We start from the raw sequence: 72,089 nt of genomic DNA, 5'->3' as shown, positions 1-72,089 counted from the left end.
TGAGCATGCAAGGCTAAGAATCTAATCACATAACCCACAATGTAAAATACTCAAATTAAATCCTTAATTGTCATAATGCCAAAATCCATAAAATAAATAGTTCTTATATGAAAATGTCCACCAAGTCCACTAATTTAATCCACTAACAAAACAATAATCCAAGTACTTAAATCATGGTCCTACTCTCGGCACTCCCACATGTAAAAAATCCCGCACAGCTCTACTCTTCAGAATCTGAAAAAAATAAGGGTAAGCTAGATAGCCCAGTAAATAACCAACCATCACTGCTAGCTGGATCAAGTATACAAAAATAAATAAATAAATAAATAAATCGATAACCAATAAATATAATTTTTTCTACAATTCAATAAATGAACAATTATTTATAAGGTGGTTTCATAGCTAAAAATAAACAATGTACAATACATTTTAAATGAAAAGCCAACAAGATAATTCAAAGTAATTCGTTGTTCAAATCAATGGTTCGATATTCAGATGGTTCAATAATTTGATTCACAAAATCCAAGTCTTAATGACTACGGTCACTTAGCCCGTGACAAGGCCCAGAACCACACATAGGCCGGTGGTAAATCCTCAAAAAAAACTAGTTTCTGTGCCAATAAATAATCCCCATTAGCTAGGGTCCAAATCATAGTCAGACTAGAGTGATATTCAAAATTCAAACAATACACAACTTTTAAATAAAATATTCGATATTTTCAAAATAAACATTTGGTACAATTTTCAGAATAGTTTTACAAAATATTCAAATAACTTTCATAATAATATTCGATATTGTTTTATACTTGACCCATATTTTATTTTAAGAGAACATGAAGGCTATAAATAAATAGTTATAATTTTAAACGATTCAATAGGAATAAAAATGAACCAACAGTGATAGAGGGTTACTTACATCAAACACTTAAAAACAATATTCCAACACTAACTCCAAACACTCAGCTCTACCACTTTAATCACACAAACCTAATAAACAAAACCTCAAATAAATTAATATTTTTACGTGTTACATGCACCCACAAAAGCCCTATCATATTAGATTAATGTATTGCTTTAATATCCAAGTGATTAAACCATTCAACCCAACTTTATAGCCAAACACACCCTTACCCATAATACAAAACTCCATTGATTCTATTACCCACCCAAAGGTACACTTACACATTGCACCCAATTCTCAAAACCTAAGTAGGCACCTAAAGATCTACCAAATTCCCTTAATGCATTGATTGTTAAATTCCTCAACATAAACTTAACAATTAACAGTAAAGACAGATTTTACCTTAACCAATGGGTGTCCCAAAATCACCAACGTGCTGCCTCCAATCCCTATTGCAGCCTCACTTGAACCTCTCTTCTCTTTTTCTTTTCTTTTTTTCTTTTACCTTCTCAAACCCTAGCCGCCTATGGAGCAATTCTCAGCCTCTGTTTTGTTTGTTTCCCAAGACTTAAAGCCATAATATATAGGTGGGCTTATTAACCTAATTTCTCAAAGTTACAAAATTACCCATCTAAGTAATAGAAAATATAATGCCATCTCATAACTAATTCTTTGATATTAATAAATGACCCATATAAATTAATTTAATTACTAATCTATCCAATAAAATAATCCTACACACAACTTGGGTTTTACATTCTTCCCCTTTTAAAAGAAATTTCGTCCTCGAAATTTGACATACCTGTAGTCTCAAAAAGTTGTGGATACTTTTGTCTCATTTCATCCTCAAGTTCCCAAGTAGCTTCTCTCTCTGAGTGAATGCTCCATTGAACCTTAACGTAGTAGATGACTCGACGCCTCAAAACCTGCTCCTTCTTATCAACAATTCTTACAGGGTGTTCCTCATAGGTTAAATCCTCCTTAAACTGCAACGGTGCATGATCAATCACACGATTGGGATTCGGTATATACTTCCTCAACATTGAAACATAGAAGACATTATGAACTCCAACTAGTGAAGGTGATAGGGCAAGTCTGTAAGCTACCTCTCTAATTCGATCTAAAACCTCAAATGATCCAACAAATCTAGGACTCAATTTACCACGAACACCAAACCTCATTACTCTTTTCATAGAAGACACCTTAAGGAACACATGGTCTCCAACCCCAAACACCAAATCACATCTCCTGTTATCTACATAACTTTTATGTCTACTCTGTGCAGTGTGAAGTGGCTCTTTAATAAGATTGAACTTGTTCACTATTTGTTACACAATCTCAGGCCCTAACAACTTCCTTTCGCCCACATCATCCCAACAAATAGGTGATCTACACTTTCGTCCATATAAAGCATCATATAGTGCCATCTGAATGCTCGCTTGATAACTATTATTATAAGAGAATTCCACTACGGCCAAATGCTCATCCCAAGAACCTCCAAGATCAATAATACAGGCCTTCAACATGTCTTCAAGAGTCTGAATAGTTCTCTTTGACTGTCCATTAGTTTGAGGATAAAAGGCCGTGCTAAAATTCAAACTAGTACCCAAAGCGAAGTGTAAACTCCTCCAAAACATAGATACAAATTTATATGGATTTTGACTCCCAAAAATTATGAAAAAAATTCAGATATGCAATTCAATATGTAATTAATCTACTTTAAAAATTTCAGTTCGAAATTCATCCGTTTGACATGGTTTCTTGATTTTTAAAGTTTGCGATTCTGTGCAGAATTTTTGAACTAAGAATTACACTCATTCTTTATACATCAATTTAACTCCTCAGATTTCTTAACAGCATATATATATACACAAAATACATACACCTACAATCTCTCCATCAATGAATTAAATAACAATATTATTAGGATAAAGAACAAAGAAAGAAGAGAAGAAAACCTAGCAGGCCACACAGCACAACACACCCAAAGCTCTTCTTCTTGGCTACAACAATAATATTGATGATTGAAAAACCCCTCTCTTTCCTTCATAAACCCACGGCTGCTAGGGCTGCTAGTGTTGTGGAAAACAATTATAACAAGAGTTAGGGTTTGTGTTTATTTTATTTTATACTAGTGGTGGGCACACTTAGGTCAAATAGATAGATAAATATACAAAATACATATAGAAGTTATATGCAATTCAAATGGTAAGAGCCTAACTTATTAATTTTGTGGTCTAGAGTTCAAGTCACACCCTCCTCTCTCTCTCTACATATTTTTTTATAATAAATCTTGCCTCTAAATTAAATGCTTTCACCATAAATTTATTTTAATTTTTAAAAGACCTTCAAATATTTAATTTGCATTTTAGGATTCACCACCAAAATATTTGAGATTATAATATTATTATTATTATTTAATTATTTACTTAATTTTTATATTCGGGTTCTCACATTCTCCCCCCTAAAAGAAAAGTTTCGTCCTCGAAACTAACTCGAGTAAATCATGAGAATAGATATGGGTACTTCTTGCGCATCTCATCCTCGCATTCCCAAGTCGCCTCTTCAACTAGATGATTACGCCACAATACCTTAACTAATTTAATGGTCTTTGTACGCAACATTTTCTCTTCCGAATACAAAATCTGAACAGGTATCTCCTCATACGAAAAATCCTATCTAATCTGAAGCGACTCATAATCTATCACATGCGACGGACTGTGCACATATTTCCTCAGCATAGACACGTGAAACACATTATGTACTCCTGCCAACCTTAGGGGGTAGAGCAACACGGTACGCAACCTCACCAACCTTCTCCAATACCTCAAATGGACCAATGTATCTAGGACTCAACTTTCTTTTCCTTCCAAACCTGATGACTCCTTTCCATAGTGATACTTTCAAGAATACAATATCCCCCACATGAAACTCTAAGTCTCTCCTACGATGATCAGCATAACTTTTTTGTCTACTCTGAGCAGTCAATAATCTCTCCCTGATGGTGATAATTTCTCCCGGATTTGGGAATGCGATGATGAGATGCACAAGAAGTACCCACATCTATTCTCATGATTTACTCGGGTTAGTTTCGAGGACGAAACTTTTCTTTTAGGGGGGGAGAATGTAAGAATCCGAATATAAAAATTAAGTAAATAATTAAATAATAATATTACAATCTCAAATATTTTGGTGGTGAATTCTAAAGTGCAAATTAAATATTATTGGAGGATCTTTTAATTAATTTTAAACTTAAAATAAATTTATGATGAAAGTTTTTAATTTAGAGGCAAGATTTATTATATAAAATAAATAAATAAATAAATTTAAGTGCCAAATTAGTAAGCATATTTTGATCTAGTAATAGTTATATTTTATTTAAATTAATGGGTTAGAAAATAAAATAATATTAAGAGATAATAATTTAGGGCCTTTTGTTTAGATATATAAAGTAACCCTAGGTTGCCTAATACAATATATAACAACACTAGGGTTCCTAATCAACACTACAATAGCAGCCACAGTAGCCACAGGGAGAGAGAGAGTTTGAGAGAAAAGAATAAGAAAAGAAAAGAGGATTGCAAACAAGGAGTAATTTTTGGGTATGTGGTAGGTCTTTATCTTTCTTCTTTCTTTTGGTTTTGTTTTTATCCTTATTCCATTATTATTTTATTCATTCATAGAGGTTGTAGGTTTATATATTTTGTATATATATATACTGCTAAGAAATTTGAGGAGTTAAATTCATGTATAAAGAATGGGTATTATTCTTAGTTAAAAAATTCTGCGCATAATCACGAACTTTAAAAATCAAGAAACCATATCAAACGGATGAATTTTAATCTGAAATTTTTACAGTAGATCAATTACATATTGAATTGCATATCTGATTTTTTTCATAATTTTTGGTAGTCAAAATCCATATAAATTGAGGTATTCAAATCTGTCCAGGAAACCAGTCCGAAACAGTAAATTCGGGAGTGTTGTTCTCTTTGGGTATAAATCCAAAAATTATCAAATTAGTGACATTAGAACCGGTTACGAGTCTATTTTCGTACGTTTTTGGCCTTGCATTGATTGCTCGTGTATATTAAGAGAACCGTCAATTTCTTTAAAGTGCTGTAGAAAACAACCTGTTGGATATAATAAATTATAGATAATTATTTTGATAAGCAAATCAAGTGAAACCAATTGGGTTTGAAACTTAGGATATATTAGTTGATATCTGGAGGTTTTTGGAATTTTTCGAATAGTGTGGATTGGGTTTTGTAATTTTCAAAGTTAGTGAATAGGTTGGGAAGGCTTGTTTGAAATTCTGTTTTATCTTAAAGTCACAATTAATTAAGTTTTGACTGGAACCCATGTCTTGGGTGATTTTAAACCTTGAAGAACATGAACTTAGGTAATATTTAAGAGTAACGGTGAGTTGGGTTGAGCCGTGTTAGTGCGCTTTAGTTGAGGTTACTTAGTTCCTATTTTTTTGTATTTTTAAATTAGTTATGACGTGTAGTTTTTATACTTGGTTCAGGGCACTAGTTGGACTTTTACACTCTATTCGAGAATTATATAATTTCGTTTTCAGGTGAGTAGTTTCATGCTACATATTTTTATAAATATTCCCCTATCCTGAACTATTGGAAAATTAAATTGTTGTTTTAAGACTAAACTGTTTTGATAAATTATTATATTATTAATGGAATCAAATTATTTCTAAAACATGTGTGAACTTGGCATACGGTAAACTATTTGTTTTGATCTCATGTTTATAATGATGAACTACCATGTTTTGCGAAACTGATGTGTATTGATTATTGGGACCATGTGTGTATTTAGTCCAGGGAAATTATTCCACTGTGTGTGGTGACTCTGGCCACTAGGGAACAGATCCGGGTTGGGCCGTGATGACTCTAGTGCTCAACGATTGTAAGGAAAAGACCTTTAAAAACAACTAGGTGACCTTCAATCGGATCGTCTTTGAGAAAAGGCCCAGGTGCCACCCTGAGGATGACTCTTAGTTCGGTATTGAATCCAACGGGGCTTATAGCCTTGAGAACTGTGTGGCAGATTATTTATTTTTATTGGTACCCAAAAAATTATTGGTGTTCATGTTATAATCTGTTTTAAGTGGAAAATGTTGTTTATCATGTTCTTGCGAGACATGAGTATTTTAAGTGTTGAACTGTGGAACCTTCTTTTTGAAACATATTGTATTTACCAAACTGTATGCCAATTTAGTTTCTGTGATATATATCTTATTTTGGAATTGAACCCTGTTTTCAAAACTGTATTTACTATCCATGTTGCTACTCACTGAGCTATCAGCTGACTTAGTTGTTTACCATTTCCAGGTGTTAGAAGGACTTAGAGTCGACTCATGGCGTAGCGGGGACTCAATTGCATGGACCTCTAGGGCATTTATTTAATTTGTTTTAGGCTGCTTTGTCGAGTTTTGTGCATACATTGTGGTTGGGTTTTATTTAGAATTATTTTATTTTGTGGGCGGTTTGTGTCCCATTTAGTATATATATATTTTTAGGAAGTTGGTTATGACTTGTTTTTCACTTGTGGCATGTCATTGGATTGAGTTTTGGTTATTTATTATTGGACTATTGTTTCATTGTTCAAGGTGAAATTGAATGCGTGTTTAGGCTTACGTGTGCCTTGGGCTAAGTCCCTGTGGGCCACAGCCGGTCATGCCCAAATTTGGGGTGTGACAATTGTGATAACTTGATTTCCAGATCTGAACTCACTATGGTGTATAATTATACAAAATATAACTTGTATAATTAATTATTATATATTTTTGCAGAGGATCTGGACTGACTATGGTGTATAATTTTCACACATACATCTTTAGATATAATTTTTGTAGTTGATGATGATGCAAATCACCATCCTTCCCTAAAAATTACAAAGCAATTCCACCCCTCTTATTAAACCCACTTCTCTCTCTAACTTCTAAACCCACAAAGCAAACCCACATTAAACCACTTTTTAATTGTAGCCACCATATAAAGCAAACTCATCTCTTTTCTACTCTCAACTAAATCTACTTCTATGATTTCAATTTTTTTTTTTTTGGTCAAATCGTTTGTATATTTGTTTGTTTTGATATATATATATATATATATATATATATATATATATATATATATATATATATATATATATTCTCTATGTTTGTCTAGATCTAGAAGGAAAAGAAAGAAAGAAAGGAAGAGGAAAAGGAAGGAGGGGGAGGTGCGGCTGTGGAGGACCGTCGGAAGAGGAGAACGATTGAGGGAAGGTCATTGAAGGGATTGGGGGTCGCCGGAGCTGGTGGGGGAGGTGGCCAACAATGGGGCTTTGGTTTTGGATGTGTTTTTATCTCTTGATGCTGTTTTTTTTTTTTTTTTCAAGTTTTGCCCCAAAACGATGTCGTTTTGGGGCATTGCAGGAAGGGATTGCAGAGGATTTGGACTCCAAATAATGTATATAGTATAAGAGAGATGTCGCTGTAGTAGTCTTTACAATTTATGAATGAAAATAATAATAAAAAAAAGGGTAAGATTTTGTATATTTGTATATATAATATATATTCAATATGATTTAATAATCTCAATTATTTTAATATTATGTAACGACTAATAATTTATATATTTAATATTTTTTAATATCTATATATATATATATATATATAAAATTCAGGTTTTGGGTTACTTGAGTTATTTGACGTATTTGCCCAAGCCAACATAAATTTAATTCGGGCTTTTAAATTTTTGCCAAAACTCGTACCGAATTTGAAAATATCTTATCCAAGCCCTAAAAAAATTCAAGCGGGGTTCGGGTTGCTTGGCTTGAGCTCGCACAAGTTGCACCCCTAGCCAAAACATAAAAGAACTTACTGTTTAACATTTGAAAAAGTAACTTAAGCAGTAAATCCACACTTTAACGATTCCTCAAGAATATCATTGTTGTACAGGTTTTTTCTCTTATGAATTGTGATTATATAATATAATGTAAGAAATGAAGTATAATTTCATATATAGAACTGGTATTGGGTATAGAATAATGCATGGAAAAATAAGAAGGAAAAAAAAAAAAAAGCAATTTAGCAATAAAAAAAAATCCTAATACCCTTGAAAGAATTAAGAAGAAAAACATGAAATGCTAAATTAGTATTGGGTTTGTGGATTATCTCAATTTGCGATGAAAAATATATGAAAAAGAAATATTTGTCAAATAGAGTTCATATAAAATAAGTAAAGTTAGCATAATTAAAATTAGGTTTAGGTATGTGTAGAACTTTATATGTAATTAAGAAAATACATGCTATCGTGACTCTCTTAAAAAAAATAAACCATTATAATATGTCACTTAAATATAAAAAAATATTACTTTTAATAATATATATATATATATATATATATATATATGATGATATCTGTGTGGAATTATTAAGTTGTGTGCTACTATATTGGCCAATGCAAACAAAATTAAGATTTAACAGGCAAAAAAACAAACAATTACACTTCATTGTGCACACATTAAAGTATAATTGTTCATTCTAATCACAAATTTAACACTAAAATTGTTAAATCCCACAACGATCAAATATGAGCTATTAATATGGCATATAATGAATTAGGGTAATGTTAGGCATATTGAATTTTTTGCTAAATAAATGACTAAATGTCTCATATGACATTTAGTTATTTATTTGAAGAAAATGCTATAAGCTCCAAATTTTTTGTCCCTAGTATTTTTTTTATGGACTCCACACCCATGTAAGATATTTGGTCATTTGTTTGGTAGAAAGTTTGATATTCTTAATATTAACATTTTTTTTTGTGAACCCAGATATTTGATTATTTGTTTGATAGAAAATTTAATATTCTTAATATTATTCTTTATTTAATAGAAAATTTAAGATTTATAATATTTTCTAATGAATTAAGCGGCTACTACAAACAAATTGGCTTAAATTTTGGGATCATATTGATAGATCCACGCAATTCAAGTGGTTGGGTTACTTTACTACTCTAGCATTAGAGCCAGATCTTGGTTGATGGTGAGATCGTAAGCGAAGTGGCACGTCTTCATATCAACAAAAATCAAACATGGCGGACTCATTTGGCAAAAGGTTAGTTTAGTTAAAAAGTTACTAGTGTTAGTTTAATAATTAACTATTTTAATTGGTTTTTTTTATTTTTTACAGTTAGAAAAATAGAGAGAATAATTGATTTTTTGACTATTTTAATATGTTCTCAAACTTTAAAATGTGAAAAAACTAACAAGTTTTTAATTCATTTTGAACACTTTTTCATAAAAGTTTAAAAAAATCTTCCAAAACATATATGGGAAATTACAAAAAAGAAAAAACAATCAAGATTTGACTATTGCAACAAAATAAACTATGAATTTTTAATTTTGTCACTTTACACCCTTTTTTTTTTTTAATATAAACCATTTGCTTATTTTCGTTAAGTAAAACCGATCAAAAAAAATGTGTTTTAGTCATTAATTCAACGAAAAAGAATATGTTATACACTTTATATACACCAATATTGAGTTTAATGGTTAAAATATTTTTTTTTCATCGATTTTACTTGACGAAAATAAATGAATAATTTATATTGAAAACAAATTAAAAGATTGGGATTTAAATTAACAAAATAAAATTTTCAATATTTATTTTATTACGAATTTGAAACCCTAAAACTTTTTAAATAATTTTTCCTAAATTTTTTCACTAAAAGTTTAAACTCTTGTATATAGACTTTTAACAAATTTTTTCTTCGTAAGAATCTTCCGGCTACACCGTCAACCGGCTCAATTTCCGATCTGAGTAACTTTGTTTTTTTTTTTTTTTTTTTTTGAACCGGGGAAATAGAAACAGAGAACAAAAGCCAGCAACAAAGACACTCATGACTCTTGTAGCAGAAGAGCTAAGTGAGAGGGAGGATTTGGAACCCAGTCAATCGGAAGAAAGTCCTGAAGAGATGCTTGGGCCACCCAGTGAGCAGCACGGTTAGCAGATCTAGGCTTCCAACTGAAGATAAAATTTCCCCGAGCAGCTAGGCGTTTGATGTCGCCAAAAATCACACTGCACTCCCACGGCGGAACATTCTCAAAAACACACAAGCAAATGACAGTCTTGTTGTCCCCTTCAATCTCCACCCTACTCAGGTTACGGGCTTGTGCCAACTGACAGGCACACCTGTAGGCTAAGGCTTCGCCTTGAAGAAAAGATGAAACTGTCCACCTTTTGGTCAGACCATCAATCAGTCTACCCCCAGAATCCCTCAGCAGCACGGCTATAGTGGCGACCGACGTGCCATTTTTTATGGCCACATCATAGTTGATCTTGTAGGCTCCAGATTCAGGGGCCTGCCATGTAAGATTCCTTCGAAGAGATGCACCGCCAATCTGAGTTTGGGGTTCATTCCTACAAGCTGCCCTCTCAAACTCCCAGATAGCCGCTCGAGCTTTAAACAAAGTCGATGAGGGCTCTACCGCAATATGGTTGAAAACAAAATTATTTCGGTTTTTCCAAATGAACCACCCGATCCAGATGATGATACTGATAAAACGCTCCCACTCCTTGGATGTCTCGAACTGGTTCAACAACTCACTCGACCATTTGAGGATCGAGATGTGTGGACCTCCATCAAAATTGAATTTTAGGCCACTACCAAACCAGACAGCCCGAACCCAGTCACAGCCGAATAAAAGATGTTCCACAGTTTCGGGGTGTGTATGACAGAGAGGACACATTCGAGTTCTCGCGCATCGTCTGTGGAAGAGATTTTCTTTGGTTGCGAGCACATTTTTGCACACCCACCACCAAAAGTGTCTGAGTTTTGGAGGGATATGTAGGGCCCAAATTCGATTCCACAGCTTTCCTGAAGGCTGAAAAGAAGTAGTAGGGGGTTGAGGGAGCTTGCTACATGTCGCTGCCCGCACAATTCTGTAACCCGACTTCACCGAATATTCCCCATTTTTCTCAAAGTGCCAGACTAGGAAGTCTGCTGTTGGTTCTAGAGCAATGGGAATGGACCTTATGGCCTGAAGTTCTGCTTCTGAAATACTACCTTGTAATGAGGTTTCCTTCCAAGCCTTGGATAGATCATCAATTGCATCTGAGACTGTCCGTATCATAGTACCCTCCGGTTTTGGGGAGGTCACTTGAAACCCCGGAATTGAGGGAATCCATTTGTCGTCCCAGAATTGAATATCAAACCCACTGTTTACTTGCCACCGAATACCTTGGTGGAGAATACTCCTGCCTTGTAGAAGACTTGCCCAAGCCCATGACGCCCGTCGACCTTTCGAAGCTTGCATAAAGGTGGAGTGGGGAAAATAGATGCCTTTGAAAATACGAGCACAGAAAGATTGAGGATATTTCACCATGCGCCACCCTTGTCGAGCTAGGAGAGCCAAGTTGAAAGAATTTAAATCTCGAAACCCCCCGATCTGAGTAACTCAAACACCCATTTTGGGTACAAATTCGCTTTGGCCTGTTTGAACCTCCAATGGGTTTGAAAGAAGACATGCTAAAATATTAGGGTTAATTACAAAAATAAATAAATAAATAAAAAATAAATAAAAATTTCAAGGTTTCGCGCATTTTCACTTTAAATTCCAATGTTTTAATTTTGATAAATTAAATCCTAGAGTTTCATCCGTGTTTCAATTTGCCCCATATGTCAATCTCCGTCTATGTAAGGTAACGAAGGGACTTTAAAGTGAAAAATACTGGGTTTAAAGTGAAAATGCGTGAAATCTTATGTTTTTTGTGTGATTAATAATTTTTTAAAAATTAAAATTACTAAAAACAAAGAAGGATTAATTACAAAATAAACTTTAAGGTTTCACGTGTTTTTCATTTTAAACCCCCTTCAGTATCTTACACAGACGAAGATGGATGGAGGGGGCAAATTGAAACACGGATGAAATTCCAGGGTTTAATTTGTCGAAAATAATGGAGTTTAAAATGAAAAATGTACAAAACTTTAGAGTTTTTTTTTGGTAATTAACTCAAAATATTATGATGATAAAATGATTCGAATTTCTGACCTGAATGTATTGTAACATGCTATCTACCAAATTATTCATGCAGTTGTTGCTAATTATGCACACAAAAAAAAAACAATTATATTATATCATTTTTTTTAGCACTTTCATTTTATTTGATTATATATGTAGACTCCATTTTCCTTCTAACTTAATTTTTTTTACAAATATATTATAAAATTATTGATAATATTAGGGTTCAATTCCAATTCACATGAGGTTAAATAGTGTCTCGTCAATTCACATGTCGATCGGATTTTCAAAGTAATATTTTTTGTTTAATAACTCTTACTAATTAAAAATCTTAATTGTTTGATTCAGTTCAATTTTCAAGCCTCTTTTAACAAAGATATTAGAAGTAATTTTTTTGATTTTTTAACTTTTTTAAGGTCACAACACCCTATACTTTTTTTATACGTTTTTAAAAAAATAAATAAATTTATCTTTTAATCTACTTTTCAAACAAACCTAAAAATAAACCAAATCCATATAATATATAGTAAACATTTTATTTTATTTTTATTTATTTAAATTACACTTGTATTAATGCGCCAACATTATTAGGGCGAATTACATTAACAGTCCGTATAGTTTGGAACTTGTGTCACTTTAGTTCTTGATTTTTTAATTGTGACATATTTGACCCTAAATTTTAAATCTTATTCTAAATAATGACAATTGAAGATATCATTGCTTAATTTCAAGGGCAGAATCGTCAATTTGATAAAGTATAAACTAATTTGATAATAATAAATGTCAAAAAAATAATTTTGAATTTTTAAAAATTATTTCCACCCACTAAAGATAAAATTATGTAAAATTGATAAATTTTTTAGACATTTATTTATTTATTTATTTTATCAAATTATTTTTTATTATGTGTTTGAATGATGATCATATAATGAGTGATTGTTTTTATTTTCATTAAATTAGTTTCTATTTTTCCAAAGTCAAATATGGCAACAACTTTGATATCATTATTAAATCAATTTATTAAATTAAAAATTCAAAACTAAAAGCATTTCATATATTAAAGATATCGATTACACATTAAAATTCTAACAATTACCCATTACATGGTCAACATCCAAATACATAACAAAAATTAATTTGGTACAAAAAATAAATAAATAAATGTCTAAAAGATTTATCAATTTTACATAATTTTATTTTTGGTTGGTAAAAATAATTTTTAAAAATTTTAAAATATTTTTTTGATATTTATTTTTATCAAATTAATCTATATTTTATCAAATTGACGATTTTACTCTTAAAATTAAGCAATAGTATTTTTTACTGTCCTTATTTGAAATAAGATTCAAAATTTAAGATTAAATATGTCATAATTAAAAAATTAAAAATTAAAATGACACGAATCTCAAATTATAAAGACTATTAGTATAATTTGTCCACGTTATTAAGGAGCCGTTGGTATGTTAAGATTTTTGTTTTTCTGAGAATCTAATTCAGCCACTACTATTTTTATTAATCTTTTTTAATTTTCCACTAAGATACTGTATTTATCTCCAAGCCCAGTCCTTTTGCAATGTTTCACAAACAGAAGTTTTACAATCTCAAAACATATCTCGCCACGTCCCTCGTTCCCAATTTCGAATAAAATAACAAATATTTGATTTACAAAAAAACCCCTCATATATATCATAATTTCGAAAACACCTCTCAATCCAAGTAAGTGTCATATTTCCACTGGTTGATAATCGAGTCCGCATAAAATCTTACCGTGGAGGTTCGCACAGCAAATCGTGAACTCCACCGTTATCTCTTCTTTCCGCTCACCACAAAACTGCACCGTCTCGTCTCTATCTCTGCATATTTACATTATCTATCTATCTATCTATACTATTATAAAGTGAACAGGAACTTTGGTGTCCTGAAGCTTTACTCTCCTCATGCCATGTGGCAATATTTTTTATTTTTAAAAAAAAAGTTAAACAAAGAGATGGACAAGGCTTGAACCCATGACCATGGGTTTAAATACGAGGACTCATACCACTTAAGCTAAGTACACATTATAATATTAATTTCATTATTATTTTTTTTAATTTCTACTTATTTAAATTGCACACACATCGTGTGTGCCACCCACTAGTACTATTATAAAGTGAACACAATTTCTGGTATCTTGAAGCTTTACTCTCCTCATGTCTATTATAAAGTGAACACAATTTCTGGTATCTTGAAGCTTTACTCTCCTCATGTCATGTGGTAGTATTTTTTATTTAAAAAAAAAAAGTTAAACAAAGAGATGGGCAAGGCTTGAACCCATCACCATAGATTTAAGTACGAGGACTCATACCACTTAAGCTAAGTACACATTATAATATTAATTTCATTATTATTTTTTTTTATTCCTACTTATTTAAATTGCACACACATAGTGTGTGCCACCCACTAGTATATATATATACAGATCTATGAGACTATAAACGAGAGAAGGGGTTCAGCAGATCTACCCCATTGATAAGCAGAAATTTGAAGAAATGCAGGTTTTTTAATTTTTTTTTGTTTTTTTTATACTTTTTTGGGTTCTTACTAGATCTCTCAAGCTTGTGTATGCTTTTATTTTTTTAATTTTTATAAATGAATGCCGCAGTCTGGGTTGTGTTATTTGAATGTTTAAATTTATCTGGGTTTATGTTTATTTATTTATTTAATATAAATATTTAATCTTTTTCAATGATTAGGCAATGGGTATCTCATATTTTGCATTATAAATAATTTCCTTTATCTGCTTATTAATATTTACATGTAGTAAAAAAATGTGGTTTGCAATTTGAATTATTTCATGTAGTTTGAGCATTATTGAACAAAAATATTGCAAATAGCTTAAGAAGGTCAATGCATGTAAGTCTATTATGGTGGGGCGTGGCTGTTTTGAGTATATTCACTTCAATTTAGTTGTTCACTATTCTCTAGTCTTTGGAAGTTTTAATGCGCGTAATTTGAATTGATGTGATCTCGTGGTTGATTGTGCACCATATTTTAAAAATGCGTATACTACTTTAGAAATTCTAAAAGACAAGATCTCGACCTAAATGATTAGATTTTAGAAGACAAAAGCTCAGTCTAAGTAAGTAGATTATAGATCCCAAAAGATAAAATCTTAGCCTAGATAATTAGGTCCGAGAAGACAAGAGTTTAGCATAAGTGAGCAGATCTCATATCCCAGATGATAAGATCTCGGCCTAGATGATTAGATTCGAAAAGAAAAAAGCTCAACCTAAGTGAGCAGATCCTGAATCCTAGAAGACAAGATCTTAGCCTAAACGATTAGGTTCAAGAAGACAAGAGCTAAATCTCGGCCTAGGTGTTTAGGTCCAAGAAGACAAGAGCTCAGCCTAGGATCTCAGATCCCCAAAAATAAGATCTCGGCCTAGATGAATAAGTCGAAAAAACAAGAGCTCACCCTAAATGAACAGATCCTATATCCCAGAAGATAAGATCTTAACCTAGATGATTAGATCCGAGAAGACAATAGCTCAACCTAAGTAAACAGATCCTAGAAAGACAAGATCTCGACCTAGATGATTAGGTCTTAAAAGACAAGAGCTAAACCTAAGTGAGTAGATCCCAGATCTAGAAAACAAGATCTCGACCTAGATAAGTAGGTCCAAGAAGACAAAAACTCAGCCTAAGTAAGCAGATCCTAGATCTGAGAAGATAAGATCTCGGTTTAGATGATTAGGTCTGAGAAGATAAGAGCTTAGCTTAAGTGAGCAGACCCTAGATCCCAAAAGACAAGATCTCGGCCTAGATGATTAGGTCCGAAAAGACGAGCTTAGCCTAAGTGAGTAGATCTCAGATCCCAAAAGACAAGATCTTGACTTAGATGAATAGGTCTAAGAAAACAAGAGCTCAACCTAAGTAAATAGATCCTAGATCCATAAGACAAGATCTCAGCCTAGATGATTAGATCCGAGAAGACAAGAGCTGAGCGTAAGTGAGCAAATCCCAAGTCCGAGAAGATAATATCTCGGCCTAGATGGTTAGGTCCGAGAAGACAAGAGGTCAACCTAAGTGAGCAGATCTTAGATCCTAAAAGATAAGGTCTCGACTTAGATAATTAGGTCCGAAAAGACAAGAGCTTAGCCTAAGTGAGTAAATCTCAGATCCAAGAAGACAAGATCTCGGCCTAGATGAGTAAGTTTGAGAAGACAAGATCTCGCTCTAGATGAGTTGGTCTGAAAAGATAAGAGCTCAGCCTAAGTAAGAATATCCTAGATCCTAGAAGACAAGATCTTAGTCTAGATGAGTAGGTCCGAGAAGACAGGAGTTCAACTTAGGAAAACAATTTTGAAAAGATCAGAACTTACTGGTGGCGAACATAATTGAACTAAGTTTGCGATATTTCGGTATGAAACATGACGAATAATTTAGACTTGCTACGGTGGTAGAGTTGAACTAAGTTTGCGATATTTCGGTATGAAACATGACGAATAACTTACACTTGCTATGATGGTAGAGTTGAACTAAATTTGCGATGTTTCGGCATGAAACATGACGAATAGCTTAGACTTGCCACGATGGTAGAGTTGGACTAAGTTTACGATATTTCGGTATGAAACATGACGAATAACTTAGACTTGCCACGATAGTAGAGTTGAACTAAATTTGCGATATTTTGGCATGAAACATAATGAATAACTTAGACTAGCCACGATGGCAGAGTTGAACTAAGTTTACGATGTTTTCACATGAAACATGACGATTAACTTAGACTTACCATAACGGCAGAGTTGAACTAAGTCTGCGATGTTTCAGCATGAAACATGACGATTAACTTAGACTTGTCATAACGGTAGAGTTGCACTAAGTCTGCGATGTTTCAGCATGAAACATGACGATTAACTTAGACTTGCCAGGACGGTAGGGTTGAACTAAGTCTGCGATGTTTTGGCACAAAACAAGGCGAAGTTGGTCATGACTTGGTCAGTTTGTAAGAAAATGCGAGGTAGTTAGTACTCTCAATGCACTAAGGTTAAGCCTAAAGTGCTTCGTTTGGGCGAACCAAACATGATGATATCGGTTGAGATGACGATCTTGGTTGAGATGACGTTCTCGGTTGAGATGTTGATCTTGGTTAACATGTTAATCTCAGTTGAGATGTTGATTTTAGTTGAGACGATGATTTCAGTTGAGATGTTGATGTTGATTGACATGTGATCTTGGTTGAGATGTTATTCTTGGTTCCTAATGAGTTGATACTAGGATCTTGATGTTCTTGAACTAACAAGTCATGATCTCTACTAATAGTGCGATCTCTGTCAAGATGTTGGACCTGGATGAGAGAGAACATGATGGTTCTTGGTTCTTGATTTTAGACGAGTGGACATTTGAGTCCTTGTTTCTTTACGTTGGTAAGTCATGATTTTGGTCGAAAAAGTATATCTAGCATGTTATTTAGCCGACATGTTGAAAGATGTAACGATGCAGGTTCCATTACCTCAGGTTGCCGAGGTGATAGAACCTAGGGGCAGTTATGGGGACATTTTTTTAGTAGTCCACGTGGCTGAGGTTGTTAGCCATGGTGCCACGTGGGCAACCATGGTACTGAGAAATGGTGCGGTAATACCGGAATCCGAGATATTTGGATAGAGGACTAGAGTCCTAGATGATATCAAGCTACCTATTTGGATAGAGATGAGACTCTTAAGGAAGTTCATCTTAATCTGCAATAGTGTGAGTTGTGATAGATATTATTCTTGTAAAGGATAAAGTCCTATGAAGTGAGACTTCTAGGGGAAGTTGGACACTGACCATTATAAAAGTGAGGTACCACTGTGGGTATAAGATATGCTTTTATTTGTGATGCTTTGACTTGTGCATTGAGTACTTATTTGATATTTTTGAGAGATACGTTTGTTGACTTGATCGTCGAAGTGGCCCCAGGTGGATGAACCACCGCAGTATTCTCATTTTCTTGTTGGCAGATGGTTGGCTTAGTCTATTCTGCCGCGTGCTCTGCAGCTAAGTTTCCTGTTTGATTGTCTGGTGAAAAATCAACACCCACAATACTATTATATAAAGGGAAGGAAAATGTTTAAGACCAACAAAAAATATCTATAATTGTACCCAAAATGATGTGTTGTCATATGTGCCGACTTTTGATTTGTTATACACTCAATGATATGGGACCCAACTCTCTTACCACATCATTATGATGAAAGTGTCAGTCTGTAGCATTGTTGATAAAGGGAATTATAGTGATTAGGTTTTTTTTTTTTTTTTTTGACTTTTTACGAAAAGAAGTGTAAAAAAAATAAAGAGGCAATGCAACAGAAATAAACCAACAAACAGTTTATTTGCCAAACTCACTGGTATCCTAAAGCTATCCCTCTTTAATGCCAAGTGTCCATTTCTCCATTCAAAACAAAAAATATTAAATAAAGGAGAAGTATCAGACTTGAACATTGAATTTGATGAATAAAACTCTTGTCAATTGAACATACACAATATGAGAATGGCTTGTCTCTAGTTGAAATTTCAATTGGACTAATGGTGCCATGTTTTCATAAACTCTTACTAATAAGAATCTTCCATTAAGGTTTTAAAAATCGAGCCGAATTGGCTAGATCGTCAATCGGCTCAATTTTCGATATGAGTAACCTAAATACCCGTTTTGGGTACAAATTTGTTTTGGCCTGTTTGAACTGCTGACATGCCTTAGTGACTTAGTGGGTTTGAAAGAAGGCATGCCAAAATATTATGATGGCGAAATGATTCGAATCTCTGGCCTTCAGAATGTATCGTAACATGCTATCTACTAAATTATTCATGCACTTGTTGCTAATTATGCAAAATATATATATATATATATATATATTATATCATTTTTTTAATACTTTCATTTTATTTAATTACATATGTAGACTTTATTTCCTTCTAACTTGATTTTTTGTATAAATATATTATAAAATTATTGATAATATCATGCTTCAATTTCGGTTCACATGTAGTTAAATAGTGTCTCTTTCATCAAATTATTTTTTTGATTCGTTTATCAATCCGATTTTCAAAATATTATTTTTCATTTAATGACTCTTGCTAATAAAAAATCTCAATTGTCTGATCCAATTAAATTTTCACACATTTTCTTGGCAAAGAGGTTAAAAGTATTTTTTTGGACTTTTTAATTTTTTTAAGGCATATCGCCGCTCTACTTTTTTATACATTAAAAAAAAATTAAAAAAATCAACTTTATCTAATTTCCAAAACAAACCTGAAAATAAGGGAAATCCATTCTATATATAATAAACATTTTATTTATTTAAACTACACCGGCATTAATGTGCCAACATTATTAAGGAGTAGTTGGTAGGTAAGATTTTTATTTTTGCGAGAATCTAATTCAGCATTTATTAATCTTTTTTAATTTTCCACCCAGATACTGTATTTAATCTCCAAGCCCAGTCGTTTTCAATGTTTCACAAACACAGGTTTGTACAATCGCAAATCATATCTCGCCACGTCCCTCATTCCCAATTTCGAATAAGATAACAAATATTTAATTTTACAAAAAAACCCATCATATTATATCATAATTTCGAAAACACCTCTCCATCCAAGTAAGTGTCATATTTCCACTGCTTGATAATCGAGTTCCCACAGACTCTTACCGTGGAGGTTCGCACAGCAAATCGTGAAGTACACCGTTCTCCCTTCTTTCCTCTCACCACAAAACTGCACCGTCATGTTGTCTATATATATATAGATCTATGAGACTACAAACGAGAGAAGGGGTTCAGCAGATCTACACCATTGATAAGCAGAAATTTGAAGAAATGCAGGTTTTTTAATTTTTTTTTTGTTTTTTTATACTTTTTTGGGTTCTTAGTAGATCTCTCAAGCTTGTGTATGCTTTTATTTTTAAAATTTTTATAAATGAATGCCGCAGTCTGGGTTGTGTTATTTGAATGTTTAAATTTATCTGGGTTTATGTTTATTTATTTATTTAATATAAATATTTAATCTTTTTTAATGATTAGGCAATGGGTATCTCATCTCTTGCATTATAAATAATTTCCTTTATCTGCTTATTAATATTTACATTTAGTAAAAAAATGGGGTTTGCAATTTGAATTATTTCATGTAGTCACTTGAGCATTATGGAACAAAAATATTGCAAATAGCTTAAGGAGGTCAATGCATGTAAGTCTATTATGGTGGGGTGAGGCTGTTTTGAGTATGATTCACTTCAATTTAGTTGTTCACTATTCTCTAGTCTTTGGAAGTTGTCATGTTTGACCTTTCTGCTTATGGAATATGACTCTTGCATTCTTGTCTATTAATTGTAGAATTTGAATTGATGTGATCTCATGGTTGATTGTGCACCATATTTGAAAATTGTGTATACTAGTTTAGAAATTTCTAGCTCAATACCAGAAAAAATTAAAGTTTTCCAAAATATTTCATTTTATATGGACCAGAACTTTATGATTGGGAGGAGACATGAAGAATGGTTGTAGAAGTTTGATTTATGTGCTGAAGATATAAAATTAAGTTTGTGATGAGATGAGATGTGAGTAATTTTTCTACTTCTAATATAGAGATTATTGGATTATTTTGGATATATTTTCTTATTAGAAAGAAGTATAAATTTTCATGCGGTCTAATATTCATGATCAGAATAATGTGAGACTTTACTGTTTGTATGTTTTATCAATTTGTGATTTTAGGTTAGGATTATACCTAATAATTTTGGTTCACTTAGAAACATGGTTGTGATGTGGATGGTGAAGATGGGAAGTTGTTGAAGTTTACAATCTTGGGTGCTAAATCTGTCTAATATGTGATAAAATAAAGATAATAGTCGGTGCTGGTTCTGTCTCATGTAGTGAATTTGAGAAACTGTAGGTAGCAATTGTACTTGGGACAATGTAAGGGAACAAAACTTCTTCTTAGACATTCATAGGAGTTATGAATTTAAATTTATGTATGATGCTTGGCAAGAGGGTTTATGGTGGCAAAGTGCTAGCATATCATCAAACGTAGGTATGATTCCTTGTCGACTGCATACAAATTTCGCTGTGCTGATTTTGTATTCTATTGCTTAAGAAAGAATAAAAAGAAAGTATAATTTGGTAAGGTAGATTACACTTTACCTCTTTGTGATCAGGTTAAAAAATATTTGAGCCCTCCTGAAGTTTATTTGTGATACAACCCCATGTGGTGAATATCAGTGAAAAAAAATGACATTTTCTGTATAAATTAAAAATTTATAAGCATGACACACCAAACATTGATTTTTTTACTAAAACTGGAATTTTTGAAATAGTGAAATGACATTTATAACCTTAAACATTTCCCCCCATTTTCCTTTCTTTCTTCCGCTTATCACTGTAGTCTCCTTCTTCCTCCCTAACCACTATCTTCCACAACACAAACACAAGTGAAGAAATCTCTTAGAAAGAGAAAGATTGAGATTTCAGTGCATTTTTTTGAGTGGTAAACTTTTGCATTCGTCATCTCTCACCATCACCGCCATCTACCAAGGCAAGAAGCCCTGTCTGGCTCGGCTACTATTCTCCTTCCTCTTCTTCTTGTCTCACCACACCATCTCTACTCATCCACCATTTCACCAACGCAACCACCACCATTAGCTTTTCATCACTAAAAAAATTGATGTGTTGATTCAAGATCATAGACCCCAACCATATACACCAAAACAAGGACCACCCAATTTTACCAACCATCGAAAGCACAAAATTGACTGAAATATATATTCTTTTCTTTTAGAGCCAAAAGTCTTTGTTGGTTTGTAGACTCTGTAGTCTAATATGATTATGAGCCTTGTTGTGCTACTCATTTCTAAAGTGAACAGCGGGATTGGTACTTGAACTGGCAGTGATCGACAAGGGTGCGATGGGTTGGGGGTAGGAACAATAGTGGGGTAGGGGAGAGCAGCAACCGGGGTTGGGGAGGTTGGTGCAGCAAGGAGGGCCACTGGTGGTGACTCGTGTTGATGGCTGGTGATGTTTGATGGTACCGTGGTGGTGATGGTGGTTTTGGGGTTGTGGTTTTGGGTATTGATAGTGGTAGTGATGGTGTTGGTTGTGGGGTTAGAGAGGGTGAGCTTAATTGTGGTTTTAATTTTTCCATCACAACCATTTATTTTTTACTTTGTATTCACCACAAGGGGTTTTATGTCACAAAGTAAATTTAGGGGTTCCATGTATTTTGGCCTAACTGCAAGGGGCTAAACTTGAAGTGTAATGTACCCAATTTTGTATCTTGGGCAGCAGGAATACAAGAACCATTGTTTCCATGTTTCTATATATTTATTATTCATTGTCATTGGGTCCTTGTCTTACAAAGACAAACCATGAATCATTAAATCTTATTGTCAAAGTTCATTAAACTTAGTGGGTCCAACATGAAAATGTGATATTTAGCACACGTCTTAGGTTTAGGTTTATGGAACTTTCCAGAAATCTTTGGATCAATAAGTAAGATTCTAGATATGCATACTAGATCCAAATATTTAAGGCTCATAAATTTCGAAGACACAAACAAGAAGTTGCAAGTGTCTGAAATGGACACTTATAGACACATTTCATCAGTGTGTTCGTAATTGTAAAATAAATTTTACTATTTTGGATACTATGCCAACACGAACCAAAGTGGACAATGTTTCTTTATTTAACATAAATTGAAACTATCACATGGCAGCTAGTCTAACAAACAATGGACACTTATTATATAATAAAAGAACAAAATTGTAAAGTCAAACATACATAATAATCAGAAGGGCAAATTTCACCCCCTTGTGGTTTTGGCCATGACCACGTAACCCCCAAGTGGTTTGGTTTTGTGGACCAAAGTGCACTGTCCACTTTTCCGTCCAAGTTAATTGCCTATGAGGTTCACATGCCCATGAAGAGAGTAGGTTATTTTTTAAGACCAAAATACGCCTTGCACATTCTTAAATTTACAAAAACATGCCATTCTTCTTCCTCTTTCTCTCTTTACTATTTCTCTTTCTATTTCCTCACTCCAACCCACTTTACCACACCAACTTTTGATCTATTGTATGATAGATATAATTGATTAAAAATAGAAAAATTCTTTGTACATAATTGGACAATCATTTTCTTGTAGGTTAGAAGAAGGAAAAAAAAAAATTTCCTCTAATTTGGTGGAAGATTTGTTGGGTGTCAATGAAAATTGTGGAGAACAAGTGGCATGAAATGATGGCGAGGAAGTGGTGAGGGAGATAGCTAGAGGGGGTGGTTGGGTGAGAGAGGTAGATTAACTAAATAAATGTGCGTATATGTATATATATTATATCCGTATCTAGGTTTAATTCATAAAAGAAAGAAGATAAGGATAGTAATAATGATCTCTGCAACTCAATTATGCAGGTCCTCCTTACTTCATTTTAATTAAAATTTTGATTTTGATTTTGAATTTTGTTACGATTTCACATAAAAATTGTATTTTGATTTGGTGGAGTGTCAAGTGGAGTTTGGAAGATGGAACAAGAATGTTGTTGCTCATACGGTGGCTAGGTTTGGGTGTAATGCAATGGTTGCTGCACTTGGAAGGCTAGTCCTCATGTTCGGCTTGTGGACCCCTGCGGGTTGATGATTGTGCTCAGTGATGTTTCGGATGGATGCTATCTTTGGTTTGTCAACTATTTTTTTTTCAAAAAAAAAAAAAAAAAAGAAGAAGAAGATTTGGATGAGCCTGACAATCAGTTCAGCATAATATTTGGGGAAGCTGCAAAGTGGTGGTCTCTTGGGTGGAATGGGGTAGAAAGGTTGCAGGTGGTGGTTTCTGGGGTGCATATGAGCTGCGGGGTGGGGTTTGCGGCAATGGGAAAAAGAAAACAGAGTATATATATATAAAGATTTAATTAGTAGAGTCAAAGAAGAAGAGGGTATTTATGTCAATTTGCATATTTTGTTAACCAAAGTTAGTGTGCATTTTAATCCACAAACCACGTGAGGGTTATGTGGTTATTTGCAAATGAGAAGGGTGTAAATTACACATGGCCCAAACCACAAGGGGATAAAGTGAAGTTTTCCCTAATCAAAATGAATTTGTCAAGTTTCATCCTTGAAATTATGAAATTCCTACTACAAAAATTTTAGAGTATTAATCAAATTTATATGTTTGTGTAATTGATGTGTATAAGAATTATATTTATATATAGCCATCGCTATGTTATATCTTTGTAGAATTTTCCATGTCAGAGTGCTTGTTTCCTATTGTATTTGTGTCTTGTCTGCATGGGTTTGCATTTTCTTAGATCTAAGTCATTGGTATCATTAAATGTTTAAGTGGATACTAATGATGAGTCAACCAAGAATTTTAATTGTCTAAATTAATACTCGTAAGATGTGTTACATGGACTTTTCTACTTCTCCCATCATACTTGTGTCCACTGGATATGACAAGGGTAAACATGGGGGATATGTGTCCAACACCCGTACCGAATATAAACATTTGGATCCTCTAATTTTGTATGATGTTTGAAGAAGAAGACACTCGCATTTGGTAGTAAAGAAAACATTTCTATTATGTAAATTCTATGTTTTCCTAAATCCTATTTTATTTGAAGTACATTTTTAAATAATGTATAACATCTGATCTAAGAAGATTATACAATATGCAATACATATATGTGTGTGTGTGTTTAAGATGTATCCCCTTATCCATTCCCAACTTTTGGATGCATATCCAATATCCTAAGATTTAGGTTTAGGAAGATCTAACACTTGAACCCGCACCTGATACTTACCTGAGTCTGTGTAACATAGCTCATGAGTCAACCACGAAATTTCAATATTGTGAGTAAAATCCATCTGTGAACATTGCCTTGAGTATTCCTCAACCAGGGAACTAATTACAGTTAACATTCTAGTCAATGACCCAATGCCATAGCTTTTATCACCTCTCCAACTAAAAAAGGTGAAAAAAACTACTGTCTGTATAATAATGACTAAAGATACACTGCATGTATGTACTTTATTTGGAATCTTAATTAAGCTGATCATTTGTTTTCCCTTTTTCAATGTCCTCAGCTGAAGTTTTCAACAATTTGCAACTAAAAGCAATGAGGGTTTCTTTCTGAAAAATCTTTCACTTGAAGAACTTTGAAGTCCTCACCTAGCAGAAACATGGCAGTGCTGTGAGGTTTGACTGAGACGGAGTTCTGTTTTTTGAGTGTTCATGCAGAGATGAAGGGAGGCAATATAAGTAGATTTTTGGGGAGGCATTATTTTTTTACTTTGATTTCTATTCTGTTGACCACCATTTTTCTTTGGTCTTGGGAGAAAAACCCACTTTTCACTAATTCATTATCAGAAGAAAATGAGTTCATTTTGCCTTCGCAAGGTTAGTAACTGCTTCGTGCATGTACGTATCCTAGTGTGTTTATTTGCTTGTATGTATTTTTTTCCCTAACTTCTTATTTTTACTTGGTATTAGTAAACAACTTATTGAAGTAACATTACTCAAGCTGTTTAAATTATATTGATTCTATAGAAACTGTCCCCTTACATTTTCCAAAACATGAAAGTAATTGTAATTAGATCAACCTTCCAATCATTAAGGAGAGCTATGACCACCATCATCTTATCTGGGGTGTTTGAACCCCTCACATTCTAGCCAATTATTTCAAATTCATGATGTATCACTGAAGAGTGAAGACCCAAACCCCTTACTCTTCCCACCCCGGCCCCCTCCGTCTCGTTCTGTAATTCACAGTCCACTCCAATCCTTTCAGCTTCCCGCTCAATTAGTATTTTAGGCCTTCCCTTTTGCACTACCCTTTACTACAGGCAGGACTCCTCCCCATTGCGTCAATGAACTCAAACAACCGCATCACCTCTTTATCTATATCTTCGCGAAATCCCCCCAATAAAACTGAAGCCTTTTATCTGCTTTAATACGAAGTTGGAAAAACACTTTTGTCTTTAATGATTCACTGATTTTAATGTCCATTTTGATTTGAACCGAGTAGTGAAGCTCGCAACTACAAACGAAGCTGGGCCAAAAATGAACTTGCCCAAAGTTGAAACTTTCAAATTCTGATTTTGGCTGGAAAATTTCTATCTTGTAGAAAAACAGGCTCAAACTGTGAATGGGAATGCCATGGACCAAGCTGTGGTTTTGTCATTGCCTATATAGCTTTCACGAGCAATGTTCCCTCTAGCTATAATAGCTTTTTGGCCTATCAAGATCACAAATTTGGAAGCACCTTCCCTTTGATAGTTGACAAGCTTGATTTACTGGTAATTACAAAGAATTGGGTTGGCTGTGCAAATTCCAGAGATATCAGGCTCAAAATGAAGCCCCAAGAAGAAATAAAAAGAGTAAAAGAACGAAATTTCAAGACATGAATTGTTCAAAAACCCCTCCTCCAAACTCTTTATCACATTCCAGATTTCCAAATTTTTAGCTTGCTCCCATATTAGTTACTCGAGCCAAAAATTTCCCAAGTAACTTTCACTGGTAGTTTCTCGGATCCTAACAACACCCTTGACTGTCCAAATGAATATGATTCTGTAAAGTAAATTGATAAACCTGGCCTGCTTTTAGGCTTAAAAAAGTTTCCTAAACCCTTAAAAATTAAATGCCTGTACTATATGTTAAAACAAACTAGACATTTTCTTGCTTTAGTTTTGGATTGAAGTATAAATGACATTATTTGTTAGCAAAGTAACTTCAAACCTTAATTGGATGATGTTTAGGGTTTATTATTACTGTAACAATCAAACCATCTAGGAAACAAAGAGAGTTGATTTTATGGTGAAATTAAGACTTTTTTACTCTTTTTTTCTTTAGTCTCATTAGGACTTGATATAATAAACTTCATGGCGGTCATATATATAGAGAGTAACATGAATAATTTGAATAGTGAAACTTTTATTTGTTGACATCTAGAAGCACTGAAGATTGTGGTTGGTTGCTACCTTTTAAATAAAGAAATATTTCTAGCTAAAATTACCACTACTCTGCTGCTTTGTCTATTTGTTATGCTTATCATTTTATAATACATTTGAGGGCCAACAATATGAGTTTGTCATGTCCCAAGATTCCCAATGAGTTATGATTGAATGCTTACTTATCCATTTTGCAGTTCAGCATTATCTATGGTACCATCATTTACATTATAGGTCATTATCTCTTATCTCGCTACCTCGACCCTTGTTATTTTTAGTTGTAATCTGGTTTCTGTACCTGCTTCCACTTGCTTAGTTAATGATTTTTTTGTGGCTCATATTTTCTCATGGATGATCCTAATAATTCCGTAGAGTCTTTGAACCCAAGGAAGCACATTTCAGAAGATTATTCACAATCACAAGTGGCAGATGTTACAAGAAATGTCAAAACAGAGCAAGGTTCTTACACTGCACTAATGAATATCGTAGTTAAATGATTTTTTTGTGGCTCATATTTTCTCATGGATTCCGTAGAGTCTTTGAACCTAAGGGAGAACACTTCAGAAGATTATTCACATTCACAAGTGGCAGATGAAACAAGAAATGTCAAAACAGAGCAAGGTTCGTACACTGCACTAACGAATATTGTAGTTGATGATTTTTTATTTGTGGCTCATATTTTCTCATGGATGATTCTGAAAATCCTGTAGAGTCTTTGAACCCGATGGATCACACTTCAGAAGTTTATTCACATTCACAAGTGGCAGATGAAACAAGAAATGTCAAAACAGAGCAAGGTTCTTACACTGCACTAATGAATATCATAGTTAATGATTTTTTTTGTGGCTCATATTTTCTCATGGATGATCCTGATAATCCTTTAGAGTCTTTGAACCCAAGGGAGCACACTTCAAAAGATTATTCACATTCACTAGTGTCAGATGGAATAAGCAATGTCAAAACAGAGCAAGCTTCTGACACTGCACTAATGAATATCACAGCCATATTGTCTCTAGACAGAAAGGACAACGACAAAATTTCGAACTCCTCTTTTGAGAAGAAAGGTAGATTTTTTTGTGCTCATGTGATCATAACTTCATCTTTGATAGTTCTGTTGACTTAACATTTGGTTACTACTAGGCAGTCAGTCTTCTCTGAGAAATAGTTTGGACCATGTTATCACCTCTTCCAGTACTATTTTTTACTAGGATGATTAGTCTATAATAGAAATGTTACGATGAAATATTTAAAATCATAAATTATATTACCCAACTCAACTCTGAATTTTCTTGGATGAATTTTACTAATTTGAGCAAGGGTTTTATACCATACTCGACGATTTGTACATTGTTGCCCTGTTTGATTTGGCAACCAAGGAGGGATTGGAGGGGGAGTTGGGATTAAAAAATGTGTGGGGTCCACATGTTCTTTCTTTCTTTTTATTTATTGATTTATGTGTGTGTGTTTTCCCCATGCCTTTTAATCCTTTGTTTGTTTTGCACATGGGATTGAGATGTGGAGATGGAAATGATTGTTTATCTCCAAACCAGGGGGGATTACCAATACCAAACCTCCTCATGGTATTGGTAATCCTACCCCATGGGATTAATCATTAATCACATCACTCCATCCAATGGTAAAAAATAATCCTCTCCTTTCATTCCATGCTATATTCTACTCCAATCATAGTACAAGAACTCCCATGGTATATATAATCTGTCTAATATCTCAGATATTACCAATCCCATCCAAATTCCTATGTATTTCTTATCCCCATATCCCACAAAAATCGTACCTGGGAATCATACATAGCCACAAATATTGTGGGGTTTAATAATCCCCTTTCTCTTCAATGCCATTAATACACCCTTGTTTTGTGCTACAACGGCTTTGTAAGTCTTCCGAGCTTTAGCCTTTTGAATTGTCCACAACATATCTTCATTGGTGGTGTTCATAAAAATAGTTTTATTGATGCAGCCTGTGCCTTCTTATAACACATTTCATTGAGAGAGAGAGAGAGGGAGGGAGTATCCTTTTGTTTGCTGGCTTTCTAGTTTTAACCCCTAACAGTAGCTTTATCAATAAATATCTATTCGTCACTAGGAATGACTGCCTTTTTGCTAGGAATCTCAACACTAAGGCCTTGCTTGAGAAGAGAGTTGGGCCAAAATAGCTCACTAAAAGACAAAATAGGCTAAAATAGTCAATAAGACAAAATGTCACATCTAACCCATAATCATTTCACTTTTTTCTTTCACAACTATCAAATCAACTACCAAAAAAAAAAAAAAAACCAACCAACTTCCCAAACATTACTTTTTTAGCTAAGCTAAAATAGTCAAAAAGTCAAATAGCCAACTAAAATAGCCAACTTCCCAAACAAGGTCTAAGTGATTGACCCATTGTTTAAAGGGCTATTTTGGCAAGTAGCAAAAATAGCCTAAAGGCCACTACAAAAAAGTCAACTCTTCTCTCTACTTTCCTGTACATTTTTTTCGTAAAAATCCAAAAAAAACTAACTAAAATAGCTACTCCCCAAAACAACCCAAAGACATGATTGAAATTTTTGGTGAGCATGTCTTTAAAATAATGGGATGATTTCTTGAAATGTGATTGATGGTTGTGACAGTCTAAAACAATGCCAGTCAACTATTGATGAGAAGGGAATGTGTGTTGTTTTAGTTCGCTTATTTATAGCTAAAATACATTCACAAACTCTAAAGCTATTCATACAACTCTTCAATAAAATATTTTCAGTCTTTTTGAACTTAGTATAAGCTATCCAATTTTTTACCTGATGAACAGTTTGTAACTACGCCAAGGGCAGATGGGTTGCAGACAGCCGGAGACCATTATATTCGGGTTTTGGATGTAAACAATGGTTATCAGAGATGTGGGCATGTAGATTGACCCAACGGACAGATTTTTCTTATGAGGGATATCGTTGGCAGCCTGAAAACTGTGAGATGCCGGAATTTGAAGGGTCAGCTTTATTAAAAAGGTAAGCAGTGTTTTGTCCCCTTCTCATCTGTCACATTTTAATATCCATCCAGTCCCTGTTATGCCTATTACAGTGACCGTTCTGCTACTTCTGACAAGGTGGACTGTTGGGGAAGTCTTAATATAAACTCACATTTCTTTTAAGTTCACACAAGTGTATACCAAACCTTTTAATCCATCATATCATATGTTGTTAATGAATGTAGTCCAGATAATTCAAAATATTTTAATACTGAGCAAAAAAAGCATAGAAAAGGCCTCCCTACACTTCCCAGTTTTTTTTTTTTTTTCCTCTCAACACTATTTTCTTATTAAATTAGATGCTATTTGCTATGTATAAAATATCAACTATTGAGCTCTTATTTATTCCTGGCATGTAGTGATCAAGAGTAAGAGTGGATTATAGGATAACTGTTGTGACACTCAAGTGGTCGTTTGGGGGAATTATTGATCTCTGTGGAATTCATTTCTCAGAATCTTTTGAGTTTTTCTCATTCACTCATCTTAGTGTGGGTAATGGATAGTCTGTTCGTTTATGAGAATGTGCTTTACGAGGTATCTTTTGCTCATTTGTTTCCTCATTTGTATTGTTTGTCTTGGTATCATAATGTCTCAATTGCTTCTATGGTTTTATCTCATTCTAATATGATTTAGTGGAATTTATAGTTCTTTAGGAATATCGTGAGGTTAATGAATTTGCCTCTTTGCTATTTATTCTTGAGTGTTACTTTGGACAATACAGTTAGTGATAAAAAGATGTGGCTTCTTTCTTTTGGGGATTAAACTTGTAAGTCTTACTTTGATAAACTCATTGATATTTCATATGTACCATTCTTTGACTCACATAAGGTGATTTGGAAAGAAATTGTGCTAGTTTTTTGTTTGGTTCCGTTTGGTAGAGCTCATAAGCTCACTTTCTTGGAGATGCTTAAAAAACTGTTGTTGGATGCTCGTCAAAGCTTTTTGAATTCAACTTAATTAGCTTAGCCAACTTTTTTGAGGGGAAAAACTAGCTTTTTTAAAGCCTACCAAAGAGGTGCTCTTTTGGATTTACTTTTCTAGCTTTCACGTGTTTGATAAAAAAGGCCATAGAAGTGCTTTATGAGGTTATTACTTAAAACTTCTTCTAAGGGCATTACATACCAAAAAGCTAATTCACAACTTATTTTCCAAACTGGTTAATCTTTTTCACAACTTAAACAAAAAACTACACCAAACAATTTTACAAATTATTCGAAACTTTTTAAGCCAATCATCTAAAAAATTAGCCTTGCAAGTGTTGCCAAGCAGATGTATAAGAAAATTAATACTAATGACATGTTTTAGAAGAACTAATTATTGTTTACAACCTCAATTGTGTGACGTGTTCCAGAATGGTCGTGCTGAGCGTAAACACTGTCATCTCCTTGAGACAGCTAGATCTCTCGTTCTTTCTGCTTCTGGTCCGACTCCATTTGGGGGGAAGCTGTTCTTACAGCTGCTTTTTGTCTCAATCGTATGCCTACCCCCTTACTCTTTGGTCGTTCTCCTTATGTGGCTCTATTTTCCCAACTCCTCAATTACTCTCTCCTTCGTGTTTTTAGATCTACATGTTTTGTCCTTCTGGCCCGGAAAGATAGGACAAAACTTAGTGTCCAATCTGTCCTGTGTGTCTTTTTGAGATATAGTCTTACTCAAAAAGGCTATCGCTGTTATGATCCTTTTTCCTGCCGCCTTTGTGTCTCTCGCCATGTTGCCTTCCTGAAGCATCTAGCTTACTTTCATCTTCCTCCTCTCACTGCTCTAGTTTTGAAAGAAGATTTGGTTCACATTGTTTCATAGCTCTACTGTTTCCCATGAACTTGTTCTTTTTTCTCCTCCTACTACACCTTCTGCTGAGCCCCTCTCCACTGTACTGTAAGATTTCTGAATTGTTTTCTATATATTCAATTGTGTCTAATACAAAGATTACAACCGATATATATAGCAAACCTAAACCTAATTTAAAATAGGAGATAAGAATAACCCTATACAATCGATCAATCTAAAATATACAAGCAATCTAATTGATATATTTCCATAATATGCTCACACCCCTACTCAAACTCAAAGTGTTTTGGCAGAAAACACCGAAGTTTGCCAAGAAGAAACTGAAAGCGGGCAGTGGTGTGAATTTTAGTAAAGAAATCAGCAAGTTGCAATGCCGAAGAAACGAAAGGAAGTGAGATGGAGTCAGATTGCAAATGCTGATGTACAAAATGACAATCAATCTCAGTGTGCTTTGTCCGCTCATGAAAGACAGTGTTATGTGCAATCTAAATAGCACCGCGGTTGTCACAAGAAAGGGAGGTTTGAAACGACTGAGGGACACCCAAATCAGTCAAGAGACAACGAAGCCAAAAAATCTCAGCAGTGGCATGAGCCATAGCATGGTACTCAGCCTCGGCAGTGGAACGCATAACAATAGTCTGTTTCTTGCTCGTCTAAGAAATCAAGAAATCACCAAAAAACATGGAGAAGCCAGAAATGGACTTGCGATCAGTGAGATCACTAGTTCAATCAAAATCAGCATAAGGCACTAAGTCCAAAGAAGAAGTAGAAGACAACAGTAAATCCTGAAATATAGTACCCCGGAGATAGTGAAGAATCCGAACCAAAGCCGTCCAATGTGTAGAACGAGGAGCAGAAATGAACTGACTAACCACGTGAACAATGTAGGCAAGATCAGGGTGAGTAACCGTCAGATAAATTAAGCAACTCACGAGTTCTCGATATAAAGTAGGATCATCTAAAAGAATACCATTAGTAGTGGTGAGCTTTACATTAAGCTCAATGGGGGTATCAGAAATCTTAGCGTCAGTAAGACTGGCACAATGAATAACCTTATTGGCATACTTGGCCTGAGATAGAAAGTAGCCATTGGGAGAAGAAGCTACCTCAATACCAAGAAAATACTACAAGGGGCCCAGATCCTTCATTTCAAAGATGCGAAAAAGATGCTGTTTGACCTCAGAGATAGCAAAAGAGTTAGAGTCAGTGATGATCATATCATCCACATACAGTAATAAGGCAACAAATCAAGCAGAGGTGTGGAGAAGAAATAAAGCAGAGTCCTGAGCACAAGGATGAAACCCAAGCGCAGTAACAATAGTCTGAAAGCGATCATACTAAGCACGAGTAGAGTGCTTCAGATCATACAGAGCACGTCGAATTCGAAAAACCTTTCCAGAGGAATGGTGAAGGCCAGGGGGAGAATGCATGTAAACCTCCTCTGTGAGATGGCCATTAAGAAAAGCATTCTTAACATCCATTTGATGAAGAAGCCAAGAACGAACAACAGCGACAAAGATCAAAGTACGGACAGTAGTTATCTTGACAACAAGAGCAAAGGTCTCATAATCAATACCATATTCCTGTGAGAAACCTTTGGCAACCAGACGAGCTTTGTAGCGCTCAAAAGAACTATCAGAATGAGTCTTGACTTTATAAACCCATTTGCAACTAACCAAATTCTTACCAGTGGGCAAAGGAATCAACTCCCAAGTACTAATTTTCTGTAAAACAGACAATTCATCCTCCATAGCTTGAATCCAATGGGGATCCTAACAGGCCTCCTTGTAAGACTAAGGTTCTGAAAAAGAGTGAATAACAGACAAAAAAGTACGATATGAAGTAGAAAAACATGTATTAGACCAACCTAACCTGTTTGGAGGATGACGCTCTCGAGTAGGATATCGGTGTGTAGCAGGATCAAAGTTGGCAGAAGCAGGAGGATCAGCAGTTGGAGTAGAGACAACTGGTGGAGGGAGAGCCTAGCGACGAGAATAAATTAACGGAGGAGGAGAAGGAGAAGGAGTAGATTCATGGGGTTTAGTGGAAAAAGAGGGAACAAGGTTAGGGGGAACAGTAGGGATGTACTCATCAGGAGGGACCTCAGAAGGAAATGGATCAATATGAACCAAATCCTCTTTGGAACCCAAAGTAGTGGTAGGAGGAAGCTGAAAGTAAGGCAGACGTTCGAGAAAAGAAACATGACGGGAGACATAAAGACGACGAGAAACAGAGTCGTAACACTGATAGCCTTACTGAGTAGGACTATAACCCAAAAGGACACAAAGGACAGACCAGGCACTAAGTTTGGTCCGATCTGTACTGGGAAAAAGGACAAAATAGGCAGACCCAAACACACGAAGGAGGGAGTAATTAGGAATTTGGGAGAACAAAGCCTTATAAGGAAACCGACTAGAAAGAAGGGGAGTAGGCATGCGATTGAGAAGAAAAGCAACAGTAAGAATTGCCTCCCCCCAAAACGGAGCCGGAACTGAGGCAGAGAGAAGAAGAGACCTGGCTGTCTCAAGGAGATGACAGTGTTTACGCTCGGCTCAATTATTTTGGGCAGGTGTATCTGTACAAGATGTTTGGTGAATGGTTACCCAAAGTGGCCAAATACTCACAGAACTCATTTTTAAAATATTTGTCACCTAAGTCCAATCGTAACAGGGTCGTAACATCGATAGCCTTACTGAGTAGGACTATAACCCAAAAAGACACAAAGGACAGACTGGGCACTAAGTTTGGTCCAATCTTTGCAGGGAAGAAGGGCAAAAAAACAAACCCAAACACACGAAGAAGGGAGTAATTAAGAATTTGGGAGAACAAAGTCTCATAAGGAGACTGACTAGAAAGAAGGGGAGTAGGCATGCGATTGAGAAAAAAAACAGTAGTAAGAATTGCCTTCCCCCAAAACGGAGCCGGAACTGAGGCAAAGAGAAGAAGAGACCTAGCTGTCTCAAGGAGATGATGGTGTTTACGCTCGGCTCGACCATTTTGGGTAGGTGTATCTGTACTGGATGTTTGGTGAATGGTTACCCAAAGTGGCCAAATACTCACAAAACTCATTTTTAAAATATTCATCACCCAAGCCCGACCGTAACACTTTAATTGTAGACCTAAACTGATTAGTAATCATAGACTGGAAGGTACGATATATTTGATAGAAATCGGACTTATGAGTCATAAGATAAACCCAAGTATAACGGGTGTAGTCATCAACAAATGACACATAGCATACAGAACCCCTTTTGGTGAGAATAGGAGATGGGCCCCAAACATCAGTATGAACTAAAGAAAACGGTGTATTAGATATAGAAATACTTTTACGAAAAGGTAAGGCTGTCATTTTGGCAAGTTTATACCCTCCACATTCAGTAAGTTTACTAGGAGAAACTTTACCCAGTATACCTGATTAAGCTAAAGATCGTAAGCGATCAGCAGAAAAATGCCCTAATCGAGAGTGCCACAAGTAGAAAGGACTGGACAGAGAATGTAACTGAAAAGAGGAAAAGGTAGTCGGAGAGTTTGTCATAGGCAGATGCAAGCTTTCCACCACATAGAAGTCTCCAACTCTACAGCCAGTCCCAATCTACTACTTGGACATTCGATCCTGCACAAAATAGATAGAAGAAGAAAAAATAACATCAAAATCGGAGGCGTCAAGCTGATTGATAGATAATAAACTAACAGACAACTAAGGAGTATAAAGGACAGATGGAAGAGAGACAGCATACATAGTAGATGGTAAGATAGACCCAACAGATATAACAGACATACCAGATCCATTAGTAGCATTAACAGTATTAGGAAAGGGATGGGGAGTACAATTTTGAAGTAAGAAGACATGGGGAGTCATATGATGAGAGGCACTAGAGTCAAAAATCTAGACAGATGAAGAGATACTTGAAGAAGACCCAAGCAAACATGAATGAAGAGAGGAAACAATGGAGGCAGACGAGGATGGTTGGGAAGTAGATAGTATATGCTAAAGCTGATTAATTTGAGCACTCAAGGAAGCCAAATCAGGATTAGGAGCCAGAACAGATGCAGTAGAATTAGTGGGAGGCTGAAAAGTACTAGGAGGAGGGGTGCAGACCTGGATCTGAAATTGTTAAGAAGACGAGGTAAGCAGATGTCCCTTCTTAGGACAAATGATTCCAATGACCTCTCTGATGGCAGAAGGCACACTCATCAAGAACCAGAGACATTGTAATAACCAAAGATATGAGAGGTTCAAGTGTAATAAATCCAAAACAGAACAAATGAGCCAAACTAGGGTCAAGGGTAATAACCAAAAAACAATTGAGGGGTTAAAGAGTAATAAACCCAAAATAATTAAATCAGAGATTTATGACCCACAAACCAGTCGATCAAAGAGAGAGAACCAACCTGTGCGAGGTGGGATGGAGATCACTTGCGAGAGAGACAGAAGCCGAAGTTGATGCAAACCAGATGCGATAAAGGCAAGAAGCAGAGGTTGCGATATAGGTCAAACAAGTCGTGATGTATTGAGCTTCAGAAATTCAAACAAAGGGCTTGGTGATTCACGAAACTAGGGTTTTGACTGAGAATAGACCAAATGAAGGTTGTTGATTGTCAATAGTGAGTTGTGAACTAGAAGCATGGTCAATGGCGAGTCGTCGTGACTAGAGACAGATGGAGAAGGGCCTCGCGAACTTGATTGTGAGCAGGACCTCGCGATGACGAACCAGAATCAAAGATGGAGCAATGACGAGAGGCAGATTTCAATGCTTGGGTTCAGACAATAATGATAGGCTCTGATACAATGTAAGATTTCTGAATTATTTTCTGTATATTCAATTGTGTCTAATACAAAGATTACAACCGATATATATAGCAAATCTAAACCTAATCTAAAATAGGAAATAAGAATAAACATATACAATCAATTAATCTAAAATATACAAGCAATTTAATTAATATATTTCCATAATATGCTCACATGTACCTCGTGAGTCTGTTCCATCCTCTCAACCTCTTCCCCCGCTTACTCATTCTCCTCCTCCATTGTTAGTATATCCTCGTCACAAGGCTCTTCCTCCACTAATTGTCTCTGCCCCTGCTGCTGATCCTCCTACTTCTGACGACCTTGATCTGGCTAACTGTAAGTATCCCCTTCGCGTTCGTAAATAGGTAGTCAAACTTGATTTTGCTAAAATCTGTTTTTCTCCTTTATATTGTACGTTTTTGTTTGCTATTCACTCTGTTTTAGAACCTCAGTCTTACAAGGAGGCCTATCACGATCCTAATTAGATTCAAGCTATGGAGGATAAATTGTCTGCATTACAAAAGACTAGTACTTGGGAGCTGGTTCCTTTGCCTGCTAGCAAGAATCTGATTGGTTACAAATGGGTCTATAAAGTTAAGACTCATTCTGATAGTTCTCTCGAGCGCTATAAAGCTCGCTTGGTTGCCAAAGGTATCTCATAAGAATATAGTATTGATTATGAGGACACTTTTGCCCCTGTTACCCAGATGACTACTATCCGTACTTTGATCTCTGTTGCTGTTGTTCGTCATTAGCCTCTTTATTAAATGGATGTTAAGAATGCTTTTCTTAATGGCCATCTCACTGAGGTGATTTACATGTGCTCTCCCTCTGGCCTTCATCATTAAGTTTGTCATCTTTGGCGTACTCTGTATGGTTTGAAGCAATCTCCTCGTGCTTGGTATGATCGCTTTTAGACAGCTGTTACTGAGCTTGGGTTTCATCCTTGTGCCCATGACTCTGTGTTGTTTCTCCTCCACACCTTTGCTAGTTTTGTTGCCCTATTATTATATGTGGATGATATGATCATCACTGGTTCTGACTCTTTTACTATCTCTAAAGTCAAGTAACATCTCTACCGCACTTTTGAAATGAAGGATCTGGGACCATTACGATTCTTTCTTGGTATTGAGGTGGTTTCTTCTCCCAAGGGCTACTTTCTGTCCTAGGTCAAGTATGCGAACGAGGTTATCCATTGTGCTGATCTTATTGACACTAAGCTTTCTAATACCCCTATTGAGGGTAATGTGAAGCTCAACCCTACTGATGGTGTTCCTCTGGACAATCCTATGTTATATCTTGAGCTTGTGGGTTACTTAGTCTATCTGACAATTACTTGATTTGATCTTGCCTATGCTGTCCATGTGATTAGTTAGTTTGTGTCTGCTCCTCGCTCTACACATTGGGCTGCTTTGATTCGGATTCTTTGCTCTCTTCGCAGTACTATCTTTCAGGGCTTGCTATTATCTTCTACTTCTTCCTTAGACTTGGTGGCTTATGCTAATGCTAATGCTGATTGGGCTGGTGATGTTAATGATCGTAAATCCACTTTTGGTTTTTGTATGTTTCTCAACGATTCCCTGATTTCTTAGAAAAGCAAGAAACAAATTGTTATTGCTCGTTCTACTGCCGAAGTTGAGTATCGTGCTATGGCTCATGCTACTGCTGAAATTGTCTGGTTTCGTAGTCTCTTATCTGACTTGGGCGTCCTTCAATCTTCTCCGACTTGTCTCTATTGTGACAACTGAAGTGCTATTCAGAATACTCATAACACTGTCTTCCATGAACGGACAAAGCACATTGAGATTGATTGTCACTCCGTTCATTAGCATCTGCAGTCTGGGTCTATCTCACTTCTTTTTGTCTCTTCAACTCTGCAACTTGCTAACTTTTTCACCAAGACTCACACCACTGCTCAGTTTCAGTTTCAATTTCGGTTTCTTCTTGACAAACTCTCAGTGTTTTCTGCTAGCACACCTTGAGTTTGAGTGGGGGTGTGGGACTATTGTATATATTCGGTTTCTCCCTTTTCCTTTTAGGTTGAGGAATTAGAGTTCTATATAAGTGATGTATTCTTTGTTTTATTGATTCAGTCTAATATACAATTTCATTTAGAAAACTTACAGAGGAATGTATTGATCATTTATTTTGCTCTGTTTGGTGGCTTTGGCCTTGTGGTGGAGGTAATTTTTATGGCGGAGCTGGATTGGGTGATTTCTTCTTATAGTGTTAATATATTTTTCATTGATTTTGGGTTTTTTTAGTCTTAATACTAAGGCATGGCTGAGGAGACGTGTTTTTTGTGCGGTTATGTGGGCGATATAGTTAAAAAGGAATTCTAGAGTGTTTGAGGACAAATCAAAAGATTTAAGGGGTTATGGCGTAAAATTTGCTATTTTGCTTCTTTGGGGCTTCATCGGCACCCACTTTCAAGGGGATCTCTTTATTTTGATTTCTAGAGATTGAAAAGTTGTTCGTGCTGAGTTGTATTTCAGTTTTTTGTCTTCCTTTTGTCTTGTACTTGGCGGATTTGTTGTCCGTCTTTCCCACTATTGCCCTTTTATTTTTTATTTAATAAATTTTTCGTTGTTGTTGATAAAAAAAATCCCTCGATATGAATTTGTGAATCTGAACTTTGTCAATCTGGTTCCGCACAAAATAGGGTTTTTATTATTTTTTTGTTTCTTTTCTTTTTGTGTGTGTTCTCGGTTTTGATTGATTCATTGCCCTTAATATTTCAGAATGCAGGACAAAACGATTGCTTTTGTAGGCGATTCCTTGGGCAGGCAACAGTTCCAATCTTTCATGTGCATGGTCACTGGCGGTGAAGAGCATCCAGAAGTTGAAGATGTTGGATCGAAATATGGTCTTGCAAAACCTCATGGGTCCATTCGTCCGGATGGATGGGCTTACTGGTTTCCACATACCAACACCACCATTTTATACTATTGGTCGGCAACCCTATGTGGCATCGAGCCCATTAACATCAGCGATCCATCCACCAATTTTGCGATGCATTTGGACCGTCCAGCAGCTTTTTTAGAACATTTCCTCCATGGGTTTGACGTTTTGGTTCTTAACACGGGACACCATTGGAACCGAGGGAAGATGAACGCGAACCGGTGGGTGATGTATTTAAATGGAAAACCGCTTCAAGATTGGAAGCTCCAACAAATTGGGAATGCAAAGAATTTAACGGTTTATAATGTCGTCAAATGGGTTGATTCGCAAATGACTTGGCATCCACGGCTTAAAGCTTTTTTTAGGACAATCTCTCCGAGGCATTTCTTCAATGGGGAATGGAATACTGGAGGTAGTTGTGATAATACGACTCCGTTGGCCGGTGGGAGCAAAGTTACGCAAGACAAATCAAGCGATCCTGTTGTTGAAGGGGCAGTTAAGGGTACTAAGGTCAAGATTTTGGATATAACTGCTATTTCTCAACTAAGGGATGAGAGTCACATGTCACGGTACAGTATTAAAGCATCGAGCGGTGTACATGATTGCTTGCATTGGTGCTTACCTGGTGTTCCCGACACGTGGAATGAACTTCTTTGTGCACAGATCTAAGGTTTTGAGGCATAGTGAACAAAACCACAGTTCTTGATGATCAAAGTTGGCCTACTGTTCTTAGATATGTTTTTCATGTTTTTAATAACAGTGTGCTCTGTTTCTTGTATTTATAAAAGGAATGGAAGGCGAAGTACAAGTCTTCGAAGCTTGATGGTGATTATGGGGATGAAGAACTCAGGAGGGACTTGACTCTCTCTACTGGAAAACTGAAAAGTTGGTTATTTATTTTTTTTATTTTTCATGTTGGTTGTATGTAGGATTACAATGTCATTAGTATGAGAAAGAGGACTTCATTGCAGACTTAAGGCTGGGCTTGGATCTTGGATTTGAAGAGGAATTTGTGGATGGGGAGAGATTAAAAAATTTTGTTGCTTTTCCCTTCCTTTTAACTTTTCACTCTTGGATCCAAACAGTCTTTGTATTCTTTTGTCTGAGAATTGTGTTATGTATATGCTATAGAAGTTTGTTATGGGTTATTTATTAACAAGTATATAGTTTCAAAACTCAGTATTCCAGATGAAGAGACTATGATCATAATATATAATCCACATTGCATCTTATAAGTTTTTTGTGACCATTATGTTATCATGTCATTGTAAATTGATTGGAACTTATCTGCCTAATCTTTTCTTCTCAAATCAATCATTTTCTATATTGTTTTTGGTTGAGATATTGTCTTTATTAATGTTTGCTTTTTAATCAGCTTGATAGATGTATAGAGTGTAAGAGATTATGAATTCACTCCTACAAAAGATTCTTAAAATCTTTCACAATTACTATAATGCCCTTACTTTGTCAAGATGTGAGTTGCCATTGGGTAGTTAATTTTTTTCAAGAAAAAAGAATTAAAATTTCCATAATTTTTGGTCTTTGGATTTGCTTTTTATGAAAATTTATATTTTTGGAACCTATTTGAGATGACTTGTTATTAAACAAGATTCATGTTCAATACAAAACTTTGTAAGAACAAATTGTTGTGTAGCATATTAATTTTGAAATTTTACAGGTTGAGAAATTTATCAAATTTACGTACGTTTCTATAAATTTTAACACAAACTATGAAAGTGCAAATTTTTTTTTTTTTTTTTTTTTTACATTCACTCTTGATAAATCTCGACAAATATGTTTTGAATAAATAGGTTTTATTAAAAATAAATGTATACAATATAAATTATTATAAAGTTTTAAATAAACAAAAATGGCTAACTTGACACCATAGTTCAACAATGCCATCAATGTGAATGGCATTTGTTGAGCACTTGAGTAAAGCCAAATTATTTCAAATGTTTTCTTTAAAAAAAATTTAAAAAAAAAATTGAGGAAGAACCTAAGTTATAAAAAATTGAAATTTTGTACCATAGCAAATCTACATCATATATTTTGGAATGGGAGACCTCATGTGGGCGTTTTGAAGCAATCCTCTTTAATTTATGGGGGCAATACTGAAAAGTCCTGTTATGGGTCCAAAATTTTTTTGTTCATTTTTAATTGTTACCACAAAATTTTATATTTTATTTTTTAAAAATTTAAATATCAAAATACCTTTATATTCTATTGTCACTATCGCTGCCACATCTACCATCGCCGGACTTCCATCATATAGTCACTAAAGACTCGTCGAAATGTTCAAAACATCACCGAAAAGTCATCGAATAATCATCGGAATGTTCTGAACATTACTGGAAGTCATTAGAATATTTAGATTGTCACTGGAGATTCACTGAAATGTATAGAACATTGCAAAAATAAATAAATAAATAAAGGGAGAAATTAGAGTGAAAACATAGAAAGATTTAACCACATCCTCTCCAACACCACAAAACACAAGAAGAAGAAAAAAAAAAACTCATTATTATACAGAACACATAATTTTCAATTCACAAAATTGTAAAAAAATTGGAGCTTGAATTTATTGCTCATCAAACTGCATAAATTTGTAGTTTTAAAACTGTAAAATTATCAATTTGCTTGCTTGCAATTTATCAAAACACAATTTTATATCGTGGCAATTCCGCATCATGATTATCTCCACCATCGTCGTGACGTGAAATTGTGTTTTGATAAATTGCAAACAAGCAAACTATTAATTTTTGCAATTTTGAAATTGTAAATTTATACACTTTGATGAGGAATAAATTCAAACTCCAAATTTTTATAATTTTGTGAATTGAAAATTATGTGTTTTGTATAATAAAGAGTTTTTTTTTTTTCCCGTGTTTTGTAGTGTTGGGGAGGATGTAGTTAATTTTTTTTCTATGTTTTTGTTCTAATTTCTCCCTTTATTATTTCTTTTTTCCCCAATAATGTTCTAAACATTCCAGTGAGTTTCTAGTAATATTCTTGATGCCCAGTCACGTTCTGGACATTCTGGTGATATTTAGAACATTTTGATAATTTTTCGGTGACTTCTGACGATGTTTTGAACATTCCCGCGAGTTTCCAGTGACTGTCTGATAAAAGTCCGACGATAGATGTGGCAGCGATAGCAACATTGGAACATAAAGGTATTTTGATATTTAAATTTTAAAAAATAAAAAAGGGATATTTATCAATAAATTTCATTTCACAAACAAGTACTCCAATTAGTCCCAAGTTTTTTCTATTGATTTGTTAAGTCCTATTAGTAGAGAGTTTCTTTCTGTGTGGTCCTATTTTTTATTTTGGTAGTGTTTTAGTGACAATTATACCCTTTTGTTAATGTGACAGGTATGATATAATATTCTAATGTGGCAAGTATTAATATGACACTCCAAAAAAATTAAAATCTTCTTAGTGTACTTTTCCTAAACATAACAATGTGGTGGGTATGATGTGACATACCAAAACTTTTACTCAAAAAAAAAAATAAAAACTCTTTAGTGTATTTTTTCCTAACATGGCTAACGTGGCGGGTATGATGTGACGCTTCAAAAAAAATAAAAATTCTTTAGTATATTTTTCCCTAACGTGACAACGTGGCCGGTATGATGTGACATTTCAAAAAAAATAAGCTCCTTAATGTACTTTTTTTCAAACATGACAACGTGGCGGGTATGATGTGACATTAAAAAAAATTTAAAACTCCTTAGTGTACTTTTCACAAACCTGACATGTGACACTCCAACGTAACGAGTATGATATGACACTCTAAAAAAATTAAAAAAAAATTAGTGTACTTTTTTCAAATGTGACACTCTAACGTGACGGGTATGAAGTGATACTAAAAAACTCTTTAGTGTACTTTTTCAAAATGTGACACTCCAATGTGGCGGTCAAATAAGTCATTACACATTTAAAATGACTAAATGAATCACAATAAAAAAATATAAGACTATATGAATTATAAGTCCAAAATATGAGACTTATTGGCCAAACTCCCAATAAAATATAGAATTTTGTGGTAATACTTAAAAATAAACAGGACTTTTTAGTACACCAAAAAATCATAAAGACTTATTGGTGCATCCATCTCCATAACAGGACCAGGGCCGCCCCTGAGATTTATGGGGCTCAAGGCGACACTTCGGAAGTGAGGCCCTTCTATATTGAAAAAATAAAAATTATGGATAAAACAAAAAAAATTACTTGTATATATAATCATTAAAATTATAAATAAAAATTTACTTTCACATATTTAGATAGGAAGCAACTATTACAAGTATTTTAAAAAAATAAATATCTAATCTCCTTGCTTTTTTTTGGGCCTCATGTTCATTTGGGTTATAGTATTTGAGCCTTTTTTTTTATATCTAAAACGCAAAATTATATTTGGGGCCCTTATTTTTAGCCAAAATTTGGACGCCTAACGCGCATGCCTCTCTTGCCTGGCCTCAGGGCCGACCTGAACAGGACTTGGATAATGGCCTATATATATATATATATATATTTTTTTTTTTTGTAATTGCATAATTTAATATTTAACTGTTTAGACACAAATAGTGAAATTTCATTATTTAAAAAAATAATAGTAATTTCATATTCAACGTTTGATAAGTGTCAACAAGAGAGTTTAAAAAATATTATTATTCTTAAAAAATAAACATCTAAATGAAAAGTTATTAATATTTGAAAATTGATTTTAGCAAATAAGCATAGTCTGATAATCGTGTTATGCGTAGATTTTTTTTTACAACAAAACCATGTTTAGTGATATATGAAAATTGCTTAGAGCAATTGATAAAAGTTAAGCTATATTTTGTTGGTGTAAGAAAAATGATTAAATGATTAAATTTATTTTGACTTATCGAAATTATTTTTATTTTATAACTGTTTCAAGAAATTGCATTAAACACTCTTTCACAATTTTGTACGAGTAAATTATATTGATCACCTTTTGAAATAAAGAACAGAAATTAAATAATATATATTTTAATATAAAAATCAATCAGCTTGTTTAGGTCTAATTTTTAGAAAACGGTTTGAAAAAAATTCAATTTTTTTTTTTAATTTTTCATATTTTAATATTTTTAATGAATTTTTTTAATATTTTAAGTAATTATTTTTTAATTTTTAGACATACCTAACATAAATAAACTTAAAAAGTATAATATTTGTGAAAAATATCTTTAAAAAATACATTAAATACCAAAAAATACAGAAATTCAGTACATTTTTTATAATATTTTTGTGTATTTATTAATTTTTAAAAATATTTTTTCACAAATATTTTACTATTTAGATATATCTAAGTAAGGTGCATCTAAAAAAATAAAAAAAATTACTTAAAATTTAAAAAATATTCACTTTCAAAAAACTAAATTTAGAAAAATTGAAACCAAACATACTGAATAATATTATTATTCTTCTATGAATATAACTAAAAAAATTCTTTATAAAAAGGGAATTAAGTATTATATAAATTAAATTTAAAAAAAAATACGTAATAAAAATTATAATATCAAATTTATGATAAGCAATTGATTATAAGGGCAGATTAAAAAGAAAAAATGATTATAAGGGAATTTCTAACCTAAACACTTTTAAGATGGGTGCACCATTGGGGTGCTCTCGGATCAATTTTTGAAGGTTCTATTTGTAATTTGGATTCACCCGCATGTTTGTGATTTGAGAAAAATTAAACCCACAACAGTGCGGATTGTGACTTGTGCGAATAGGATTTGCGGATATGCGGGCGGTTTGCGGATTAGACTTTTCGTTTAAAATTTTATTTTTAGACTTGTTTTTTTTTTTCATTTTTTAAGTATTCTTTTTGGGCCTTTCTCCCTATTTTTTAAATATTATTTTGGGTCATAAAATCACATATTTTTTATTATAAAATTATTAATTTTCAAACGATTTATCCTAAATAAATTAGAGCATATCTATTCAATTTACTTTTAAAAGGAAACAGATCATAAGCACAAATCATAATCAGTTAATTGGCTCACATTCACTTTGTAAAAAATATATAAACTAAACAAAATCCATAGTTGTTTTAATAAAAAATAGAACAAACATATCTTCTGAAAAATTGATTTTAGAGTTTGCTGAAATCACTAACTAGTGAAAAATAAGAAGCATAATCATGAATAAGCCTTTTTACTCATTTTATTACAAGTTACCAGTTTTTGTTTGGTTTTCACACTTGCAATGCAAAACAAGTTACAAAACATTTGTTTATTTGCAAGTGAGTGAGAGAAGAGAAGATTAGAGTTACACATTTATAAAACTTACAAAAAAATTTGAGGATCCAGATTTAAAAAAAAAAAATGTATAGAGATGTGGACGGGTAAGTGCGGGTGCAGATAAAAACTGCAATACGTCAACAACCCGCAAAACAGGAAAATCCTAACCCGCATTCGACTCTAATGATTATGAGGAACTACTCAAATAGGTACGGATGGTTTGGGTTGGACAGTTTTCATGAGTCGAATAACTCTATATCCAACCCTAATGTACCATATACATTCTTAATTATATAATTTTTTAATTATTATTAATTTTTATAATTATAATATTTTTTTAATTATGTCACATGTTATATTTAATCATAATAATTTTTATTTTTTTAATTATAACTTAAAAAAATATAAAATTATGTGATTTTTTTTTTCATGAATATCTATTTTCTAAAAATAGAAGGGAAAAAGCTGCAGCACTGAACCAGAGATACTCTTCCATCTTTGTCACTGCCTTTAGCGTTTCCTCTGTATCATCGTTCTGTTCGTTCAGTAGCACGAACACATAAACAAATCGCCCTTCGTTTCGATTCTTTTCCATTTCTCCGTTTCACTTGTAAGTTATAATTCTGTCACTGATTGCTGCTTTGGATCTCGAAAGGTCAATAAACCCTAACCCTTTGTGAACTTAAGCTAAAACCCTAGATTTTTCTAGACCTGAATCTTCTTTTTTTTTTTTGGACCTGTTGCTTCTACAGATATATATATTCATAAACTAAAACAAAGCTCACTCCAATGGGGTTCGATGACTTCGAACCCATATTTGGCCAGGCCAAAGCAGAATGGTCGACTCCAAATTCGCCCCCTTTGCGGCCATTTTTGTTTAACGTGCATGTTTCGGGCTCTTCTTGCCTTAAAGTTCATGTTTCTGATTTCTATTCCAATACTTTTGAGGCCGTTCGGTCAATCGAACAGCTCGAGGACTTGGTGAGATTTCCATTTTTTTTTTCCTTCATGTTTTTCTGTACTATCCTTTTGGTTGATGAGTTAACAATGGAAACTGAAATGTTAGCTATGTTTTGCTTTCTATGTTTTCTGCTATTCTTGCCTCTTATGCCCTGTTTGATTGTCCGGATTGGATATAAGGCCTGAGAAGGATTTGTAATAACTACACTTTAGTATTTGAGATGGATTATATATATATATATATATGTGGGTAACTTTTACTATTCTTTGTTAGGGTTGGATTGAAGAGGAGAGTGATTATTTTTTACCCTTGGATGAAGAATGACCCTATGGCCTTGTTTGGTTCGGCTTATGGGGTAGTTTTTTTTTTTTTTTTTAAACCGCACCAAAATGTTTGGTGCAGCTTCTATTTATAATTTACAAGGCAGAAATAGGTTATATAAGTTGAAAAAAAACTAATTATTCAGAAGCTTAAGAATGAGTGCTTCTAGCTTCTGCATTCGGATCAGCGGCTTTCAATTTGCAAAGCTGGACCAAACAGGCCTTATATATGTTGATGGTTGATATGCAATATGGGGGTGGTATTACATATCTCACCCTTTTGTTGGATTATATATCTGAACTTTCCCATATCTGGAGGCTTAAGGAGTAATCAAACGCGGGACTAGGGGACACAAAAACACATGTGACCCATGGAATATAATATCTGGTCCACCCCCTCATATCAGGCTCTATATACCGCAATCAAACAATGCCATATTGAATTATGAGCTGAAATCGGCTGTGCCACGTGGTTCTATGATGATAAGTATGGAGGAATTTAATACAGTTAATGGAGATAATGCATATTGGTATTGCCTTTTCTTTTCCATGGTATCATATCTATGACTTAATCAGCATTCTAAATTGAATTTTGGGAAAAAACCCTTCACATGAGAGAATATGGCTGGTTTCAGAAAAAACTTCAATTCATAGAAGCCCATTATTGGGCTCAATCTTTTGCAGTTACTTTTGGTGGGTAATCTGGATTTAAGGATTTGTCTTTCTGGTTGAACTGCTGGTCCAGCTAAGTTCAGGGATCAGTATTATTGTCAGATACATTTTCTGGAATCTGTTGTAAATACAGTGTTGCGATTTGAAATAATAATAACACTTAGTGTTAATATTCTTAATCTTCTGTGCAGAGGGATATGATTGGAATCGGGGGTTCATGGTGTGAGTTTATGGATTATCTTGTTGCTTCCATAAAATCTGATGATGTAAAACTTATTCTGGATGGCCAGCCGAGAGCAGATGGTAATTAATATTTCAAGCTATCTCTTTCTATATTAAATGCTGTTTTGAATTACCTACTTATCCTTTGAATGTTACAATTTTGCAGAAAGAACTGATGATACACATTTTTTCTGTTTTGTTTTCTGAAAGTTGTTTTCTTGTGAGGAAATATGTCCTATCCATATTATTTATGTTTCTAGTTTAGGCAGACGTGCATTTTGAATTTCATCTCTAAGTACAGCATGAAGTTGTGGGATGATTGACTTTCTTTTTTTCCCCCTTCTCTCTCTTTTTCTGGTAGCATTTTTTGCATGAAGTCTGATATCAATACCATTGGTTGAGTCATGGCTCTATTTTTGCATTACTTCTGTTTTTTTACTCAAGTTTATGGTGTTGAAAGTTGATTTCTCAAATAGAAATGGTGATTTAGTGTTGGAAATTCTAGTAGGTGCCATTTGCTTTGCTGCATGTTCAGTGGTGGTAGTGTTGAAGTGACCACCACATCAGAGGTGAGGCTGTTATGTTAGAGCTATTACTAATGATTATTTCTTCCACCTTGATGGATTTTGAACACTACTTTTTTATGCATTCTGGTTAGTAAAACCAGCTGGTCACTGGTGCTAATAAAACCAAAGTTTAGCGCATGAATTATCTTGTGATACTGCTGCATATATATATATATATTTTTGATAGGAGTTTCTGTTACTGTTGGTGCAAAAGGTTCACATTTATTTGGTCCAAAAGCACAATTTATTTCTAATAGATGGCTAATCAGGGAAAAAGTGTGAAGATGCAGAGATCCCTTCTGGATGTGATAGACTCTTCTGCTATATCCTTCACAATATCTTCTATATGGACTATATGATATATAGTATCTTCATATAGGCCAATTTTGAAATGCTGAAATTGTCTTATTGTTTCTTCTTTCCTAAAATGAATTGTCTTCTTGTGCAATATTTGTTGACATGCGTAAGATGGGTTCGGAAATTTGAAAGTACGTAATTTGATATGTCAGCTTTGTGCATTTCAGGTGCTGCATATGCAAAATTAGTTGCTCAGAAATCAAAAGGAATGCCACTAATCTCTATTTCCCTTGCTAAACTGGTGGATGCTGCTGCGAGTGAGGTTATGGCAAATCTTTCACTAGAGGTTTATAAAGCATTTAAAAGCATGCAAAATCTTCTTGTAAAAGGTTGTAGTCTCGTCTTCATAAATAGTTGTTTCACATTTCGTGTTTCATGTGCTTAAAAAACGTTATTGTATTCAGCATTTTGGATGAAATCTTGGTTGGCTGGAAAAAAAATTAAAAAATAAATCTTTGTTGTTTCTATTGTTATCGTCATGAATTATGCTTTCTTTAGTGTGTGTTTGTCATCACTTGTCAACTATAGAACAAGTTTTGTATGGTAGTTAAATTTAGAAGAAAAGTTATGATTCTCTTTTGATTACTTATATGTAAATCAACTTGGTTATGTGATATTGTCTGGGTAGCTAGTGAAGGTAGGGAGATCTCCATCACAATTATTGGATGTCTTAATAATAAACTAAACCTTTATGATTCTGAATTCACTTCAAGGTAGAAATTTTGGATGGGAATTGGAAAACGTTTTGATAGGAATGGCTGTTTCAGTTGAAAATCCTGCTATCAGTCTATGAATGGGTGATGTAGGACAGCGTTGGAAACCTAGGAGTATTGCTGCCTACAATAGGAATTGTGGTGGGTTTTGGTTGTGGAAAGCTTCTAGGGTAAAGTTTTGTGAGGGAAGGGAATCTTTCTAGGGTTAAGAGATGAATTGATGTGATATTTAGTTTGTTTTTAAAAGTGGCAGCTTGCTTGATTTCAAAACAGAGGCTATTAAGGGCCCGAACAGTGAGTAATTTAGGGTTTTAATGGCTAAAATTACAGGCCAATAGGTAGGAGAATGGATTGGGGTTGATTTAGGTGTGATTGATAGGGTTTTGAGATTGACAAGTGCACTTTTTAAGGACTATGAACAGTAACCTGAGAATGATGAATAGTAACCTGCTTATGTGCAAAGAAGAAGGAGCATTAGAGAGGGTAAGAGGTGTTACACCATCGCAAGGGTAAGGCAAATTCGCACAAACACAATCTTAAGTTCTCATCTGTTGAAAAGACATATTGCATGATGGTTGAGAGAGATTTTTTCATTTTTAGATGATGGATGAAAGATAACCAAACCAAACCAAACGAAGCCTTAAGTCCCATCAAATGGGGTCGATTACATGATTCCTTCTTCTCCATGCGGCCCTATCAAAGGCCATTTCATTAGTCAAATTAAGTAGATTCATATCTCTATTTAAAACGCTAGTCAACGTTAATCTAGGCCTACCCCGTCCCCTAACACTTCCATCTACCGTTACAACATCGCATCTTTTCACTACTGCCTCTGTTGGTCTCCGTTGAATATGACCAAACCATCTCAAACGATTCTCTCTCAACTTATCTTCTATCGATGCTACTTCTACCCATTCCCGAATACACTTATTCCTAATCCTATCTTGTCTGGTCTTACCACACATCCACCTTAGCATCCTCATCTCAGCCACACTCATCTTATCTACATGTTGTTTCTTGGTTGCCCAACACTCCGTCCCATACAACATAGTTGGTTTAATAGCCGGACTATAAAACTTACCTTTTAGTCTAGTGGGTATTCGTTTATCGCAAAATACCCCAAACGCACTGCTCCACTTACGCCATCCCGCCTTAATCCTATGGGTCACATCTGCATCAATCTCTCCCGTTGTTGTGATAATCGATCCTAAATAACGAAAATGTTCACTCTTAGGCAATTCTTGGTTCTCAATCTTCACTTCTCCTCTGCTTTCATTGTTACTGTTGCTAAATTTACACTCCATGTATTCTGTCTTAGTTCTACTTATCCGGAATCCTTTAGATTTAAGAGTTTTTCTCCAAATCTCTAACTTTGTGTTAACTCCTTCTCTAGTCTCATCCACTAGCACAATATCGTTTGCAAAAAGCATGCACCATGGCACGTCATCTTGAATATTTATCGTCAACTCGTCTATAACTAAAGCAAAAAGATAAGGACTTAAGGTAGATCCTTGGTGTAACCCTACAGTGATAGGAAATTCATTTGTCTCTCCAGCTGGCGATCTAATAGTGGTCACCACTCCTTCATACATGTCCCTAATCACGTCAATGTAACCTTTTGTCATCCCTTTCTTCTCTAACACCCACCATATTATATTCCGGGGTACTCTGTCATATGCTTTCTCAAGGTCGATAAACACCATATGAATGTCTTTTTTCTTTTCTTTATACTTTTCTATTACTCTCCTCAAAAGATAGATTGCTTCCATTGTTGACTTACCAGGTATAAACCCAAATTGATTCTGTGACACCTCTGTTATATCTCGCAATCGGCGTTCCATCACCCTCTCCCACACTTTCATTATATGACACATTAGCTTGATTCCTCTATAGTTGTTACAATTCTGGGCATCACCTTTATTCTTATAGATTGACACTAAAATACTCTTTCTCCACTCATCTGGCATGTTCCTAGTCAACAAAATTTTGTTAAACAATCTAGTCAACCAACCAACTCCCTTTTTACCCAAACACTTTCAAGCTTCAATAGGGATATCATCGGGTCCTAAAGCCTTATTTTTTTTCATCTTCTTAAGTGCAATTTCCACTTCAAAGTTCCTAATCCTGTGATAGAACCTATAGTCTTAGTTTATCGTATTACTGGCTATTTCTTCCCTTATTATCGTACCTTCATGTAGGGCTGTGCATAATACCGTCAAAACCACACCGAATCGCTTCGAACCGCATCGAACCGCGCAAAATTTTAGTTCTGGCGGGCGGGTTGGAGGACCTGCAGTGACGGGTCGGCGCGGGTGGCAGGTTAAATTTCCCAAACCGCCTGTCAACCCGACCCGACCCGCCTAGGTTTAAAAAAAAAATTCCAACTGTTATACACCCTCTCACACACAATCATTCCTCCATTAAACCTAATACCTACACACAGCCACACATTTCGATTTCATCTCGTTCATCACATACACCCAGCGCCGCTGCTCGTCTCCTTCCCTTGCCTTGCTGATCGTCTCGCCGCTGTTTCTCCTTCCCTTGCCGATCGTCTCCTGCTGGTTTCTCCTTCTCGTCGTCGGTACACTCGCTACTCTCTCTCTCTCTCGATGCTCTCTCTATCTCTTTTCTTTCACTCTCTCTTTGTTCTTTGTATATACATATATACTGCTGGTGGTACTGCTCTACTCTATATATATATATATATCTATAGTGTTGTTGATTCATTCAATAATATTGTGTGTTATGCACAGCCCTAAATATAGTGTGTTATTTTGTTTATTTATTGGAATACATATATTTATTTTTTTATATCTTATATAGTGTTGATTCATTCAATATCTATATACATATATACTGGATTACATATATTTATTTTATTTTTATTTTATATAGTGTGTTATTTTGTTTATTTTATCTATAGTGTTCCTGTTCTATATATATATATATACTATAGTGTTGATTATTTTGTTTTTTTTTTTTTTAATACACTACACAGATTTTTATTTTATTTTATTTATTTATTTTTAAATTTGAATTGTTAACAAGAAACATACATTCAAATCAAATCTGCTTATTTATTTTGATTATTTTCTTTTCTTTTCATTTAATTTCTCTTTTCTTTTTTCTGTATAAATCAAAATTCAAAATATATGTTTCATGTTTGTCAGGAAACATCCAAGCCCTTTTTTACCTTTTTTTTTTTTTCTACTGAACAGCCCTACTTGTTATTACTAAAGAATCATGGCATAGTAATTCAATTGTGAATGTATTTCTATGTGTTCATTCCTTCATAATTTTTATTTATTTTCTGTGTCTAGTACTTCATCTTTTCTGTGTATTTCTGTATGGCAGATTAATTCACGGTCATTCATCCTTGATAATTTTTATTTATTTACTTATTATTCATATAATTTTTTTATTCTTTGTAATAGTGAATGGATGAGGAAAATACAAATGGTTAATATATTCTTTGATTCAAGTTTTATAATTTGAATTATATTGTTTATAAACCGCCGAACCGCCCGAACCGCCAAGGCAAATCCGTTATTATTTGCCAATCGAATCGCCGGTTTTTGATAAGAAAAATGACAAATTCTAATGACATTTTTATCAATCCGCCACCCGCTATACGGTTTCTATTTTTCTCCAAAATCGCACCGACTCGCACTGCGCACACCCCTACCTCCATGTTCCTCATTTAATAGTTTCTTAAAATAATTCTTCCATCTTTCCTTAATCTCATCATCCTTCACCAATACCTTAGAATCCTCACTCTTGATGCACTTTACTTGATTAAAATCTCTTGTTTTCCTCTCCCGTATCTTAGCAAGTTTGTATACCCGCTTCTCTCCCTCCTTATTATCTAGTCTAGTGTATAGGTCATCATATACTTTTAACTTGGTCTCTCTCACTACTTTCTTGACCTCCTTATTAGCCAATCTATAGCTCTTAAGGTTTTTCTCAGTTCTATCCTTCTGTCACTTTTTAAAGCACTCTTTTTTTGCCTTAACTACCGCTTGAACCTCTTCCCTCCACCACCAAGTTTCCCTAGAGGTGGGTCCCGTTCCTTTCGACTCTCCAAGCACTTCCCTTGAGATTCTCCTCATACAATTGGCCATTGAGTTTCACATAGTGTTAGCATCACCTTCTAAGTCCCAAGTACCTTCCTTATTTATTCGATTCTTAAATATTTCTAGTTTATCCCCTTTTAGGTTCCACCATCTCATCATACGACGCCCACCATCCTTCTTAGCTTGGTATTGCCTTCTAAAACATAAATCTAGTACCAAAATCCTATGTTGAGAGACCAGACTCTCTCCAGGAATTACCTTACAATCATTACATTTTAGGCGGTCCACTTTTCTCACTAAGAAGTAATCTATTTGACTCTTAACTAATCCACTCTTAAAGGTTATCAAATGCTCCTCCCTCTTCTTATACATAGTATTGGCCACCACCAAGTCAGAAGCCAACGCAAAATCTAAGATACTCTCGCCAGCCTCATTTCTGTCACCAAAACCGTATTCACCATGCACCATTTCATAACCTAGTTTATCTATGCCCATATGGCCATTAAAATCTCCACCTATAACTAGGTTCTCTCCTACGGGTATCTCCTGTAAGATTTCATCAATTTGCTCCCAAAAATCCCTCTTAGTCTGATCATTTAACCCTACTTGAGGGGCGTATGCACTAATAATGTTCACTATATTCCCTCCAATAACTAGTTTAACTAGCATAATCCTATCTCCTTTCCTAGTGACCGCCATTACACTTTCCACAAGACCCTTGGCAATTATGATTCCTACCCCATTCCCGCGTCTATCCTTACCACTATAATATAGTTTAAAACCGGTATCCTCAATTTCCATAGCTTTCTCTCCCGTCTACTTAGTTTCTTGTATGCAAGCTATACTAACTCTCCTCCTAATCATAACATCTACCAATTCCATCGTCTTTCCAGTTAAAGTTCCTATGTTCCAAGTGGCTACCCTAAACCTATAGTCTTGGACTAGTTTCTTTACCCGCGCTCGTCTAGAAAAGCGCGGAAACCTTTGCCCATTTTTCACCGCACCCAGGCGTCAATGCGGCGCCCCTTGCTCACTTTTCGAAACACCGGGAGGCAGGCGCAGCGCAACGCATCACTTGAGGGGAACGACTTAGCATTTAAATGATTCAAAGTAGGATTCATTTTCATAAGGGATCCGAGCGGCTTTTTTACGTGTTGGCTGTCAGCTACCTAACACACAACCCTTCTCTTTAACTCGGGCTTGGAACCGGCGGAGTTGTTAACAATCTCGGCGGAGTTGATGGATGAAAGATACCTTATAGTAATCATCACTTGGATATCTAAAAGTAACACTAGCTATATCGGCATCAAGGGCGTGCTAATAATGGAGTGAGACATCAAGTATGGAGCATACATGATGTAGTACTAGTACGCAATATAGAAGAAGAAGAGGAAGAAGAGGGCCACAACCCTAACATAAATGACCATAGCCTAGTACTCAAAACTGATTATTACAATGCAAAATCCTAATATATATATATATATATATAGGCTAGAAACCCTAATTCAAATTGGGAAACAAGATACTGTATTTATTTGGAAACTTAATCTAATAAGGAACTAAGTATGCTAACTACCAATAAATATTATATACTAATTTAACTATCAATAATAATTAAATAAACATAATCATAAAACTATAAATAAAATCTTTATGGCATGTTCCACATCAATGCATCAAATGTTTACTTACTAAAGATCATGAAGCTTTAAATTGGAAGTGTAGATGTGTGATTTAATCCAAAAAGTCTCTTATTCCTAGAAGTTTCCCACATCACCTCATTTTCTTTCATTTTGAGCTTTCCATTAACTGTGAGGATATCTGAATTTAATTGTATCTTTGGCTACTAAGAAGCATTTTGCCTTGAGTGTCTCCTTTGCTTGTACTTTATTTTATTTTTTTACTTCTTCACCTTTTAATTGATGTAAAGATAGGATAATCAGGATAACATTATATGGGATTTAACTTTGAGTCTGTTCTTGATTATGTTTTCAGAGCAAGATCGATGTTGTCTGTTGACGAAAGTAATATCAGCCGAACAGGTTTGCCTACTTGTGCTAACATTACCTGTTAAATTACTGCTTGTCCTAAGCTTATTTACATGTTTGGAAGGGCATATCTTATCTAATATTAGTCTCTAACATCGAGCTGTAACTGACATTCTGCATCTAGCGTATGATACTCACACTAGTAAAGTTGCTGTCTTGTGATTAAGATAAGACAAAGGCATACTCATTTTGTTCTTAGCTTGATTTTTGCTGTGGTTTTTATTAGGGGCTTCCTGGGAGTTTATATTTTTAATTTTTGGTGTGGAGTCACTAAAGTTTAGGCCAATAAAGAAACTGTTTTTTGAAGTTTCACTTGAAACTTCATTTTCAATCTGAGTAATTTTACTCATCCACAAAAACGCACACACACACACACACACAAACACACACACACACACACACATTATCCCTTTAGTTCATGCTGTAATTGACCCAGAAGCTAGTCTCATGGATCTATGATGCATATGCAACTGTTAATGAGCGGCTAAAACTATCAAGTAGATTATGAGGTGTTAGAATTTACCATCACCTACCACCACTACCACCTCACCTACTCCCCTAAACCTAACCCACTACACCACTACCACCTCACCTACTCCACTAAACCTAACCCACTACACCACTACCACCATCCACTACACCTACATCTATATAAGGAACCATTTGTAATAGACAGAATATCAATCAAATACATCAATCAATAATACATTGTATTTTAACAACTTCTTCAATCTATCCAACTCTTACTTACCATTTTCTGCGTCTTCCACACTCCTTTTGTCTTCTTCTTTTTCTGCAAATTGGAAATGGGTGGGAATTGAGATGGAAAAGTGTGGTTTTCACTCATGTGATGTTGAAAGTAGAGGTATGTGAAGAAAATTCCAGCGGGCAGCGAAGGCAAGGTTGCCGGCCGGGTTAGGTTTAGTGGGTGAAGTAGGTGATAGCTCTGATACGTAGAGGTATGTGAAGAAAATTCCAGCGGGCAGCGAAGGCAAGGTTGCCGGCCGGGTTAGGTTTAGTGGGTGAAGTAGGTGATTGGTTTTAATGTAGAAATTTAATGTATAAAGAGAAAAAGAGAATTGTATTATTGATTGATGTTTGTAATTGTTGAATTATTGAATGCTACAATGATTCCTATATATAGAAGAGTAGGTGGTAGATGGAGTAGGTAAAGTGGAGGTGGTCTCCGGCGACTGAACAGTAGTGCACTCAGAAAGGAAATTTCAAGGTATGTGTAGAAAAATTTTAGCAGATTAGGTTGAGATCAGGCGGACGGCCAAGGCGAGGTTGCCGCCCGCCGGTGAAGCGAAAAATACTAAGTGCTTAACCTTGCTCTGATACCTTGCCCCCCGCAAACTCAAGGAGGATAGAAACTAACCAACTTGAGTTTGAAGAGAGGAACAAAACAAGAAAATACATAAAAATAAAAGAGGATAGGTGACACTGTATGGTCGTGTTAGACCATTGGTGAAGACACTGGATGGTGGTGTCAGAACGTTGTAGAGGACACGGTATGGGGGTGTCATAACGTTGTAGAGGACACTGTATGGAGGTGTCATAACGTTGTAGAGGACACTGTATGGTGGTGTCAGACCGATGTAGAAGACAGTTTATGGGGTCATGTCGGACCGTTGTAGCAGACAATGTTGTGACAGTTGTTGTGACAGTTTATAGAGTCTTGCTGGACCCTTGTAGAAACTAACCGGAATCAATGTCGGGACAGTTTACAGAGTCTTGTCGGACCCATAAAGGAGCTAACCGGAATCAATGTCGGGACAGTTTACAGAGTCTTGTCGGACCCATAAAGGAGCTAACCGGAATTAATGTCGGGACAGTTTACAGAGTCTTGTCGGACCCATGAAGGAGCTAACCGGAATCAATGTCGGGACAGTTTACAGAGTCTTGTCGGACCCTTAAAAAGTCGCACCCTCAAAAGGTGTGCCCAATTTTTCAAAAAAGCGTGCCATCAAAAGGCGTGCCCAATCCATAAAAAGGCGTGCCATCAAAAGGCGCGCCCAAATTATCAAAAGATGTGCCATGAAAAGGCGTGCCAGTTTGTCGGGCGTCAAGAGGCGCGCGATGCGCGTGGCTGCCTCGGCTATTTAACCAAGGCGGAGCCTGAGACCAAGGCGGAGCCTGAGGCCAAGGCAGAGGCAAAAAAACCTGCGAAATCCTCCGAAAAAATTCTGCCGTTTCTGAGAGAGAGACTCTGTAACACGTTGTTGCCCAGAAAATGGCTTCGTCGTCCCGTGGTCTGCTTACTCTCTTTCCCGACCTCAACGAGTCAACAAGAGAGATAACGGGTGCGGTGGCCCCTGAACCTCAACCAGGCGCCCCAGGGTTTGCTCCGTTGAACTTTCCGATGCGGTCTGTGGAGCAAAGAATGGCAGTGCAGTCGGATGTGGAAGCCAATCAGTATACATTGAAGTCATGTGTGGAAACCATGACTGCGGTGACAAACTTGTCGAACCGGCTGCAGAGTAGGGCAAATGAGGTGCAGCAGTTAAACTCCCAGCTGGCGCTGCTCCAACGCATGTATAAGGATGCGCGAGCAGAGATAAGTGTGCTAAAGGCGGAAAACAGGGAGTTGAAGCGGAAGGCCACCGTGATGTTCCGATTTGGAGGGCCGCCATATGCTGTAGTGGAGGAGCAGGGTGGAGTGATCGTGCCCAGTGGAATGGGAAACACAGAGGCAACACCGTCAAGGGCCGCCCAGGACGGAGGCAAGAAGAAGAGACCGGCAGCAGAGTAGAGAAGAAAAATCCCGCCTGTGGATGTGTTTTGTTGTATTTTTTTTTTTTTTGTTGTATTTTTTTTTTTTTTTGTGTAAAAAATGTGATCGGGGTTGATCCCTGAGATGAAGAAAAGATGGTTTGGTGTGCAAGGTCGTCTTCTTCTGCGTCGGTTTTTTTTTTTTTTTTTTAAATAAAAAATAAATAAATAAATAAAATAAAGAAAGAAATAAAATAAAATAAAAGAAAGAAAGTGGAGGGGGGTATTAAAAAAAGATGAAAGGTGAGAGTATAGATGATAAGAAACATATATATATATATATAGAGAGAGATTAAAAGAAAAGAAAAGAAAAGAAAGGTGAGTGGGGTATTAAAAAAAAGATTAAAGGGGAGTGTCATGTAAAGTGATTAAAAAGAAGGTGTTTATCTGAGAAAGGTGCTGCAGCTCTGCGGCGATGTTTGATTAAAAAAAAAAAGATAGTAGGTTGATTAAAAAAATAGATTGTGGGGTGGAAAGTGTGAATTGAAAGATGAAATAAAATAAGAAAAAGAAACGAAAAGAGGGAGACAAAAGTGGTGAATAATGGGTCTGCTTTTGTTGAAGCAGCTTTACTGGGTGGTGCTGGTGGAGCTATATGGGGGTTCTGGTTGCATTCATGCCTCCCTTTGTATATGATCTCAAATACGGTGGGGTCGTCATCTGATCGTTGCACTTGCTTTGTAGCCCAACAGTTTTGACTGTTACGATTTGTGCATCTGTAATAGCTTCTGGGATATTTGGTGCCCAGAATGTCTTTCTGCCCATATTTTCTCCAACTATAGCCATCATCAACGGGCCCTTCAAATCCATTCTCTGAGCTAATCCTCACTTGATCAGTCCATGTGGGCAATACCTTTCTCTTCTTGGAGACAACATTCTGGTCCTGGTGATGATCCTTAAACCCCCCCCACCATTACAGTCCTCGCTCTGAGGACTTCCATCACCAGAAATAGAAGACTCAGGCATGCCAGTGGTTGGTGCCGATGACTTGAGAATCAACAGAGACTTCTCATAAGAAGATAGTATCCTCTGTAGTAAAAGTTGTCGGTTTTCAGCAGAGGATGCTGAATTCAGATGAAATCTTAGTTGCTTGGCTATCTCCATCCCTTGTGTCAACTCATTGATCAGTGACTTCTGCTCCAATTTCAAACCACTGTCCATTGTACACATATTAGTAGGCTTTCCAATTTGCAGAAAAAGAAGAAGACAAAAGGAGTGTGGAAGACGCAGAAAATGGTAAGTAAGAGTTGGATAGATTGAAGAAGTGGGAATTGGAAATGGGTGGGAATTGAGATGGAAAAGTGTGGTTTTCACTCATGTGATGTTGAAAGTAGAGGTATGTGAAGAAAATTCCAGCGGGCAGCGAAGGCAAGGTTGCCGGCCGGCTGCCCGTCGGTGAGAAAACAAAATACGGGCCTAAATCTTATAGCTCTGATACCATGTTAAAATACAATGTATTATTGATTGATGTATTTGATTGATATTCTGTCTATTACAAATGGTTCCTTATATAGATGTAGGTGTAGTGGATGGTGGTAGTGGTGTAGTGGGTTAGGTTTAGTGGAGTAGGTGAGGTGGTAGTGGTGTAATGGGTTAGGTTTGGTGGAGTAGGTGAGGTGGTAGTGGTGGTAGGTGATGGTAAATTCTAACATGAGGGAATCTACAATAGATAGTCCCCTGATAGATCTGAGCTGGTTTGATTTGTTGAAAAGGCAGCCGTAGATTAGATGAAGCTCCCTTGTACGGAAGCTGGAACCTCAACCATTGCTATTTGCAGCACTTTTAGATTTTCAGCCCATTGCAATTTGGTTTCTCTTGGTGACTAGGTGTATTAGGGAGATGGGTGAGAGGAGGCAGTTTTTTAAAGCAGGTTCATGGAAGCCTATGGAACTTGATTTTTTCATTTGGAACTCACCTGAGTTAATTTCCATTTGAGGGAGAAAGAGGTAATTGTAGAAATCTGTCGTGGCCTACATCCCTCTAATCATTGGCCGGAGTCAGAGAATTGTGTCAAGTCTAAGACATCTTCTCTTCACTCATGTTATTGAAACGATTTAATACTTGATTCCTATTTAGACAATTAGGTTATTCAAAGGAAGGGCATATAGAGAGGCAACTTTTGCCTGGCAAGCTTCCCATTCAAAATGCACATTAACAGGGCCTGGCAGTTTGTTTTTGGAAAGAGTTGTTTCTCTTTTGGGTATATCAGTTGCAACAATATTTGCCTTAAACAGTAGTTGTTTCTTGAGATTCTCATTGTGTTTGGGTTTTCCCTAAATATTTTCTCTAATTAACAAAAGCCTACATTATCTTTGGTATTCTTACTACTTCAAATGATTGAGAAACCTTTGATAGTGGGACTTGTACGTGCTCTAGTGCATGCTATACATTATTCCCCCCTCTAGTTACATGATTATCTTGTTTGCATTATTTTTAATTTGTTGAAGCTACTGATAGGATATATACATGCGTATAAGTTTTGATTCTTTTTCTATTTCTTACCTATAAAGTCTAAATTCCTTTTCTTGTATTTCTTACCTATAAAGCTTAAATTCCTTATACATACATGTAATTTGCTTTGCTTCCTTGTATTTTTCTTATTTGTGAAGTCTTAATTTCTTTCTACTTTGCTTGCTTTCCTTACATCTGGTTATTATTGAAGTGTCGCCACACAAACTTTTAAAGAAAATAACTCAATAACTATTTTTCAGTGTATATTGATTTTCTGCTTTGAATTTCAGTCAAGAAATCATGAGCTTCCTAGAATTCGTGGTGGTATATTTCGATGGAAATCATGTTATTCTCTTGGAAAATGACAGTACTCTCTTTTATTAATATGTGAAGAAATCCTTTGACGGTGGAGTTGAAATTCTTGAACAAGGAACCGAAAATTATCGTTAATGGCTATACTTTTTTTTTTTCTTCTTGATTTACAACTGAATTTTATTATGTTCTTGCCTTTCTGGGTTTATCTTATTTTTGGCTTGTCACCTTTTATCCTTGGCATGCACAAGATGTTAAAACTTTATAACCATCACTAAAGTGGTATCTCCTTCCTTGGAAGAAGTGCAAGTTAAGTTCCAATTATGATGTGTTTGTTTGTGATACATCTAAAAGATTAATGGTAGCGAGATATACTTAATTGATCTGTATCTGTCCCTTGGATCACCAACTTATGTTATTTTGAGCTATTTTCTCTTCTTAATTTGATAGGAAAAGACTGAAACTATCCAAAAGCAGCTCGATACATTTCTGTATTCAAAGAGGCAGAAGTCACTGAAGATGAATGACAAATCAAACACAGATGCTTTGTCAGCTACTGGCTTGCAAGATTCTCCAGGTTTGCATTTGTTTCCTATTTTTCATGTATTATCAATGCTGTTCATTAAAATGGGTAGTCAATTTGACTTTTTCAGATTAGCAGTAAACTCTATGTGGTTTGTATCATACTGGTTTTCTGTTAATAGTCATTCCCAATGTAATCTTGCCCCAGTTTAATGTTTTTCTTGATGTGTATGCAATCAGGGTAAGTCCAAGCTTGGAATCGAGTTATTTGATCCAAGCAGGTTCAGGCTATGATTAACCTAACCAATTAAGTTTGGGCAGGGGTATTCCATCCTGTTGCCATTCCTACAGATTCTCACTTACATCAACCTGAGCTGATTAGATCCTGCTAAACTTCGGTGTTTCATCTTATTTTGAGAATAGCTGCAATAAAAATAAAAATAAAAATTCTTATGTTGTTAAATGCAGACAAGCTGGCTGCTCAAAATCCTGGCTCAACTAAAGTTGCCAAGCGCGTTGTACCAGCATACCGCAGGTTATTAAGGATTTCCACAATTCTAAATATCGATATATTTTGTAATGTTGGTATTGATATGCTAATTTTTGGCAGGTCAAAAGTGAGAGGAGTTCTTTTGCAGGATACTACTGAGGATGGAGATAATTAAAAGTATTTGACACCTTCACTCACTATGTTCAGTAAAAGGCGCTTTTAATGACTACAACTTTGATTTTTATTTGTCATACAATTGGAAAGATATATAGAATGAAAAGGATAGAAAAAGGGCTCTAGTAAGAAGTGGGTTTGTAACTCAATACTTCATACATTGCTAGCACTGGTAATTGAGGGCATATAAAATATGTATATCTGGCTTTGTTCCTATTAAAAGAAAAATGTATGCTGGTATATATATAGTGATGCATTTTCCGGCAAATTGTTGTTTGCTTGTATGAAGTTTCTCTTGATATTGGTAGTTGCCAAATCCACTTATTGATATTGACCGTTTGTGGTTTTTAATATAATCTCTTCTTGATATTGGCTATTTGTGTTTGTTAATATAATCTCTACGCCTTTATTGATTTGTATGTATTTGTTTGCATTTGAGGGAAGGGGGTTGGCGGCTTTCAACCTCTTTTGGGTCATATCACCTCCACTTTTTTATACATTTTTTCAAAAAAAATCAAAAAGCTAACTTGTAACCTACTTTCCAAAACAACTATATACCTCATTTACAGAATTTCTGGATTGTCATCCCAATATAATAAAAAAATATCACAGTTTTATTGACCAAGAAACACATTAGATCTCCATCATCTTCCCTGCCACAATCAAATTTACTAGGGTTTCTGGTCATTCCATGTTGTATCAGCCGTGAGATATGCCATAATATTCTGCTACTTTCTCTAATCATTTTGTGTGCTTATATGGTGTCTGAGAGCTCATTCAGGGAGGCACTCTGTCTGTGTGGTGGATCTGTATTTCATGTGAAAGGGCCAGCAACCAGGTATGAAGTTGATATCATCATCTCTGCACGACATACGAACAATTGTAAGTGTGTAAACACTGCTGCACAAGATCATTTTTTACCCTAGCTCAGTTTTGCATAACTGCTTTATTATATGTTATTGAATTATATGCAACAAATTTGATTATGCTTCCTTGTGGCATCTGAGTTTGACTACCTTATTTTCATGGATCCAACTATAGTTCAAAACTAGTGGTTTTAGATACCGTACCCAAAAAAATTGGTAAGAATGGTCATATTGAGTGGTAGACAGAGTCTGTTCCAGTGTTGAGTAGGATCAGTTTCAATAGTAAGTAGATAGTTATATTGTGGTAAGCAGGGTCAGATCCAATGGTAAGTACTAAGTAGAGTTTTATTGTGTTGTGAGTAGGATTAGTTTCAATCACAAGATCATGAAAAATGCTTTGTTTTCCCAAAAATTATTTCATTTTTGTATCCATTTTACTGTATCAATCAGTGACTGGATTTTTTCTTATATAGATCTAATGATGGGAATGATTTTTGGGTCTGGACACTGAAAAATCAAATTTTTGTACCATAGAAACTTTCTTAGCAATATTTTAAGACCGGACACCCACCGGGATAGGCCTCTTTTTCCCAATAAAGAGACTTTGTTTATGTTGGCCAAATTCTAATTCTCAGAACACAAACTAATAGAGAACATACCTGCTTTTGCTTTTGCTTTTGCTGCTGCGACTGCTACTGCTACTGCTACTAGTGCTTCCAGTTCCTGTGCTCTTACTCTTCCCCATAGATAGAAACCTCATCCTCCACCATTTCTTATCGAGTCTGGTCTTCTCTGATGCTGATCCTGGACCGTCCAAAGATGGTCTCGGAGAAACCTTTGACCGATTACCAGCCTTTGATTTCCTCTTCAAACCTGGAGAAATTGGGAAGATTATCTTTAGTCGTAAAACCCTACTGTCCATGCTTTCGCTCCGTGTCATCTGACCTCGCCTGCATTTTTTCTTCTGCTGCTTCATTTTGATTTCAGGCTTGAAATTTGGATTCTTCTCATCATCAATTACAATAATGCCCTTCTGGTCTGCCTGCAAGTCATGCTGTTCATCGACAATATCTTTCAGAGAGAGTTCATACCAAGACTCTGGCATGTCTTGGATCTTTTCTGTTAGTTTCCTTCTACCATCAATGATCGCTTGCAATCGTGACGGCGATGACGACGACGATGACAACGACAACTTGGGGGATGTCAGATAACTGTACTGGTGATTTCTAGGCAATAACGGAGTTTTACTTGTCCAAAACGCCTGTGGTGAGCAGGCTCCGTCATTGCCATTGTACTGTGTCTGAGCTTGAAAATCTACTTCATCATCACCATAACTGTTGTAATAATCTGTTCTTTGTTCACCCCAGAACTGGAAACCTGTTTCTTTATCATGTCCTAAAACAAGTGCCATTTGATCGATTGATCGATCAGGCTGACATAAGAAATTTAAGTGGTTTCTAGTAAGGCCTTGCTGGAGATCAAGCATGGTAGTCAGAGAGAAGAAGAAGAAGAAGAAGAGGAAAAGGAAAGTGAAAATAGAGTGATTGTTGTGTGTGTGGTTAGAGAAGTGTGTGATGTGTTTGGTAGCTAGCTATACATAGCATATATAATACTGAAATGAAGGGAAGAATAAGTCATATGCTAATACAGAAATTTTCGAAAGGGACCCCAATTTGAAGTCATTGCCGTCTCCTGTGGGAGGGGAGGGATGACCGGGAAATGGGCCCACAAGCGTCCTCAATTTCCTTACATTTGTCTCTCTCAAAGTCTATGTTGAGAACATGGGAGCCCAAGTATGGCCATTTTTGTCTTTGCTTAGATTCAAAATGGTTGATGTAGATGGTTCATGTTGCTGATTTTTTTGGATCTTTCTTTGGTTTCGCAAAGATATTAAAAAAAAATTGCTTAAAATATTAAAAAAAATCAATAAAAATAAAAAAATACGGAAAATAAGAAAATAAATTTTTTTGAAAATTGTTTTTAGAAAAACGAAACGAAACAAAACAAGCTGAATTGTGTTTAGTTTATAAAAAATAATTCTAAATGAAGATGAATAAAAATAATATTCAAATAATATAGAAAAAATGAAAAAATTACTCATAAATTCAATTTGGAGAAAAGTTGTTTCATTTAGTCCTAGAAGCTTTCTTTCAAACTAATTAGTCCTTTTTATTTTAGGTATGTTGTGTTTCTTTGATTTGGGGGTATGGGAGTTTACTTATTTATCTTTGTGTGTGATTTTGTTTGGAATTTTTTCGTAATGTTGGGTGTGTGTGGATCAGGTAGATTTTTACGTTTCTATTTTTTCGTGAGGATTTAGTGGAATAATTTGTGAGTGGATGATGATAACTTGTTTGTAGTGTTACTGGTTTGGTGTTCGTTCCTATTATAACAATTGACATTAGTTAACATCCAATGACCCGAACCACTAACACTACTATATCCCCAATAACCATAACAATATCAAAAAACATGGGTCATTTCACATGTACAAAACACATATTAAAACAAGCATCATAATGACAAAATGTGGCCAACAAAAATCACAACATTACATAACACAATCATTGTTCGGCAATACAAAGTTACATCTACAGAACCAACAATAGAACAATGACCATACCACCAAAATCTCAATGTATTCCAAACCCACATTACCATTCACATACAATAATAATACGATGCGAACCTATAACATTATTGACCCAACATTACATATAAAACTAGACAACAATGTCGACAACACAATCAGAATATTTATCAAAGTAGTAAAAATATTGAAACATATACCTGATGCCATTGCCCACTAACACAATTGCCGCTGAAGACGCAATGAGGAGTGTACATATGCCGGCTATATGTCGGTAACGTCAATCCAACGACAGAATAATGTAGTTCTCGATTTCAATCGTTGTATTGACAAAATTGGAGATTTGCATTTCTAGGGTTTGAGGGGAACCAAAAGTTAAAATTAGCAACACAAAGATAGGGTTTAATGTTATCAAAATCAAATAAACAACAAACAAAGTAATCCACAATTATCAACATCAGGAATCCACAATGTTTCCATCTCTTCTGATTTGATTGGGATGGAGAGAAAATAGAAAAAGACTATAATAAGCTTTTTGCGTACAAACATAATTTTCACATCACCGAATCTCTAATTTACCCATTACATTTGGGATAATACGCCCTAACACAATCTACAAAAACATCATTACCACTCAAATGGTCATAATCACTTAAATGAGACTTATCAGTGCATAAAATAAAAGGCAGGACTAAATGGTTCAAAAGTTTCTGATTTGAAATTTATTGGTGCATTACCCAAAAATAATATAGAATTTGTTGAACATCGTATTTAAAAAAAGTGTATAACTGTTGGCTTATTTTTCCTACGAAGGAAAATATCATAAATGCGAGCGTGCCAGCAAGGATTGAAAAATCCTTACAGATTAAATTTAAGCCAATTATCAAGCGATTGCGTTGACGGTTCTTTTGCCTCAACAAAGAGGACTTCAAAATTGCCAAAGTATAGAGAAAAGAAAAATTAAAAGAAGAATGAGGGACGGAGAAGGACGATTGAGTGAATAATCAAAGTAATAATTACTTACCTCTACTCCTATACTTCGAAAAGGAAGTGCATAAAATGCATCGAAATGGAAATGCTGAAAATAAATGCTTCGAAATATAAATCTATGTTAAACTACTCCTAAGATAAGGAAAATGACAAGAAATATTGAAATCGAGTGTCTTTGATTTAAGTTCTGGATCCTTTACAATGTGGCCATTAATGGCTATTTATAGGGGAAAAAATACAGCAATAACTACTTAGTAACTACCCATTTCTTCCATCTTCATTCTTGTCTTGCCATGTGTCCTTCCACTCATCCACTTTGTCTTCCCACTCATCCACTTTGTCCTTCATATTCTCCATTATCTCTATAACTTCTTTTAACTTCCAAATGAATAAGAGGATGCCACGTGTCCTGCAATTATATAATAATAAAATTGCAGATTTATGGTGCTAACATTACCCCCCGCGGCCCTTAAAATGATGTTTATTTGAATTTTTGAAGGGCCGAACCAAGCACATGATTAATCTAAGCAATAAAATGCTTCGAATAATATCAACAAAGTGCTTCGAATGATGTAATAACACCAATGAAGTGCTTCGAATGAGTATGAAATTATGACTAGATGTCTCGAATGCTAGCTATTATGGACTAGTAACAAGTTTCGAAGGTGGTATAAAGAACCAAAATCATCTTTCGAATGTTGAAAGTGCCGATAAAGGACAAATTACATCCTTAGAAATATTCGGCAAAGTTTCGAAGGTTCATAACCACCATTATTGTTTCTTCGAAGCTATTAATGCAAGATGGAGTTCTTCAAAGCTTACAAAATTATGGCAAAAGGGCCTTCGAAGCAACTTTTGGCCAACATTGTGGTTATTCAAATTTTGTATGTTCTGGTTCATACATAATTAATGAAAATATTAATTTTGTGCTTCGAACCAATTATTAATTCTTCGAAGACACCAAAACGGTTGTTCCTCGAACCAACTTATCATGCCGAAAATAGGCTTTATTCGACAACTAATTAATTGACATTTTACATATATTTGAAGAGATGTACACATTTCGAAAGTTTTCAAAGCTTTATACAGTTTCGAAGGTGAAGTAATCAACCTTCGAAACAACTTTTGATGTTTCGAATGTATCTTCAAAGCTTTATACAGCTTCGAAGGTGAGGTAATCAACCTTCGAAGCAACTCTTGATGCTTCGAATGTATCTTCGATGCTTTGATTGTGTACATACAAACAACTGACCATCAATTTGAAAAGATAAGACATTCTCAACCATTTATTTAAATGCACAGGCTTTTCTAGCCAAGTTCATGCATTTTAAATGGTCATCCCTTGTTCTTAGTGCTTCGAACTCATAAGAACAATTTGTTAATTTTAAAGAGGACTTCAAAATTGCCAAAGTATAGAGAAAAGAAAAATTAAAAGAAGAATGAGGGACGGAGAAAGACGATTGAGTGAACAATCAAAGTAATAATTACTTACCTCTACTCCTATGCTTCGAAAAAGAAGTGCATAAAATGCATCGAAATGGAAATGCTGAAAATAAATGCTTCGAAATATAAATCTATGTTAAACTACTCCTAAAATAAGGAAAATGACAAGAAATATTGAAATCGAGTGTCTTTGATTTAAGTTCTGGATCCTTTACAATGTGGCCATTAATGGCTATTTATAGAGGAAAAAATACAGCAATAACTACTTAGTAACTACCCATTTCTTCCATCTTCATTCTTGTCTTGCCATGTGTCCTTCCACTCATCCACTTTGTCTTCCCACTCATCCACTTTGTCCTTCATATTCTCCATTATCTCTATAACTTCTTTTAACTTCCAAATGAATAAGAGGATGCCACGTGTCCTGCAATTATATAATAATAAAATTGCAGATTTATGGTGCTAACAATAACCAAAATAGAAAAAATAACTTTCAAGTCAAAATATAACAAAATTTAAACTAATTTGATGGAGATGTTCTTAGCTAACCATCATTATATTTTGCCTTATTTATCACAAAATAGGACTATATATTTGTCATTAATTTTATTTATTTATTTATTTTAGATATAATCATACCTAAAACTAATACTTTTATAGCATAGTTGGTCCATGATGATTTTGAGATGAGTTGATCATCAAAGTAGATGTTGTTATGTATCTAATATTTGAATTAATGTGGAATCGAGACTGGGATGTGGATGGCTAAACTTACAAGACGGTGTAAGTGAGCTCATTCCCGTGTTGAAATCCTTTCCTTTCGCCCTTTTGACTAGGCAACTTTATTGTTTACAATTAGGGTAGACTTTTGTTTAGCTGTATTCGTGTTGTGTCAGTTTAAGTGCCTGTTAAAATTATTTTAATATTAGTCTAATTTATTTATTTATTTGAAAAAAAATATTATATGGTTAAGTTTTTGTTTGATTTGAATTCGACTGACTCCAACATAAGTGACAAAATACATTTTCTTAAATGCAAACCCAAAATATATACATCAGCTTTAAATTCTATATTACTTATTTTTGTATTTATCTGGATAGAGTTAGATAATGGATCTAAATTACTATGATATCTATTAGTGAAAATAATATTAAAATATATAATTAATTTTAATCTTTGTATTATCAAATCGTATCATATTCATGTAAAAAAATTGTCAATTCTAACTTTTAACTGCATGTATGATTTGAGTCGTGTCACCATATTATATAAAAAAAATTCACCTCAGTTGTGGCTAGAGGTGTGTGCGAGTTGGTTTGAACAATTAGGGGAATGCATATCATATGTAATTGTGCACAAAGTTACGTAAGTTTTTTTGAATTTATATAAGCGACCACAAAAAAAATACAAAAATTGAACAAAATTTTGAACAAATTCATGAAAACTTATTACGTGAATTTGTATTGAACTTGTGCATTTTTATGAGACCACTTATGTATAAATTTATGAAAACTTATGTAATTTTATATAGGATTGCATATGGTGTGCAATGCACACCCAAAATTTTTTCCAATAAAATTATAATGTAATTATGAAGTTACAAAATTAAAATAAAAGAAATGTTTGATGATATATGGGTGTTTGGGAAGAGGCTTTTTGGGTTAAAAAAACACTAAAAGACAAAATAAGTTAAAATATTTCCTCTCACAAATATCACATCTAATTACAAAAAAAATTAATTCTCTTTTCAAATATAACTATTAAAATAATCAACTATTAAAATAGCTAACTTTCCAAACCGGACCTAGTTAAGAAAACTTTTGATATGGCTAAGAGCATCCATGCATGCAGAGACAAAACTGTGTAGAGAGTGAGGATGGCCACACACCCCTCTCTCCAAGTTTTTGAAAATCTAATTATTAGCTTTATATTGTATTGGTGGGTTAGATCAATTATTTGAGCGTTACACAAATTTTAAATCACAGACAATTCAATTGGCACAAATTTAATGCGTGACTTGTCCAATACAACTTGCCAACATTTTCATGTTGTTGACAAGGTTGTTTGCATACCCCTAATTCTAGGGTTATGATGGCCTTATTAATTTTAAGTGGAATGGCAATTTTTAGAGTAAATTAAAAATATGTTATTTGAAATTTGTTTACAATACAGATTATTCTTGTAATTTTGAAAATTATATTTCTCCCTTTAAATTTTTAATTGCATAACATATGACTCATTCTATTAATAAATTACCAAGTTAATTAACAGTTTTTAATGATGTTAGAAATATATTTCAATTAACAATTCAGATATTCTTATCATTGTACAAGAGAGTAGTTAGAAATTTTATTTTTTCTATTAATTTTATTAAATAAAAAATTCTAACAAAAGAATATTTATAATTTTTAAAATTACAAGGGAGCAATTTGTATTTTAAAAAAAAATTCAACAAACATATTTGTAATTTATTCTAATTTTTTTTATTATTATTTTTAAAGAATCAAAACACTAGATGAGGCTATGAGAAAAGGAAGCCATTAAGTGGCATGGAGCCAATGAACCAACAAATGATACAAACAAGGAGCTTTGTAGTTTACAAACCACTAAAACGTTGCTTATTTGTCTTTCATCAAATCTATTTGAAAATTTTGAATTCTTTTTTATAAATTTTCTTACTTAAAACAAGAAAAAAAATAGAAAAAAAAAAGCCCTCTTTTAAGGGATGTGGCCACTAGTCTTATCCAAATGATTTAAATCGTGCATATTTTAAGTTTTTATATACAAATTATTTATGATAAAAAGTATATTGATTTAATAATCATATCATATGCTTTTATTATAGGGTTGGGTTTCCCTCTAATTCAGAATTGGATGGGAGGGTGTAATGACCCGGACATGCATTTGATTAATTAGGCATTTAATTGCATCTTTATGTGCTAGTTGAGTCTGTGAAATTTCATGTCTAATGGTGTAAATTGTAAGGATTTGCATTTATATCTGTTACTCGTAGAAAGACCAGTTGAAATTACAACTTTATACTGAAAATTGAGGGCCTTAGAGGCGCCATAAACCAAAACTGAGTACATATTTGTGATCAACATAATTTTTAGTACCAAATGAGAAATTTGGTAAAAATTTGATTCAGAATTAATTAATTAGATTTAATTAAATTCAATCCTTAGTTTAATATATATATATATATATATATGTATATGAGCCTTAGTGGGAGAGAGAGTTCTAGAAAGAGAGAAAGATAGAGCTCAAGAAAGGGGAAAGAGGAAGAATAAGGGAAATTAAGCAAATCTTCATTGTATTAACCATCTAAGGTAAGAATCCATCTCTAATTTCTTGAATCTAAGTTGTCTTACCTATGAAAGCATAGAATCTAAGTTGAATTAAGGAATTGGGTGGTGTAAGTTGATGTGAAGAATCCTAAAGTGAAGAATTGTAAGAAATAGCTTAAGATTTTGACATATATGGCATTCTTCACGTTCAATCACTTGTTTCTTGCATGATTTTTTTGAAATGAGAAGGAATTTTCATGAATTTTGAAGGTTTGGAACTCAAATTTACATGTATTATGATTTTACCATTTTTAGTTTAGATTTGATCTTTTATTTGGAACCTTGGGTTTTGATTTGAACTTATGATTTCTATTCGAAGTTAGAAATGTGAAATTGAAGGTGTTTTTGAGGGTTTTGGGCCTTGATTTTCATGAAATTGAAGTTAGTTTTGTAAAGGGAAAAGTTTCATTTTTCAACAGAATTTTAGACTGCAACTCCACCCAGACCGCTCAAGAAGCTAGGGCCTCAACACATGCGGTTTTTAGAGCAGATTTTTTATTTTGTTTTCTTTCCGTTTTTTTTTACTTCTGGGCCTCTGTTTGCATGGTTTTCAAT

General features: G+C 34.7%; 4 protein-coding genes and 1 pseudogene across 17 annotated transcripts in view; 3 read left to right on the top strand and 2 right to left on the bottom strand.

Moving 5' to 3' along the window:
• The first annotated feature begins 14,395 nt into the window (after nucleotides 1-14,395).
• TBL14 (TRICHOME BIREFRINGENCE-LIKE 14) lies at nucleotides 14,396-40,542 on the top strand. Of its 9 annotated transcripts, XM_082889885.1 has the most exons (10): nucleotides 19,712-19,764; nucleotides 20,404-20,495; nucleotides 25,003-25,315; nucleotides 27,063-27,099; nucleotides 27,238-27,324; nucleotides 27,400-27,486; nucleotides 27,576-27,662; nucleotides 27,750-27,929; nucleotides 29,671-29,866; nucleotides 39,208-40,542. In XM_082889885.1, the coding sequence occupies exons 3-10, from the start codon at nucleotides 25,292-25,294 to the stop codon at nucleotides 40,034-40,036; spliced, it is 1,527 nt and encodes a 508-aa protein (XP_082746011.1). In that variant the 5' UTR covers nucleotides 19,712-19,764; nucleotides 20,404-20,495; nucleotides 25,003-25,291; the 3' UTR covers nucleotides 40,037-40,542. The 9 variants fall into 9 exon arrangements, with proteins under 9 accessions (XP_082746014.1, XP_082745989.1, XP_028111882.1 ...); XM_082889888.1 differs by lacking the exons at nucleotides 19,712-19,764; nucleotides 20,404-20,495 and adding an exon at nucleotides 14,396-14,463; XM_028256082.2 differs by lacking the exon at nucleotides 27,063-27,099 and having other exon boundaries at nucleotides 19,545-19,764.
• Nucleotides 40,543-46,058: 5,516 nt separating this feature from the next.
• Nucleotides 46,059-62,566, top strand: LOC114310167 (U2 small nuclear ribonucleoprotein auxiliary factor-like protein). 4 transcript variants are annotated; one of them, XM_028256091.2, is made up of 8 exons: nucleotides 46,059-46,252; nucleotides 46,395-46,623; nucleotides 47,787-47,898; nucleotides 48,908-49,069; nucleotides 55,525-55,571; nucleotides 61,563-61,689; nucleotides 62,103-62,169; nucleotides 62,245-62,566. In XM_028256091.2, exons 2-8 carry the CDS (start codon nucleotides 46,432-46,434, stop codon nucleotides 62,297-62,299), a joined length of 762 nt encoding a protein of 253 aa, XP_028111892.2. In that variant the 5' UTR covers nucleotides 46,059-46,252; nucleotides 46,395-46,431; the 3' UTR covers nucleotides 62,300-62,566. The 4 variants fall into 4 exon arrangements, 2 of the variants coding, with proteins under 2 accessions (XP_028111892.2, XP_082745965.1); XR_014341430.1 differs by having other exon boundaries at nucleotides 46,064-46,252; nucleotides 55,525-56,086; nucleotides 60,005-61,689; XM_082889839.1 differs by having other exon boundaries at nucleotides 46,064-46,297.
• On the bottom strand, nucleotides 58,666-59,664 carry LOC145800188 (putative WRKY transcription factor 53 pseudogene; annotated as a pseudogene). Its single transcript, XR_014341426.1, has one exon. The product of XR_014341426.1 is annotated as a putative WRKY transcription factor 53 pseudogene (transcript).
• Nucleotides 62,567-62,652: 86 nt separating the features above from the next.
• Nucleotides 62,653-65,120, bottom strand: LOC114310115 (uncharacterized). The gene is made up of 2 exons (XM_028256022.2): nucleotides 63,824-65,120; nucleotides 62,653-63,159 (listed from the first exon to the last, which is right to left on the bottom strand). Exons 1-2 carry the CDS (start codon nucleotides 64,648-64,650, stop codon nucleotides 63,072-63,074), a joined length of 915 nt encoding a protein of 304 aa, XP_028111823.2. The 5' UTR covers nucleotides 64,651-65,120; the 3' UTR covers nucleotides 62,653-63,071.
• Nucleotides 65,121-71,408: 6,288 nt separating this feature from the next.
• Nucleotides 71,409-72,089, top strand: part of LOC145800172 (uncharacterized) — a 3,304-nt gene continuing 2,623 nt past the window's right edge. The window contains exon 1 of one of the 2 annotated variants that reach the window (XM_082889822.1): nucleotides 71,409-71,516. The gene's annotated coding sequence lies outside the window, so the exon portion shown is untranslated. The remainder of the gene's footprint in view (nucleotides 71,517-72,089) is intronic. The other variant, XM_082889816.1, reaches the window with a different exon arrangement.

This window comes from Camellia sinensis, chromosome 1, assembly GCF_055761805.1.
Source record: "Camellia sinensis isolate YWXY chromosome 1, ASM5576180v1, whole genome shotgun sequence".
Classification (NCBI taxonomy): Eukaryota; Viridiplantae; Streptophyta; class Magnoliopsida; order Ericales; family Theaceae; genus Camellia; species Camellia sinensis.
This window is presented reverse-complemented; position numbering and strand designations above follow the sequence as displayed.

Bases quoted from the DNA above. Each gene is read 5' to 3' on its own strand.
- LOC114310115 (XM_028256022.2), bottom strand. From the start codon at position 64,650: ATGCTTGATCTCCAGCAAGGCCTTACTAGAAACCACTTAAATTTCTTA. The intron at 63,160-63,823 runs GTATGTTCTCTA...TATGTCGTGCAG, and splicing joins AAAAGCAAAAGCAAAAGCAG to AGATGATGATATCAACTTCA.
- TBL14 (XM_082889863.1), top strand. From the start codon at position 25,159: ATGAAGGGAGGCAATATAAGTAGATTTTTGGGGAGGCATTATTTTTTT. The intron at 27,487-27,575 runs GTTCGTACACTG...AAAATCCTGTAG, and splicing joins AAATGTCAAAACAGAGCAAG to AGTCTTTGAACCCGATGGAT. The intron at 29,867-39,207 runs GTAAGCAGTGTT...TTAATATTTCAG, and splicing joins GGGTCAGCTTTATTAAAAAG to AATGCAGGACAAAACGATTG.
- LOC114310167 (XM_028256091.2), top strand. From the start codon at position 46,432: ATGGGGTTCGATGACTTCGAACCCATATTTGGCCAGGCCAAAGCAGAA. The intron at 49,070-55,524 runs GTTGTAGTCTCG...TTATGTTTTCAG, and splicing joins GCAAAATCTTCTTGTAAAAG to AGCAAGATCGATGTTGTCTG. The intron at 62,170-62,244 runs GTTATTAAGGAT...AATTTTTGGCAG, and splicing joins GTTGTACCAGCATACCGCAG to GTCAAAAGTGAGAGGAGTTC.